Raw genomic sequence first — 72,089 nt, forward strand, 5'->3', positions numbered from 1 at the left:
AGTTTCGCTTTTAGCAAAAGAAGGTACGCTTTTACGGAACTATGGCACATCCATTATGCGAAAAGACTATTCAAACAGCATTATTACACGGGACATTATCAAAATATCCGACATCATTATTCCACGAAAAACACTTAATGCGTATACCTGAGCGATAACGTGTCGATCATACACCGAATTACAATGAGTCAGCCGAATTAACCCCGCGCGATGAAGCTGACGCAGGAGGCGCGGACGAGGCTCGCCAAGAAGAAAGATCACGCGGAAAGGGGGAATCAGGGGGACCAGGAGGCCAGGGGGGAGAAATACGGGGAAGGAGGGATACGGAGGGGTGTTCACGGAGAAAGGAGTAACCAGCCTGCTCGCTGGCGGGGAAAGGAAGTCGGGGGAGCGACTCAAATTAAATGCCGCTGAAACAAAAAATGATCGGGTAATGACAGCGCCGGGGCTCACCGGACAGTGGCTGCTGGTATCTCTGGGTACGTGGACGGTAGGGGGACCGAGAGAGGAACCGTGTGATTACCCATCGACCAATAGCCGTGCTCAGAGCGGCCATCATGGTCCAGTGGAGACGTGCAATCACGCGGTTCTTCAGGATCTCCGCCAAGAGGAGACGCTATGGTTTCGTCCTCCCCTTGCATGGCCACATAGTTACAGCCGACGGAGAGTTTCGCGCTTGTAGAAATCGATCCACGGCGAACGGGATCAATGTAGGAATTGGATTGCCCCCACGGAGCGATTAACGAAACGGCATCGATCGCAAATGATTCTGCAGTAGGAGTAATATTCCGTTGCGCGAATGCGCTAACATGCATTGCGTGGCGCGATGCGTGAATAATTGGAGCGATAGTTGCGTTTTATTAGATAAAATTTAAGCGTGTTTAAAACAAGCGGAAAATCAATAAAAATAGAAAAGACTTTAATATTCAAACAATCGAAGTCTCGTGATCAAAACAAACTCAGATCACGTAACTAATTAATTGTCGAGATCGAAACGCGACGAGAAACGTTGACCATGCTAATTACGCATTAGCGTTGATTGAGAGCGATCGATCGCATTCGCGCCGGAAACGTCACGTGGCATGATCCGCCACGCAAGAGATCGGAGGAAGCTCGCAGGAAACGGCGGTATTTTGGCAAGGTATAACGTGGTTGCGCAAAAGTAAAACTAGATAATGGCCGCTTTCACGTGCTGTAGCCTCGCATAGTGGCGTGCCGAACGTACGTAATGTAACAAGTCCGCCTTATCTGAGAGTCATCGCCGGTAAGCAGCGAGCTTCATAACGCTAATTACCAGCTTCGGGGTTCTCAACCTCGGAACAACGTTGATTGAGCGTTTCCAGGCGGTTAAGAGGTTTCTAGCCTCGCTAGAAAGATCACACGTGTGATGTATGCGTTACAAAACTACATCATCAGCGTCTTTGTAATTACACAGAGAAACACACTACGAGGAATGCACGATTGTATTAAATGTAATTGCGCAAATCCGATAAATTTAGATTCTTAGAAGAAAAACATATTTCATGCGAAGAAGCAGTTACAATTGTGTACATTTTCAGAACTTCATTCTTTTATGCTTTTTTAAATAAAAATATTGTGCAAAATATTATGTTTTTTTTTCTATTTTAGTTTTTATAGTGGAAGAAATTTAATAAATTATAATTCAAAATCAAAATGCCCTAAAAATCTCATTTTTCCCTTAATTATATCGTTTTTTGTAGTTTACATAAAACAAATTCTGCTATTAAATTTATAAAGAAAAATATCGGCGTCGCAACATAATCATTTGAATATCAGTCCTTCTGTCAAAAAAATATCGAAAATAAAAATTATTTGAAGAAATTTTATAAAAATTTAGCTAAAAGCATTCAGAATATCTTGATAGCGTATAACGTTTTATAACAATTTTGTGACAGGAGTTCTTTAATTACGTGGTCGATCGGATCAGTGCGCGTGCACAGTGATCTAATTTAAAAAGTAAAATGTCTTGCGGGGCGAGCTGACAATGAGAGCCGCGTCTTATGAGAGGTGCATTTTTACTCTAACGATAACACTTAAGACTCTGTGTAATTACATCCTGTCTTTAAGGCCCGTCCACACGTAGTCGCTCGCGCCTCAGGGGATCTCACGCACTCTTGCGCGCTACCTGACGCACCATTAAACGCATTACGCGCGACTTACGTAGAAACGGATAACGACCTTCTGGGTCCGAAGCCAATGATATTTTTTTGATATTAGCAACGCAAACATAATTAAGCAAAAAAAAACTTAAAGACTCAAGTTTCTTTCTATATATCACACGCAAATATAAAATTGTTAATAATTTTAGTTTACGGACAACATTTAAAACAATTTCAAAACGTCGGCAAATATTACTCGAAAATTTGTATCGGTTTCGCTCGATAATCGATCAAAATTTTAAAACTTAAAATTTTTGTACGATTAACGCGAGCCCGCACCTGCATTTATGGCACCTCACGACGTGCGTGTGCGTTACGTTGAACATACGTGTATGCGTATATACGTGCCCTCCTATCTTCGGCTCATCGCTGCAGATTTCACTCGGCGCTCGTGTGAAACGTAGATAATGACGAGTACCGTCGACGGTAGGATAGCCGGCGCTTAATAACTCGTTAATTATCGTTTTAGGAAATCCGCGCACACATAGTGGAGGCGTCCAATTACTTTACGTAACTCCCGCGCGTTCATTTCTCCGGCGGTCGCGGTAATTGGTTTAATTGCGTTTCGCAAAGGAGGAAGGACTTGTGACGGAAAGGTGACGAATCTCCTGACGAGAGCGACAGGAGAAAGATCTTTCTTCAGTGTTTGTGTCATAGAGCACCGTAGTATCACTAAAGAGAGAGAGAGGGGGGGGATTACAGAATATTATTGTTTATAATCTTACTTAATTATATTGCACAAGATGTCCTGACTATTTAATAATAAAAAATTTAATGATAAACAATTCAATATTTAATTCAATAAAATTGAATAATAAAAAATTTAATCAAATCAAATTTTGAAGAAAAAACGTCTTCGTAAACGCGTATTAAAAATACTTTTAAAATGCTTTTAAAAATTAAATATCCAATGTGCGTTTCAGAATTATTTTCCTCTACATACATTTTAATTAATTTTCTACTTTCTACAATCTACAGTATACGTATGCGCTTACAACTACGCAAAACAAAATCCGGAATCTACTGTTTTACTGTTTTATTGTTACGTAATTTTATTAATTGTAGGAGTTTACAATACTTTAATATTGCGTTTCCACAAATCACAATATATTTATTCTAAATGATTCGGATTCGCGTGTGATAATCACTTTACCGGGAAATACCCCTATTTTTTTATGGAAACTCCGCACAGATTGTTGATTAGCGCGATTAAACGAGTCGCGCACGTATATGAGGACACAGAAAATTCCTCCCGACCAAGGACTCCCCTAATGATAACTCACCGCGATACTATCTCACAGGAAGTCGTGAGTGTGTTTCGCCGTCGACCGAAAGTAATAAAAAATAAGGTATACGCAACAAAGTATCGCGTGATACGAAAAGAGGAAAGAGGTCGACGAATCGTGATTAAAAAGACGGTCTTAATTACTTTACAAGGCTCCTTAATTCCTCGCTTGATATTTTGTCCTGAAAACTGAAGAGAGTCTCCGAGAATCCGCTTTCTTTTTTTTCTCCGTTTTCCCCTTAATTATTTTAAGCCTCTGGAATCTCTTCTCTAATCTAGCTTTGTTAATTCCGTTATATTCTTATCCATTTTCGAGATATTTCCATATTTTTCGCGAATATTTTTGCATGTGTTACTTTATTTTATATTACATTACATATTGTAATATCGCTTTCATATATCTTCAACGATATGTCACATTTGAAATTTTAATTTTTTATTATTAACTCCCTGTAATTAAGCGTGCCCAAATTAATCAAGTTATTGAAATTAGATCGGTACGTTTCGGAATATAGTTAGCGTGAAAAAAAAATAAAGAGCGGTTTGTATTGAATTCAGCTGTAATTATTTGCGGTACGATGTAAGTAACGCGAATTGCGCAGCGTGGATTTAAGAAAAACTGCGATCTACGATAAAATCGTTGGAACTGATACAGTGTAAATATCGCGTGAAAAGATAACAAAGAACACGCGAGATGCGCTCCCGGTCTTTTTGTCGGCGTGTAGAGAATTTAATTCGCTCATCTTTTATTCTGCGCTTCCGTTCATCTGGCATTATCCTGAATCGCGCCACAACGGGAGCGCGAAATCCTAACAATCGCGCGATCGTCCGATTTCGGGTATTTATGCGCTGCCGTTATGTCGGCGATGCGATTTATACAGGCGCACGGGACTTTTGACAACACATATCTCGTGCGACCTAGTTGCGCATGAAAACTCGCCAAGACGTAGTATATAACGAGCGTACACGGTATTAACATTATTTATCATAATACTTCCGTAATCTGCATTAATGCAGGTTGCGAGAAAATATGTACGATGCTGCGCACCAGAAACAATAACAATGACGACTGGCGTCAAAATTAACGCGCATATTCCGTTATTATCAATGATAATTACTCGCAAAACGTTCTATAATATGAGAAAATATTCCATAACAATACTGGCAATAAAATTTACAATCGTAAAAATAACTGCACGCTTCCTGTTTACGATTCATCGTTTCGCTCAGTTCAGTGTTATAATATATATGCCGATGCAAAAATTCAGATAGCAATCGAAAAGTTAAAATAGAAATAAGTACATAACTGTATTCGACGAGAGCATTATGCTAATCATACAAGCTTAAACAATTGAAACTTGCAATAATAACGTTAAATAACTGAATTTATATTTTTATCTAATGATTATTTTATATTAATCGAAGACTTCGTAAGAAGAAATGTGTTCTGCATGCTTGATTCACTTAAAGCGCAGACGGCGTATAAAAGCACGGGAGAACGTATCTTATGACGTCTAGAGTACTCATATATCTTGAAATCACGATTACAAAAATTGTCCATGCCGTGCTGCAATTTATTCGGTCGATCGTCCTCATTGCGAGCCCCCGACCTTCGGGGTCGAATAAAACGTTTCTCGCGCGTCGCCCATCGAAATTTCGAGCTTCCACGGTACCGCGTCGTCGATTAACGCCACCCGGCGATAAATCACGGGCCGCGCGGCTCGGGCCTTTTTCTTGCCTTCCGATATTTTCGGCACACCCACCGTGCGCCGGCGACGTCGGCATTATATCGGTTTTAACGGCGTATAACGCTCTTAACAAGAAGATCGCGTGTTACGCTCGTGTCCCAGGGTCGCCGGCGATCAAGGCGACCAACGTGCGGTGTGCGTGAGTATACAGGGTGTCCCGGAGACGGGAGGCAACACGCGAATATACTTTGCCAGTTTCTAGATTCTGGAGTTGATTTTGTGTGAACAGTGTCGTATCGACGTAGATCTGATTCTCGATCGTTATCTAGATGTGAGCGCGTCATAATTTGCACAGGTCCCATTTACATATATTACAATCTACGAAGGCGAAATAATTCTTACGTAATTTTTGCGTCTTTAGTTCACTAAGTCAATTTAGTTCATCAAGATCAGTGAGTATGCTATATGTTTCGTACATTTAAATATCAGATTATCATATTTCTTGATTACATTTTTTTTTTTAATTAAGAAAGATAACATTCCTACTTTTTATTTAAAAGTATGGCTTTCTTACTAAATCAATCACATAATTTTTTTAGCAAAGTGTGCATTTGTGTCTCTTTTTAAAACATCTTACATTGCTTATAACAAGTATATATTGTGTTTAACGCTTATTTAAAAAATCTCTGCACGTTACTGTTTTGTTTGCACCATAACGAGCAAAGATATACGGCATGTGCATGCGATTGAACTTTATGCGAAGGAATCATTAGCACACGACGAAAAGACAGAAAAATCGTTTCCGAATGACTACGTTCTGAACAGTTTAGAACAATCAGCGGTTGGGATAACTGCCATTAGTGGTCGAAAGACCGATTTCGAGCTTATTAGTGTTTTTATTGGTTTCATTTTGACCGCCGTGACGAGCGACATTATTTCAACTTTATAATCATTAGATCATTAAATCGAAAAAGGTTGCGCTTTAAACCAACGTATTTTAAAAACTAAAAAAAATATATTACTAATGCTCCGAGTGGTAAAGAATCAAAAAGGAAACATAATTGTCTTCATTTATTGGATAAGCTCGAGAATAAGATTGATTAAAGAATCGCATTGACATCGATACTATTGATGCAATCAAGCGCGATTTAACGATCATTCTAATTTATTCTTCCCGGGAGAAGAAGGGTGACCGAAGAGGAGCGGCGCGCCGGAAACACGATGACGTTTCGCTCCTCGGCGGACAATGGCGCGTCGGAGGAAGTAATTCGCCGGAGGACTTAGTCCGCGGTGCTGTTTAGACTTGGGGTGTTTGCCAGCGTAGTAGGAGCATTGTCTTGACAACTTAGCGGTTATTTTACACGCTGTTAGGTCGGTAAGCTAGCCGCGAGTTTACCGCTGTTTCTATGCTAATGAGGCCCGAGGCCAGCCAGCGACGCAAAGACGGAGCCCAGAAGACGAGAGGACGAGAGGCTCTACTCGGGGTAGGAGTCTTCCTACGGAGCCTCAAACAGCTCGACTGTAATAGCTGAAACTTGGTCCTGTTTACGACGAGAGCAACTCCCGGCAAAACGGGCTCTTGGCAAGTGTATGCGTCTCGTACGTTTGGCATTTGCAAAGGAACTTCTCAGGTACACTTAGCACCTCGTCGCCTCGCCCTTCTGCTTCCTCTTTTGGATAAAGCCGCTGAGACTTGTCTTTGGACTTTGCCTTTTACGGTAACGAGCACCTTGATGAGTTAATCCACAGGCGAAGTCGCGACAGATTGGAATTTACATACGTTAAAAAAAACACTAGATGGTATCTAGTAAGCACAATTCGCCGTTTTATCTATGTACAGTATAATAGCCAAGAATTGTATTATAGTACCTATAATAGTTTATTTACAGTTCTTTATGTATAATTCCTTCTCTGCGTGGAATTAATTAATATCGTTTAATTATTATCGATCAAAAAACTTAGGTATATATTCCTATCTTCGATTATATGTATTCAAAATTATACTTGTTCATTCTTGGCACTGTTAGAAGTTATATTGGATGATAAGAGAGAGAACTTGACTCGACAGCGTCTTTACTCTATGTATTCCACCGAGGATTAACGCATATATATATATATATTTGTTGGTACGACGCAGAGAACGACGCAGGCAATTTCGGATGACTAAAACTAATACAGAGACGCGCACAGTGACTGCTTACCCGTTGTAACTAGTAGCAAAACGAGCGCTTGGGAAATGCGCGCACGTAACTGGTTTACACGTATCTAGCTCACTGCTCGTGCATACCGATATATGTGCCGCATAGGTGCGTGCAGTGATACGCCTATAAAGTAATCTAATACCTACGAGAGCGAGACGGGTAACGTCGGGTAACTAAAGCCAACGCGCCGAGACTCCGGCGGCTGCTGCTTACGTGAGGTAACTCCTAGTAAGACAAGCCCTTGGGAAATACTCACTCAGGTACGGTGCGTAACGCCAAAACTCACACTTTGTCCCGGGATACGTGTAGGATTGAGAGAGCTGTCGCGCCTCGCGGTGATCCGTCGGGCGTGTGCAATCGCGTGCACGGGAGGATAATGACTTGTGCGCTGGTATTTTCAGCGGAACCTCGCTGTTCGCTTTTCCCTTCGGATATGAGTACACCTCTTGAGACGTAAACAAAATGGACACACCGGCGTGAACGACCGCTTAAGCAACGTCGCTAAATTACTCATCTGATATATCACTCGATATCTTTTCGCCGAATAGGAGAGTTATTTTCGTCACACACTGACGCATCGTTATTATCGTAGGAATTTTAAATGCTTCGGTGATATAAAATAACTCCGGAGTACACGGTACCGGTTCCTGTCTTTTATCTGCATCATTCTCGTCTCTCGGACCGTTCTCGATATACCAGTTCTCGTTTTTATCAAACTTAAACGCGGCACGATCGACCTCCGTTTTGTACATTCTAATTCCAGAACGGAATCAGACTTTACGATCGATCCCGGCCATGCCGATTCCTCGGATGCAGATTGGTACGCCGATTTCTTGGCATTGACTCGCACGACCTCGAGCATTACAGTAATGGCCGTAACTGCCTTAAAAAGCGGTCTCGGGCGCCATCGGATGGTATAACATGCAAATTGTCGGTTGTTCGATCCAGGAGGGAAACCCGGGATTCCTCGATTGGCTATTCGAGCACACCGCGCCGTTCCGTATATTTTGCCCGGGCGAAGAACGGCGGGGTTAGGGGCGGAAGGAGTTACTCGGGCGATCCGTGAAACCACAGGAAATTGTACACGATCGTGCACCGGGAAATGATCGTCGAATTCAGGGAATCTACCCGCGCGTTCGGACAGATCAAGGTATTCGGATGTATAACATCGTGCTCGCTTCGCCGGTTATCGCCACGTCTAGAAGTTACAACGTACCTTTCTATTTTCGTTTCTTCCAGTTGAACCGAGCTATTAAAGGTCAGCGGCGAATTATCGCGTAAGTGCGCAGAATGCTCGCTTGGAATTTCAAAGGTTGCGGAAGCCTCAGGAAAACTTTCAGAGTATTTATTCATTATTAGAAATAATATTACCGTTTAAGGATATTAATATAATATCATCAAATGGTATATACATATTAAGATTTACATATTGACTATATAAATGAAATAAATATAATAAAAGGGATAAATCGATAAGAGATTTGTTAAGTATCTAACTTCATCTTTTAATTATAATTATTTGATTTATTGAAGAATATTTAAATATATTATATAAAATATCATTAAAAAGTTTGATTATAATTTTTGCGCGAACGAGATAGGATAAAAAGCTTCCACGCGGTGGGGCTTCGAGTAGTGATATGTAAAGTCGCTATATGCTGACAAAAGTACGCTTGCAAATGCGACGTACTTGTCGACGAGTTCGGCACCGGTATCAGCCGGATGTGCGTGTTCCACGTCCCGCAGGATCAATGGATTTGCGGGCGAAGAACAAAGGGCCGCGAATGAGACAGAGCGGAGCGGAGGCGGACGCTAGACGGAGGGAAAGAGAGCGAAAAACGGGAGTAGATCCGCCATGGTGATAACCGAACTGCGGCCTGTGGTCGGGGACCCATGAAAAATAACGAAAATTTAGCCGGGGGCTGGGCGCAAAGCGATTAAGTCCATTATACAGTTTTATCAGTATGAGAAAGATCTAATAGCGGCACCTTCATCCCTACCATCGCCCACTTCCCTCGCTCGGCCTTTCGCCGGACTAATTCTCACCCCTCGTGGAGTCCACCCTCCCTCGTACACGTACATGCATAGGAACCCCCTCGATGTGTCATACGTGCCGCTTGTACTCGCATGTCTCTCTATGTCGAACGTTTCGTAATGCACGACGAAAAAGAAAGAGGAGGGCAGAGCATGTGGATGTGTGAACAAAACGCATTGGCGTATGATCTCGAAATTTCAAATAAATCTAATAATCTGCTTTTAAACTTTTTAAGCATACAAAATTTTTTTTAACTTCTATTGGCGTTATATTATTGTGCCTAAAATATCGTAATAGATGTTTTAAAAATTATTATTTATACTTGCATATAAAATGTTATTTATAAGATTAAAAATATAAAAATTATTATAAAAATGTAATTTATTAGTAGATGTAACTAAATTTTTATGATTACTAATATTTAATAACGTTTTAAGAATAAAATTAATAATATTAAAAATTTATATATACTTTTTTTATGTAATATATAATTTCCATGAATTAATTTTTTCAGTCCCGACTTAAGTTACTTAAATGATATTTTAAAATTCGTAGATTTATAAAGATCGAAGAACGCTCATTTGATCTACGCTTATGTAAGGCTTAACAATCAACACGAGAGAACGCTGGTGTATGTAACGGACGGGACACACGCTATATCTAACGAGGCCTGCAACCCTCAGCGATCGAAACACCTGCAGGAAATCACAACCCTCGAATGCAAATATTATCTTAATTGCTATAGAAAACTGCCGCCATTACGTGGAAACGCTTTTTTCTACCACCTAATACACGCCACGTACGTTCTAATGAGTACAACGGCGCGCGGGTGTGATTGAAGCGGAGACGAGGGAAATCGCCACCCTCGAGAAAGACCGTTCGATGATCAACTTTGGCACACAGAACCAACATGTGAATTAATCAATAATAAATTCTGTGGAAGAGTTTAATTACGCGAATGGCAACGCTTGACTTAATAAACTCATTTCTTAAACTTTACTCTATATACAATTTAATGATCTAAAATATATCTAAAATTAATAATCTATTTTTATTTTTTTTATATATTATTTTTATTCATGTAATTGTCATATTCTTTCTCTATCGTGTTAATGTGATAATGTAATACATTAATTTTGATAGAGCGAGTAGTTAATTCATAATTATCTATTTCGTTAAATTATTACTTTAAGTATAGTATTTTATGCTGTAGTAGAATTGTAATGTACCAACTTTTATCTCCATATTTTTGTTTCCACTTTTACTCGTATATTAGAATTCTTTGAAAGTAGTAAAGTTCCTGACTGCGAAACTGAAAACTATTGTCGCAAAGTGGCCTTTAGCTGGGTTTCAAGGCACTTGCTCGCTATCAATGCAAATTGCCCGTAATGGAGGCTTTTAGACGAAATCCGATCTCTTCGGCAATGGATAATTCGCAAGTGTCACCCCACGGTAACTGTTGCAAATCGCGCCGCGACAACTCGAGAAAGATACTTATAATCATTGGACACTGGTGGATTGAAACTACATACTGTATTAAAAATAAGCAAACATTTGAATAGAGTGCTTCGATATTTTTAATTAGTAGAAAGAATTTTTAATCAGTTTAATTTCGTTAATTACAAAATGTCAACAAGTTTCCTACAGAAAGAATTTATTCCACGCGTATTATACTAATTTTGGACTTCTTCTATTTGCATTTTTGCAAACTGTTCTAAATATAAAATATCATAAATTTATACTTTTATTAAAATCATCAGTATTAATTATTATATTAGTATCTAATAATTACTATTATAATAGTATAAAATATAATATTATTGTAATAAAAAATCTAATATTTTAATTTCGCATTTATTATTTTATTAATAGCTGATTTTTTTTACGTGACACGCTAATGCTGTATTTCATAACTTCTTTGTATATATTTGAATTCAGATAGAACGTTAACAAATCCATTTCGTCAACCACGACGGCAAATTGTCGATTTAGAAATGCACTTTGAGCAACGTCCGCTTTGGAAGTTCTTCCTACCATCCATCCTTTTTATACCAGGACTTAATTAATTTCTCATGCACGCCGCTTCATAGAAACTCGAATGTCTTGCGCGATCCCGTGCATAATGAGTTGATGCAAAAGATATTAACAAATCGACCAGCTATGCACTCCTTAATTGGTCGTTGACTTTCCATCCGTTAACTCGTTACTTACGGAATTGGTATAATTACAAGATCTTACGTAATAACAAAGTTATGAAGTGGCACTTCAATCATCTATCTATGACTTGGACTTATTTACATTAATTTGCATCACAAATATGCAATATTCAGAGAAAAAAGACAATTACTATTTTTAGTGACTGCATGTCTTTTTTCCGTTATACCTATCTATCATTAGTTACTTATTTTCTGATTTATCATGGTTTATTTATTCTCTGATTATATTTCTCTTGTCACGGTTAGTTATCATTATTATTTATTTATTTATTTATGCTTTTAACTTATTTATGCTTATTATTAATAACCATTAATAGTTTAGCTATTAATAACAACAACTCTTGCAATTCTACTTAATTTCATTCATTTTGTAAAAAGATTTTTTTATTTACATATATCCTACACATTAAAAATGTCATGTTTTTTTAAATTAGAAGACAAATATAAATTATTTATATTTAATTACGCACTTTAATTATAAAATAAGCCGCGCGCGTATCAATTAAACAAAGCATTTAAATCGGCATCCGAAGAGATTTTCTATTTTTCAAATTCTCTTGTTCCCAATGGACGCCGCTAAGACTTCTCGATTAACCTTCGACCGGAACGTTACGGTTCCTTCCTCATGCGCCAAATTTCCGCCGTCCTGTTCGTGAGAACGCATTACGATCTTAATGAGCACTTAGCATAACAAACGCAAGATCGGATCGGGTTGCTAAGCGGAGCCGCGCACGCACCGACGATGAGCAAGAATGCGCGCGAGCGCATCGGGCGGCTTTGCCGTGAGGGAAACTAGGCGATCGCCCCAAGCCTCGTAAACTCAACGGTCCCACATGTGCAGCGATCTCACGTGTATATGTAAGCCTCTTACGTGCGCCATAGCTGGTGCACAAAGATTTCCCGCGTGTAAGTACGCGAAGCTCTCGCCACGTCTAAGTTTAGGGGTGTTGGGTGTACACGTGTACGAATACAGGCCTCATAAGTATAAGGATCTTGAGAGTGCAAGGCTTTCTGTACGTGGAAAATGATAAGACTCGCACCATCGAGGATCATGAAGAATTCATTGTTACTTCTTATACCGCAATTATTAAAGATTAAAGCAAATGTACATATAATCATGTTTAATTATATAAAATGCAGATCTTGAATGATCATTGAGATATCTGCAACAATGTAAGATATTTTTTATTTTTAACACATGAATATACTTTCGAGTAGCTTTAACTAGAGCTAGCATTTTTCGGTTGCACGAAAGGCGAATATTTGGATCTATATATGTATATATCCAAACGCATTCTTTTTTGGTTTTCCCCGATGAAGAATAAAATATATCTTCGACATGTCACAGAGGATCGCGTATGTCTTTATCGCTGAGAAAATAGTCGACAGGAGGATGACGCGACGAAGAAAAACGAGAAGCAATCGCGTTCGCGGAGAAAGACGACTCGGGCTTTCGCGACGCGACGCGCATGCGAGCGGCTCCCGACTTATGGAAGTTTAGCCGTTAACTTAACCGGCGTTTACCTTAATCTAAGATCAGCCACGGCCCCCGAGCCGTGCACCGCGCGGTATAATGTATGGCCGTATGAATATGCATTGGACACGGTATGAGGTCTACCGCGTGCGTGTGCCAGGCGCGTACGCGCGCGAGCGCGCCCCGTTGACGTGTTTGCCCACGCTCACTTTGCCGGTACACACGACCGCCGACAATACGCTCTCTCGTATAGTAAGTATTCGTTGTGTGCACGCGCGATTCAATGGTGTTGCCGGCGCGCCGTTACGCGCGTAAGAAGCTCGATTGTACGTCACATTTATTCACTTTAAATTCGGTCTCTGAGATATAATATAATTCCAGAATTCTTACAGAGTGCATACTAACGACAGGGTTGTATAGATCTTGTAAGAAAAGATGATAGCTGATAGCATACGAAACTCATTAATTGTTTAACTCTTGTTTATTTGAATAAAAACGATTGTTCAACGATTGTTATTCGAGATATCGTTTTCAGACAGTTTACAAATAATATTAAAAAATAGAACTATGCGAGAGATATCGAATCAATATTTATAAAAACAAAAAGTATTTTAGACGCCAAAGATAAAGCTCTTCTATGACTATTGTTGTTCGATATATAGGATTTTATATTTCTTTGTTGCTCATATCTAAAATTTACTTTCATTCTTAGATCTACATAATCTTCATTAATTTAATCGTACCTAACATTCACTCAATAAACGACGAAGATACAATATGAAAAAGAAAAATAACGCGCGTCTTGTTCGCTGATTGATCAACGAAAGTAGGTTGCGTTATTTCGCGGCTGCGTGTGGGAGTAATTTGTGTGTCGCGAGTGTGTGTCGTGCGTAGTGGACGATACGCCGCGACGCGGCGTGGAGATGCCGGAGCAAGTGGAAGGTGGATTCTTATCTGGGTGAATTTTACGAGCGTTTTAAAGGATCGTTAATTTCAGAACCTTTATCGTGCATATTCGCCTCGGGCTTCGATCGCACGAATGTCTGCTTCTATAACGTACGGCAGCTGCTAAAAATGAATTGTAAAGTAAGTTGAGCATCGATGTTGCACTGTCTCGTTGCATTAGCGACTCTAATTCATCGAAGCGAACGTATGAGGACTGGTCGAGTAAAGATAGCCGATAAACAAATTTATTCGCGTTCTCTCTGTCTCCGTTTTATGTAACATCTGTTGGGTCTCCGATTACTTAACTGACATGAAAAATATTTCGCGAACATTTTGTATAATGACGAGATATATGAGTATAACGTGCGTCGTGCTTTTTATATCTTGTATAAAAAATCGACTGTAAACAAATTGTTTGTAATAATTCCTTAATCTCAAATAAAGTTTAATTACATTACTAAAAAAGCTATTTTACTGGTATTTGGAAAACTAGTTATTTAAAAAAAATTATATAAATTTCCATTTTTATAACATGTATAAATAATAAAATAATTGTAGAAGTATTAATTGGTAATATTATTTTTTATTAAAAAAGTATAGTTCCCCTTAAAATTTATAAAGCTTGGACAGGGGAAAGGGAACAGAGAGAGATAAGATGGTGTTCAGATGGCGGAAAATTCTCCCTAAATATGTTGAGCTTAAGTTTATACATTGTTTCAAAGTGACTGAAAAATGTCATTACGGACCAGCCGGAGGGTCTCGGATTTATGAAACTTAATTGGCACGTTGATAGGAGCAGTTTTCACGCTCTTAACTTTTCACTTCGTGTCCCTGACCGAGTCACAAGACTCAAGTCACATCCTCATGTAAATTTAATGACCTACACGTGGATATTACTTGTCCGTATTAGTGCGATATCCATATTATATCCATATTAATGTCTTCAGGCTGCTTTCCGTGTTAAAAAGTGCCAAAGAGCCTCGAGGAAATTTTCCTCGAGATTTCCGACACCTATATACTAAGACCGGAGCACTTTAACGACATTAAATTCTTATTTCCATTAAACGGTACATTATTCCGTGTAAATTATCTTGTCGCATAATTATTGTCCTCTATTTTAGATATTTTATATGGATATCATAATTAAAAACATTTTATCAGTAAATTTCATAATATAAAAAATAAGATACTGGTGACATTAAATAAATAAAAGAGATTATTTATAACAATATTCGGTGAAATGCGTATGCTTCAAGTTGCACTTAATAGTATAAGGAAGATTTTATGCTATATGTCTTTCAAAAGAATAAACATGAACGTAACAAATCTGAATTGCAAGAGATAATGTGTTTCGACATGTACATAATTCAGAATTGCGCGCATCCGACACGCTGCGATATTTACGTTGATTCTTTTAATCAAGATCGTCATAATATTATCATAAATCGACCTTATTTTATGCTACGCGTTCATAAACTCACGTCGAGAATACTTAGACACGTGATAGATATATCAATTTTTAAACATCTTTTTTTCCAGTAAGTATATAGCGTTGAGTTTTTCTAAACACATTCGAGCTGTGCATCCGCGCAGCTTTCCACGGAGATTTCAGTAAGCCAGTTACGGAGCAATAAGTAAGTATGTCCTTTAACGACGTTAACTTTTCATTTCATTGCCCTGCGGGTGCGACACTCGTGGCTAAATTCTCATGTTTAATTAATGAGACGTGTATATGTACGAACGCATCACCTCTCAGACGCAGCCCGTGCAACACGAACACGCTTGTTCGCCGTATATCCGCGAAGGGGGCAACGCGTGTAAAGTTGCGTGTGCCGTGTAAAATAAAAGGTGAAAAAATTAGCCGCGCGCATTTTCTTACGAGTCACCAGCTTTCGTGTCGAGTCACGCTTTGACGATCACATTACAGGCTCCGTTAATTTCTTTCACAGAAATGAGCTGTCCCGCAAACCGATTCTATACGGACTTTTTAATTTACGATGTGAAATTGTTAAGATGAGCATCAATAAACGATAACAAGAACGGAAATACTAATAAATTTAAACTATATAAGTATATATACATATGATTGTGTGTGTATATATGTGTAATAGATATGTGATAAAATTAAAAAGACAAAAGCTTGTTATAAATTTGCATAATTATAAATTCACGAATTTTTGTTATATACATCTTGCATATTATATATATAGCTATGCTATATTACAATCAAATATCATACAAAATATCATACTACTTAATTAATACTATAAAAGAGTGGTTATTTTCTACTAGCATAATTATATGGTGCATCATATGGGACCGTCTATATAGATGCAATTCATATAAGCATAGCTCTCTAATTAAATGATGTAAGATGTTATAAGTACTCTAATTAAATGATGTCACAACCCCTAATTTCTATACTTCTATCATTCCTGTCAACTCCACCGTATCTAATTCCGTTTCGATTCTGCTAATGTCAGAATAATTGTTCCAATATACCACTCATATACCACCACGAATTGCATTTGTGTGCTATTAGGCATTGCTTAGGCATTTACAAACATTTCATATTTTTAGAGAGTATTTCATGAGTTTTTAAATATATTCCAAAAGTAGCTTTTCTTTAATATTTAAACGAATCAGAAATCGTCGTAAAGCAGATGGTTGCTATTTTTAGTTTGTTATATAGTTTTTAATTAGAATACTTGAAAAAGAATGGAAAACAATAATCTTAAACTAGAATAATCATTTATACAAAAATAATGACACTTTACTTTCTTCTACAAATTAATTTTTATTATTCCTTACCGAATAAGACCGCGAACAAAGAGATGGCTCTCTTCCAACAACTGCAGCATATCCGCTTTTAACCTGACATCTCTTTTTTATGGAAAATTTAAAAATCCACTCATCATGCTATTAACTGTGATGAGATGTGTATGAATCATCACTCTTAAAGATTCGCGATATCTCTATTACAGGAACAGTCATCTTACTAGATTATAACTTACTATTTGATTCCCGATTTAGGCATATGTACCAACATCATTATTCTAATTGGCTCTGTTATTGCACAATTTAACGCTCAACATCACTCTGCGACGACATCGGTAATACAGTCCAGGTAGTCCAGGTTAATCAACGTGCTTCTTTGATATGCTTAACGAGCCTTTTCTTGAGCATCGACGACAGGGGAACGCAAAAAAAGTTCACGTAGCAAAAAACGCCGCGCTCGCTCATCCAGACTCCCGAGTTCGCTCGTTCGCTCGTTCGCTCACCCGCTCGTCCTCGTGAATTCGTAAATTCGCGAAGTAAGTTCACGGAACTGGGGACCACCCTTCTCCGTTTCGATGGCACTTCACCCCTTCCAGCCAGGTCTCGCTGGACCCTCTCTTTCTCCCTCTCCCGCCGTTCTCTCGACGATCCGCTTCGCTGTTCCATCTCGAGGAGAGCGAGCTGGAAGTGGGAGGCCTGTATCACCGCCCGCTCCACCCTGCTACGTTCCCACCCCCCCCTTTCCCCGTGCAGTACCCTGCCACTGCTCCCATGCCTCCCACCACCGTCGTCTTCCGCGCGAGGAGCTTGGGCGCCCCCTTCCCCCCGTCCGGACTATAATGAAAGATATTAACTACAATTTTATATCGAATTACCGCTGAAACACATTTCAAATTACTTGGGCGTAGCCGTGGCACATAGCGGAGGCGCCGAGGTTGCTTCGGTCGGGATTGGCGGGATGCTTAACGGCGACGAACGGGATTGGCACGAATGTAACGGTGGTAGGGAGAACAGGAGGCGTGTCAGAATCCCGATATGGCCGCCCAGGAACGAGCAGAGGTGCCTGCCGTCCTCAGTACAGTCAGACCAGTCGTGGCAACTCGATGCACACGCACGTTTCGCGTGCACGACTACGTTCTTAGTTCTGGGCAGGTCGATCGGAGCGATTCTTCGTCCGGCGAGGATAAGGACTCCGCATCAGATCGACTTCTATCCCGGAATCGTACGTTCGCGATCGTCTGATCCGCGAATCGAAAGGCGCTGCCAATCGACGAATTTTCACCGTGACGGATATTCAATCTGCAGACATTTGTCAAAATTTGGTTCGGTCCTGTCAAAGTGATCTTGATGGTATAACAACGCGGCGAAACGTGAACGACGTGTCAGGTGACAGTGCGATCCGAAGAAGAACAGTGTTAATAGACTGTAACGGTATATTACCGATTTCAAGTCGATAATCGTTGACGAAAGTCTTGCCGTGAAAGTGATCAATCCTGGCACGCGTGACAGGCGACCACGATAAGCCGGCTAAACATAGACTTTCGAAACGGACGTGATCGAGATAGGACCAATCGTGTGACGGTTGCTGGACTAATCGGACTTTGATAGAAGTGATCGCTCGTAGTCGTTCATCCGACACAATTGTGATCTGGAAGGCTAGTGTGAAGGGTGTGCTAATATCTTATAGAAATTTGTCTTTAGATATCGCGTCTATTTCACGGTTAAACGATTTGTTGGCGATAGGAGGTCTCGAACTTGTTCCTACCTTCGTACACGCCGACCACGTAATCGCACAAAAGTGAGAGGAGAACGTGCCACGAGAGTCTTATATAAAAATAATTAATAATTGAACGAGCAAGGAAAAGGAGAAAAAGAAAAGCGGAAATGGCCGACGGCTCCGCTCTTATGCGCGGCAATTATGTTAAGTGGCCAATTAGCAATTAACCAGGGAGCCGAGCCGAGCGGCCCCTTAATTGCGCCTGGGAAGAAGGTGGTGGAGCGGAGGTGGAGCGACCGAGTTGAGCGGGAGGAAGTGCAAGGTGCACACGCATCGCGACGCAAATATCTGTCTCACGCGCTATTTACTCCAGATTTTGCTGAAAGATTTTCGCCTCGGTCGATTTTCCAAATCGCTCTCGGGCTTTTGGCGCTTTGAAGATCCCGACGCGATAGCGCGAGGCACAAATCTCTAAATATCTAAGGTCAAGCTTCATCAAAGTATTCATGTTCTCAACTCTAATGTTCGTCGCGAAAGTGATTTCTTGACCCTCTCGTCGGAAAATTCATCCTTCGATCACAGATTTAACATTGAGCGTCAAATGATGCCGGATAACGCGCCAACCGTACGCGCAAGAGGGGAAAAGGAGTGATCCAGAAATTGGGTCTATCGAGGATACAGTGAAGTGTGAAGTTGAAATAAAGTGAGAGGGCACGATCTCTTCCTGGGTTAGGCTACGTCGTCATTGTCGGCAAGATTCTGTCTCCCAGGTACCGGGCGAGTCCTGGGGTGGCGACAGAGGCACCTGCAGGTGCCCGTAGCCCGAAGGAACCACCTGCGTCTACCGTGATGACGGTCCATCATCAACAGAACCACCACGTGGCCGCTCTCAGTGGCGTCGCCGTGGCCAATAACGGTCTGAATCTGAGCAGGATGTCGGGCCTGGAGGCGCATCGGTTGGAGAACATCGTCGATCGGAACGGCGTAGCAGTGGAACGTCTCTCCAACGGACTGGACTCGCGGAACAACAATTTGAACAATAACAACGGCCTGGAAAGAGGCGATGCCTCGACGACGATGCCGCAGAGGTCGAGGTTCATGATCACCGATATCCTGGGCGGTGCGTCCAGCAAGATGCACCAATCCGGGCTGCCTAGCCAGGAGCCACCCGGAAGTCCACCCTCGACGCCGCGAGACCTCAGTGTCAGGCATCAGTTTAGAACGTCCTTGAGCAACAGTAATCTAGACGAGGACAGCGACGCCAGCCACCACGACGGCGCTTCCGTTACGTCCAATGGTAAATGATACTTTATTACACGTTTTCGAAACTGATGTGCTCGTCGCTTGGTGTAACGACGTGATGAAGCCGAGGCGATATCGAGATATATATGACTTTTAGGAATATTTTCAGTCTTTCTAAAGCGAAAGGGAGAGATATGTTCACATGACATAGTCATTGAAATGGGTTAGTTAGATTTTTGAAAGATATACTGTAGAAAAAATAGGATAAAGTTGAATATAGACCGCGGTCATATAGAAATTTATCCATCAATCTCCAAACCTCCATCAATTCAAGCTACAAAATTTGAAATATTTAATACGCCAGTAATTGCTTTAAAATTCTATTAGGCAATAATTATTTAGCTTTATTGCCAAGTTTATCGAGTCTCTTTTGTTTCTCACGAAAACGTGATATCTGATTTCGCTCCATTTTCCTATGTTACATGTCTATAGAAGTATATATAGATAATTTATTTCTGCATAACTAAGTGGTTCTTAAAACATATAATGGAGAGAGAAATAAAGAAATAAAAACATCATGTTTTTTTTCCATTTATCGATAGCCAAAACTTCCACTTGACTGAAAGGTAGTCGGCCGATAGCCCGCAGTTATATACGTTCATTACGAAACGTGCGAGTATTGTGATTTCGTTTATTCACCTGATCGTTTACCGTGGACTTTCACGGAGATGTCAAGGACACTCACGGGACACGGTCCTTCTCGACCGGATGTTCCAATCGGTGAGATCACGTCGGCCGTCGCTGGTTGCGCGCATAGAGAACGCCTCTTTCGAGAATCAGATATATCTCTGCTAAGATAAACGTTTCTCTGTCTCTCTCTGTCTCTCTCTCTGCGGGTTGCTGTACCCATCCGACCGACAACGTTTAGGAATTCTAATGGTTCTAAATTGGAGCTCGGCATATGAAAGCTTTAATTATGTTACCCTCATTTGTTTCATTCATCTTCTCTACCTGTGCCCCACTGTCCTCCGGAGTTCAATCCCTCGGGCTGAACAAGTGCTAAGTTGTCGTAACTTCTTTGATCGGACGACGCCGAATTTCGTAAGAAATTCGAGCCACCAGTATTACGCAAGAGCTCACGTTCGCACACGCACAACGGGGATGCAAGTGGAACGTTAGAGAATCGTTTTTTAATTACAGTGAAACTTTCACGCTAATTATCACAAGACCCGCGGGCTACGCGTGCAAATTATTAACTCTGACGCGCGTAAAGCTGCGAATATAAATGTAAATATAATACTTGTTTGAAAAGTGTTACTCGCTACTCGCTACTCGATTTCTATTCTAATAAACGTGTGTGTGCGTCGCTACGAAACCGCAAGGCGATCGCAAGGCAGAAATCGCGGCGGCATTTTCTCTCGGAACTCGTCGGAGGTGCTATTAAGGTGACCTGTGCCGAGCGTATCGGCACAATTTCCGTTAATTCGCAGCTTCTTCTCCCGACGAATCGTCCTCCTTTTCTCCCCTGAGGCTGCTTGTTTATAAACGCGATGTTCGAACGACGCCGCTCGCTACAACGACTTAAGCCGGCTGTTTGTTCCGTAATCGGCTTATTTCCTCAAAGAAGCGCATTAGCGACAATTACGCGGACGACGGCGATGTGATTAGAAGCGGCGGCGACGGGCAACGGTGGGTAACACTAATACTGCTTCCGCGCGGCACTAAATCCGGCGCTCCTTCCTTGTGAAAACATCAGCGGGCTATTAAGGCGCCAATTTTTCCACGACATTGACTCGCCGCGACGGCTCGCACCTTGCACCGCGTCGCTATTTATAACTCCCCTTAAGTGTTTCACGGACAAGACCAATGACCAGCCCCGGCGCGGCGTTTGGAAATCTCAAGAGTCACGTCATGGTAATCGATAATCGTCGTCCTTGCCTCGCTACGGTGACACGAGGGAATAGGGAAAAGTGCACCCGCGATAAGGGATATAAGTACTGCTAACGGATCGTGCCGGGCTCGAATCGTGCGACATGTACGTGTGATCGTACTGCGCTATTGCTCTTGTGTTTTTATTGTACCTTGGACTGAATATACGATAACTTACCGCGAAGAACGTTAGTTGGAAGAAAACGTCATCCCCCGAGATTATTTAAGTTTATTTTCAAAAGGCAAAACGAAAAGAGTTCGTACAAATTCTATATATAATAGGACTAAAATAGCATTCTCTACGTCAAGCGATAAATAAAATATTTTATAATCGATATTTTGTGACGCGTGTTCATACAATGAAACATGAATATTGTCAAGTGGCAACGGAAGTTTTTGAGTAATTTTCATTACTTATTTCTTTTGCCTACATGCTTTTTGCAATTCTACATTATTGATTTGTATATATATTTAAAATATAATTCTTCAAATAATAATAAAATAGTATTATCTAACTAGCCATTGGCCAGTTATTGATTTACCAGTATATCATTAGCACATTGTATTCAGCTTTAACTAGATTTACAGACATGAAGAACGCGTATCATCGACAAATAATGCTTGCTCTGCAACGAATATCGATGAATGAAAGTCATAATGTATCGTATAAAGCATAATCCATTAGAAAGTAATTTAGTTACGTGGTCAATTTTTACTATGTCTACGCATTACGCAAGTATCAACAAGCCCGCTACATTTATAAATAGATAAACATTTCTGTAAAGCTGTTTGTTGCAGTTATAAGCCATAACTTTTCATAACAAACGAAGCCATAGTCCATCCGAGTCATATCGAGCCGTCACAAAGACCTTGTAAAAAATGTCTGTGCGCGAATAATACGACGTGAAGTATTAGGAGCCGTGTATTAAAACGCGAAGTGCTTTTTTTCTTTTTTGAGCTAATGACGCGCGTTCGTTATTGGCGTTATCAGACGGTGCGGCGCGGCGGTCGATCTCGCGCCGCGACCATAATCGCCAATGCGTAAGTGGTATCCACCTTCCGTGGTACGCCAATGGGCCGCGGTCGCAGAATTATTAATGAAGGACAATTAGGAGGAGTAACGCCGATGTAATTGCCGCGCTACACGCTTTCACGTAGATTGGCCCAGGCGATTTTTTACGGGGCAGCTCTTCCTCCCTCCCGCCCCCTTTCTCTCCACCGTTAAAGCTGCGTCCGTCCAGTCCAATTTCCCGTCACGATTATTACATTCCGCCATCGCGCAACACGGCGGGACCGAGCGACGCCGGGGCTCGTCACGGTACAAATACGATCGATCTTTCACGCGGCGTTGATTAGAAAATTATTAACGTCGGACTAACAGCTAGACGTAATTGCCGGCGGATTTACGCATCGATCATACGTCGCGCCGCTGATCGTTAGCTGTTTACCTCTCGATAGAGAATCGCGAGCCCCTAATTATCGTCCTGGTTATGTCCTTACGCGACAATTGCACGCGTTTCGTGCGTCAAGTTGATGACCGGGGAATTATCAGGGAAGAGCAATTTAAGATACTGTTCTAATCGCGAAACAAAACATATACGAGAAAGTATATGCTAAATTTTATTTGATGATCTGTTTTTATGTCGTTATGTCGCGGAATATCACGGCAAAATTGTCTTTTCGCTATCTTCGGGAGCAATGTTTTGCTGATTGTTCTTTCAATGGTCACGTTCAGCAGCGAACGTTTATTTTGCAACTGTTGAAAGTTTTCTGAGCTCAGATTGGATTATTTCTCTAGATCTAAAAGAATAATCCAATCTGGGCTCAGAAAACTTTCAACAGTTGCAAAATAAACGTTCTGCTGAACGTGGCTATTCATTTGCGATTTATCGCAACACAAAGCGTTTACTTGTGTATACCATTTCGAGGCAAAAAAGGAGTTGACAAAAAAGCTAACAACAATTGTGTACAATAACGTATAATGAACAATTTAAAAAGTATAGAAGATTAGATTATAAGAAAGAGTAGAAATCTGAGAGACGCTGAGAAATTTCGAATTTTTTATAAAACCTATAATTTATGAATATAATAATGATTACGTCACTGTAACGTGCGTCAAATTCACACGAGTATAAACCATGCATGCGTTCGGAGCGTAACAAGTACCTCTCGTTTCTATCTTTTTCTATACATTTCTTTTAATACGGTTTTTGATATCACATCAATGCACTCCATTCTAGCTGGTTGAGAAAGGCGTGAAAAAAACCGATCTTTCTCATCGCGGAATATCATTTCTTGGACGCGTGTGCGCGTCGCTTGTAAGCCGCTTACGAAGCCAACATTCGTCCCCAGGTTCACATTGTTGTCATCTCCGTGTCGGTCCGGAAGGTCCTGCCATAGGGACCAGGCCGTTTCACGCCCTTACGGGGCGAGCTCGCTGACTTTTCGACGTGCGACTAATCCGAGAACCGGAAATGATTGGCAACCGTTTAGAAACTGGCACGGATTAGTTAGCTCTATGCGAGGGACTTTCGCGAGACGAAAGCAATTTCGTATACGAAGGCGCCTTTTTGCGAGCGCCCCGACAAGCCGGCTGTCGGACTTTTGACGACACAATCTACGCGCGGGATTAATCCACGATCTGAATATCGAGCCAAGAAGTGAAGAAGAGATTCAACGGTACGAAGCGGCGCGGCAGTGTCGAGAACTGAAATGCTGGTAGTCGCTACAAATGCCAGGGACAGTGAAGACTTTGAGTGACGCATGAAAACGATTATCTGCATGAGTATCGAATAGAGATGAAGTGATAACGCAAATTAAATAAAAATTAAATAATTAAGAAGCATGTTGAAATAAGTATTTTGTAACATTTTGTAATAATAAAATATTCATGGACGGGAAATCATTAAAGTGCGATTTCGAAAAGTGAGTTAAATGTGTGGTATTATATAAACCACAAAAACTCTAATCATATCATCAGAATATACTGAAGAAAACCAATGTTTTACGTTACGTTTTAGCATATGTTTTGGAAATCGCTACGATTTGGTGTTGCGCAGAATATCATGATGGATCTAATCGTAGCGAGTGATCGCGCAGAGGGAAGGTATTGTGTTTACAAAGTGGGTGATCTTAGATTATGCGTGGGTGATTAATTATTCCGTCGGAGGCAAACGTTTACGTAGGTAACAATGTGCAGAAGCGGATTGTTCGATCGAGAGTTTCACGGTACCTCGAATGAAATTTCTCAAAACGGCTCCGAGAAATCGTTTAGATCTCATAATTCAATCAGACGTTTTAATTAATTACTCTCTATAATTTGACGATTATCCTTTCGAGACGGCGTGGTTGGTATATCGATTTCGAGAAAGCGAGGTCAAGTTTGTCAATGCGGTTGCCGAGCGCTTAAGAGGATTTGAGAATCTTGTTAAGCGAATGCTGTGGAAACCAACCGCGCGAATCCCGACAACGACGGTAAACACCTGTCGGCGGCATACGCGAGGAAGTCTTTAGCGAAGTCCGGCCGTATAATGCGCGCGTAAGCGACTCGAGACGCGCGCTTGCTCAAAATAACGGGGTAATTATTGCTAATGTATACCGCGGTAGTTCAGAAACTTTCGAATTATATTCCTGACGATGTAATTGCGAGCATCCTTCAACTAAAGGATAAAAATGCGATTTTTGGGGTCGACGTAAAAAGTTTTTGAAATTAGAAGCGATATGTGTATGTATAAAGCAGTTTCGTAATATATATATATACATTTGTATACATTTGTACATATTTATAAATTATATAATTTAGAGAACATTCTAATATATATTGTACATAATTATATATACCTCATTTTAAACCTTTTAACCAGAGTAACCGGAAATTAAAAAGATTATTCAAATTTTAAAGATAAACATGAATATTTATAGTATAATTTTAAGCGAGCTGGCGCGAATCAATTTTTACGAAATGGAAAATTTGCCCTCGCATTTTCGCAATTATTCTGCGAACGGTAGGTTGATGCAATCGTCGCATTTCTGTTCACCGCCTACGCGGAATGCGCTTCATGAAATTCGAGAAACACGAGCACCCCGCGGAAACCTTAGGCTTATATAATATGATCTGACAGTAACACTCGATTGCATTTTTCCCTATAATGTTTCCATGCGGCAATAGATCGCCGTGCAAACCGTCACACGACACCTCGCAGTCCTTATTCTGCTATGATATCCTTAAATAAATTATATTATGAAACGATATAGCTATCTAAGAGTTGCTTATGATTGCGCAAACTGCCGCAAATTTTAATGCGATATTAGGAGAATTATTTCATTAATGCATACGATATAACGATACTAATTACGTTTAGTATCGCTGTTATATGCAAATATTATGTAATATTTATTCTTATTTATCGTTAAAAACTTCTCGTTTGCATATTTAGTCTTTCGTGTGCGACTACTTTAGTAATATTTTGCTTGTTTTTTTTTTTAATACATTTATCATTTGTATGTATTTTAAGATTAGAACGTTAAAAGTATAAAAATAAATGGTTTTAAAAGATACTATGAAAAGTCGACGTATGGGATACTAATTTGGTACTCAACCCCGTAGTTTGTTTTTGAAATTCTCGCCGACAGTTTTTGTCCCCCGTGGGATCGCTGCAAATAGAGTGGGCAGGCAATAAAACGTTGCCCCATAACATTATTCCCAGTGTTTTCTCCCCTAAAGGTGGCGACGCGGTAACACAATACAGAAGAGGGGTCAGATTCTGCCCCGTCGAGGGCCACCGCCTTTGTATACGATACGAGGGGTTGTAGGTGGCGACGGTAAGAGAGCACCCCCTACGACACGGGGCCAAACGAAGAGGTGTGACTCGAATTTGTAAGCAAAATTCCACAACAGCTTCCCTAGGTGCTTCCGTGGAAAAAATTACTCTCATAGTTTCTTGTTTTTCGCTTACAAAATTAGTTCTACATTGTTAATTCGTATGTAAAATTAAGATGTATATATTCGACATAGATGCTCGCAATATATCATTTACTGAGATAATGATTTTATGCTATTACAAAATTATTAAAAAATTAGCGCTTTTATTATTAATTAAATGTTACTGTTATTTTAAAATTGATAAAGCGCTTTTTATATATATTCATATAAGCTTACATCTGATTAATTGCTTCGAGATAAAACACACATAAACTATTCCCGTCTATATTTCCTAAATAATAGGAAATATAGACATTCTCTAACTTTAGAGAATGTCTGTAAATATTCGATAAAAAAGCGTCGTTAGCCACTCCTTTCTTGACAAAAAGAAAGTCCGTCGGCCATGTTATTTATTCGTATCCGCAGCATTGATCAGCCACAACTATTATTCCTTTTTTATGGAATGATTATATAAACTGCATATATATTTTTTGTACTTATAAAAGAGTGAACTTTATAAGCAAAAATATAGGTTTGTAACCTTTCTCGGGTCTCCTTGTCTCTCTCTTTCTCTCTCTTTGTCCCTCTTTGTCGCTCTTTTGGATTACTTACGCGATGCACTCAGCGCGAAATAGCAAATAAAAGCAAATAAAATCGCGGGCGCGCAGCACAATGGAAACTCCGGCTTTTCCCTCCTCTCTTTCCCACTCTTCGCCTTAGCAACCCTTCCACCCCACCTTCATCCGCCAAGATCATAAAGTGCGAGGCAACGCTTTGCGAAAGTTTTATTATTCTCATTTTTACGATCCGTCCGGCTGACTCCCTCGGCTACAGCTACTTGCGCTGCACTCTACATCCTGCGCATTCGTCACAGTGTCTGCAAGTTTTCGCATGCAGTCCTTGGCCCAGTAACGATGTCAAAGTGCTCGATTGCTCGGGAAGTTGCTTGTCGCTATATTTAATGGCTATAATATAATTTCTTTATGAAAGAAATCTACATTTTTCTCCCTTTCCTTTTCTTTCTTTATCTTTCTTTCTCTTTTTGTCTTTTTACACTTGTGCAAAATAACCATTATTAACGATTACTCAAAAATTGTCGATACAGTCAGTGGAGTCGGTAGACATAGCTCGTTAAAAATTTCAGCGAAAAATGCACGTTAAGAAAAATAATCATAAAATTTTGTAAAAAGAAAATAAATATAAATGAAATAAATATAAATATACGTACGCATAATGTAAATGTAGAAATATTTGATGGTATATGCTTCATTTTTTTTAATTTCTCAATTTGTGTACATTAAATAAGTATTGAATATTTAAAGATTATTGTATATATATATATATACTTAAAAATATGAGATATAAAACGATGAACAAAATCTACAAACGCAAGAGTTTTTTTCCAATGATTTATATGACGTTTAAGAGTTCCCATTTTGCTTTAATAAATTTGTTAAAACTCGTGCTTTTGAAAATTGCAATCACAATTGGTGCATAAACCATGATGATGGCGACGTGAACGATTTGACCGCGACGACGTGGACGACGACGGCAACATGCTGGCACTAATTGCAGCGGCGCATAATTGCTCGATAAACATCCTGTTAATCTCACTTTTATGCGCCATACATTGTATCGCGGCGATGCTTGTGGCACGCAAGTCCCCCTCGTTTCCTCCATTCTTCCCTGTCCTTCTCCCTTGCTCTTTCTCTTTCACGTAATGCGACTTGAGAACACGTCATGATTTTCACTGGCGCGGCACATCCGTTACGGGCGCCATGTTTGCGAGAACCTCTTTAAAATACATTTCGCCGCTTGACAGTGGAAATGACGCTTACCGTCGTGACTTATGGAACACGAATACCTCGCGAGCGTTAGTGTTAATTAACGCGGAGCTATTGTCGCATGTCACACGTAACGTCGGTAGTAACGCTTTGGGAAAATGCGCGTTTAAAATGTTATTTTCCGCTCGATTCTCGGGGATCGAAATCATTACACCTAATCTCATTGTCAGTAAATTCGCTTTGCGATACTACGGATCTGGAAAAATATACTACTGCATCAGTCATCATGTTTCTATTGTCATAAAAGACTATAAAGATCATCTTTATATATGATTTATACTATTAAAATTTAAATTCTTCAAAATTTTGCCAGTTTTAAAACCTTTTTTAGAAGTTTCTGCTCAAAATTGCGACATCGTTGTGATAAAAAGAATGAATTTTAACAGCAACATTAAATAAAGCTTAAACCTGATCGCTTCGCCTATCCACTTTATCCATATAGCTTTATTCACGATCACGTTACTCGAAAAATCCCTTCGGGAGCCCACTCGTTTGTTTCGTGAACTCAACATACAGAGTAAAAAGTCGCCGTAACACGTTTTATAACCATAGACAAGTCTACATAAAACCCGGTGACTACGTGTCGTGTCGGTAAAAGATGTGGAAAGATAAAGGAAAACTGTCCTAGTCCCCAAAAGGAAAGAAGATGCTCGAGTTACTTTAGCGGCTAGACGAAGTTGCCGGTAACATCTTGAGAGTATTTTGAGAACTTGGCTGAAATATTCTGCACAAGAGAGAGAAAAGTCTACGGAGCGAATTCAGACCACTGCCTTACGCAGAACAGATCCATTTTAAAACGCTAAAGTTTCGTTTGATCGTCACACACGCGCGATTTGGTGCGTATGTTTTGTTTGATGAATGATGCGCCCCGTCACGAGCAACGAGCCGCACTCTGTATTCGCGAAGAAAGTTCATATTGATGAGTTTATTTCGATGTGTAATGTGTCGCCGTATAATTATATTGATGGGACTGGGTAATATTGCAACTATCGAGCAGATAATTGGATGGCTTTATGGTGTAATGAATAATGTGCGGAATTTGTAATGTCACATTATTGTTATAACTGAGGGAAAAAATATCGATCATCCCTCACATTGAATCATTAGGTTCAGAAGAGCAACGCTATAAAGAGCGAATAACCTGGAAGAAGTTTTTTTTACGTTTTAACAATTTCCTACTTTTGCTGCCAACGAAAAGCATAATAGCTATTGTGTAATGTTTCGAAGAACATGTATTAATAGCATCACTTATGACACGCGTTATTCGAAGACAATTGAAGTATACGATTTAACTATTATCATCTTCGCTCATCGATTTATTTTGCACCTACGTATTGCGCGTTTTAATTTTATCTCGCAGGAAGCATATATGATCGCGAATCGTGACTTCAATCCGGGGATGGAGACCACTTTGAGTAAAGCCGATCGCAGGCGTCGCCATTTCGCATCAAAGTGAAAACGCTGCATGGGGTAAAGAGTGGCGCATGAACACGCTCGTAAGGACGAGGCGGACACAGATAAGCCCTGAGCCCTGGGCTACGTGCCTCGCAGACGAACGGCGGGCGGACGCCCGCAGCTGGGAAAAAAGAGGGATGGATGTTTCGCGATGGTTCTCGAGTTACTGCGCAAAGGAAGGGCAGGGGGTTTGGGAGTGGGAAAAGTTCCGCCTAACGTCTTGGAAGTGTCTCAAAAGGAGAACTCCGACGTCGGTCGGGACCTGGGCTCTAAGTGTATCACATAGTAAATTTAGTTTTCCAACCTCCGTTTCCACCGTTCCACTCTTATATTTTCCCGTCCCCCCTCCCTCCCACCCTAAGCTCCTTTTCGCGTCCACCCCTTTCCTCCGTTTCGTGGACAAGTCTCGGGAGCTCGAATCGAGCTGTGGTGCTGATGCAGCCAGGACGGAGCTCCTTGTTCCAAGCCTTTTCTGGGGAGGGAATCGGGGGAAGGGGGAGGGTGAGCGCGCGCGTACGCCATGGTAGCCAACATGGCGCGGTAGAGTCTGGACCCGTTCGAGCGAATCTGGCCGATCAAACGGGGGCTAAGAGCCGCGCTTTCGTCCGGGTTAACTCAATCCACGAGCTTTCTATCTTCCCGATCTCCTCCTCCCTTCGCCGTTTCCCTTCCGGAGCTATGTTATTCCTGGCTACATCCCCCATTGGTTCCACCTCCTGCCAGGATGCTTCTCTCCGCGCCATCCACGACCGTTCCAATCGATGAGCTCGCGACAACGGGCCTTTAGATACTTTTAGAAGCCTGTGCGGGCTTTTATTCCCCCAGGAGGTTAAGTCTCGATGGTTTTCTGATCGGGACTTCTCGGGAGGTTGCTCGATTTACTTGTGACAAGACACGTCCCCCCGCTGCGGGGTAATTCGAAGAGGGTTGGATAATTTATCTGACGAGGCGCAAAGAGTTCTTCTATATTTAAAAAAAACTGCTCCAAAAATTTATACAATGTGAAAGTTATTGTGAAAAAACCGATCCTAAACAATATTTGTAGAAACTGCGTCTATTTTCTATCCTTCTTCTCTTTTGAGACAATATAATGAGAAAAGCCGGGTATAATACTTGGTCACTCTCCAAAATTTTTTCAATTTTAATCGAGGCAACAAATATAATATTTATTACTCCTATAATAGTTTGAAAATCTGTGAGAGTGACCAAATTTCTTATCCTGTGTTTTCCATCATATTATTAACATCATTCACTTCTCTCTGATAACTGCTCTCAATTCCCCGTTCTGTTCAAATGGAAAATCACCTGTTTCTCATCGGGCTGTTCTTTTACGACAGAGACAAGAACGATGGCGTAATGAGTTTCGAGAGGGATGAAATAAGCATGGCACGGGCGCGCGACTGTGCGCCGCGTGTGAGTGTGACTCGTATCGGGTGTAATCGGTTTCCTCGGGGAATCCCACCCTCTCTTTTCTCTATCTCTCTCCGGATACGACGACGTATCGGGGGGATAATTTGCGGCGTCTCGACGCGGCTGCGTGGTCCAATCCGCGATATCAGCCAATCGGCTCTCGGCTGCGCGGAGAGTCGAACTGAGAACAAAAGGATCCCATTCTCTTTCTCTCTCTCTCTCTCTCTCTATCTCCCTCTCCCTTTCTGTTTCGCCGATGAGAGAGGCGGCTGCAATCGCCATGCAGGCAACGACAAAAACAACTACCGCGTATAATCCACGCGCGCGGCATTGATTCCACCCTTCGCGAAAACAAAAGCTTGGCACTCCGGCACTTCGCAATTCCTGATAGACCGGCGATTCTTTACGGCGATCTTTTTGGCAAAATAGTTGTATTAGTGATATATACGAATATCGTGAAACTTATAAATAACATTTCAAAAAATATAAATCTTGGAGGGTAAAAATTTAGTTAAAATAAAGTTTGCTCGAAACTAAACGACAAGTGAAATCTCGTTATATATGTAATTCCCAAAAATAATAAATAATTGTAATTAAGTTACACATTGTTATTTATTAAGGTAGGCGTCTCGCTACGTGCTAGTCATGTGACTGTTTTTAGGTTTTCACGTTCAGAAATATATTTTAGGCAATTTTTGCTAAGGGAAAAATAATTTTATGAATTATGGTGTAAAATTTCATACGTGACAAAGTATGTTACTTTTTCCAAATTATGTTATTTTTCTCATTTGACTCCGTTTTGATCAGCTGATCATGCGAGTCGTCGAGAAAGGTTACAAGTGAGGTTACATCTCCTTTTCGATTGAATTTTGACAATTACTCAGAAAGGGTTTCAAAACGCATGACAGGGGTGTCAATCACTATCCAATTCGGCTAAGAAAGACGAGCCCCATAACCTGCAACTACAGTGATTAGCCAGCGGCGTTGCCAAGTCTTCCCAACCTCACCTCGACCAAAAAATGTCTGCTCGATTACCGCATTTTCACTAAAATAAACTAAAAAATTAGCAGCGAAATCTCCGGTAACCTATATATTTTATGGTTGCATTGGATTCTTCGAAATCTAATGTACAAAAAGCAATGTTTTTTTCTCACTTCATCTAATCGACAAATACGAAAATATGTGATTAAAACCGTGATAGAGCCTTCTTTTCTGTATGAAGTAATGCAAAATTTGTGATTTTCGAGATCGATTTTCTAGAGTAAATAGTCGGTAAGGAGCCACAGAAAAAATCGACTGCAAAGCTGATCATATAATTTGATATAAAATCCGAAATCGAAAACTTTATCTAATACATGCCCTGACGAGACGACTACCTTAAACGTTTAAGTAGCTCTTATTAGTGCATACTCAATTCCCAGAATCGTTGCTTTCTCCTCCTTTTTTGGAGATATAACTTTATACTTTATAGCTAAGTCGTACGACGAGACGGAAGGAAAGCAAGGAGACGTTCAATATCAACAGTTTTGCAATTTCAGGTGGCAAAGAGGATGATCCTAAAAGCTCGTCCTCGAGTTCCTTGAGCTCCGCGCAGAGTAAGAAGCAGCGTAAGGCACGCACAGCTTTTACGGATCACCAACTTCAGACTCTGGAGAAGAGCTTCGAACGGCAAAAGTACCTCAGCGTGCAGGACAGGATGGAGCTGGCGGCGAAACTGCAGCTGACAGACACGCAAGTGAAAACGTGGTACCAAAACAGAAGGTAAGCGAAACGAGAGACCCGTTACTAATTTCTAAATGAGACACAACGCGACATATGCGGACGATAATTAATTTTGTGATCGCCCTCAGGCAACAATCGCGACACGGTAGTTTTTTACGTTTAAAAATTTATTCAGGACTGGGCCCCTAAACCGCGAATAAAATGTATTGATAACATTTTAGCATTGTAATATTACATATAATATTACATATAATATCTACTGATGGGAGTAAGTTTTGGAAATTATTATTATTTATTATGTTTAATTATAATTATTTTTTATAAAAAACGACAGCCTCTTTTTCTCTTAAGTAATATCAAAAACTTAAAAATAATTTTCATGAACGTCATATACCGTTTAACTTTTTCGATCGAGTTTTTTATTAAAAGAGATACTGAGAAAATTTTTATTGAAAGATAATTACTAGAAGTATCTGCCTTTCAGCGCGCGATTGACTACATGATGAGGCTGCGCGTAAAAAACCGTCGAATAGCCGTTAAAAGTTGGACTCTAAAGAGACAAAGGTGGAACCATGACGCTCGATCGATCTCTCGATGCTCGCGTTATACATTGTTGAATATCGGATGGAAAGCTCCTCATCACGATCCCCCGTCTCGGAAGTATGGCGGCGCGGTTCTTTGTGCCGGTGCGTGTCGAATCCGTAAATGGAAATCGCGGCGGCCAACAAAGGCGTTGTTTACGTGGTTAAACGCGAGGATCGTTGGTCAAAACCCAAGCAAGTATCTCGAGAGTCATGCGCCTCCGTTACCGGTTTTGCGGTCCATCTTATAAGAATATCGTCCTCGTCGACACTTTAATAAGCTAAAGATAATTTTCGTCGTTACGACACATAGATTTCTTTTTCGAGAATTATTAAAAAAATTGTACAATTAAATCAATATTATAATTTCTGAAGGAACTCTAAAAAAATGTGTATTGAAACAAGCGTGCAACTTATTTGGACTTCGACGCTATCAAAAACGGAAAATATTCTTTCTAAACTTAAAGAAGTATTCTGGTTTGGAAGGTATTTTTCAGGAATTTTTTGTAGGCAAACGAAGAACGAATAATGAACTTTGCATGTTCTTTTAGCCTTATTTTAAGAATATATTTTTATTTTGTAAGTAACAAAAATGCTTTTCTTTTCTATGTTTTACCCTGATCACTGGGAGATGTAAATGATGGACGATGCAAATGATTCTACCTGTTCTAGGTATCTGGAATGCAAAAACCAAAAATTTTCTTATTCAGGAAAAATGTGGCTATCGTCTGAACAAAAACTAAACCAATATTTCTATTCTGGACAAAAGAAGATACCTAGAACTAAAATCATTTACACTGTCCATCATTTACAAACTTATATCTCCTAGTGATCAGGGTATAACATGGAAAACAATAGCATTTTTGTTACTTAAAAAATAAAAATATATTTTTAAAATAAGGCTAAAAGAGAACATGCAAAGTTTACCGTTATTTGACTTTTTCGTTTCTCTACAAAGTTCCTGAAAAATACCTTTTTTTTTACGGCCATTTAAACGAGAATACCCCATTAATACAAGACATTAGCAAATATATCTATACTAAAGAGAAAAGGTCTGTTTTGATAATATTGGGACTGTTGTTTTACATTGATCCGTTATAAAATTAACCTCAGGTCTATCATGTCGGTTCCTTTACGAAAGTAAAATCAGGCAGCTGGAATCGGTTTCAAAATCCTCTGCGGCATCCTTTGTAAATGCGATTTCGCAAAGTCATCCAGTGGCGCCTATAGTTTCGTAGTTTTTCATGGGCCATCTACCTCTTTCCAATCTAATCAGCAGGCTTGTTGGTCGGCTCGCAAACCCCGCGTCAAAAGTTTACCGAACGAAATTAAAATCGCATGCCATGGATGGTCCCGCGGAATCATTTCGACACGCTTCGTCCCGAATAAACGAGTGTAACATCGGCGAGGAAAGTTCTATATCATTCTCCTTTCTTGAAAAACCACAGGCGACAAATAATATCAGAACTATATTTAAATTTTTCATAACGTAGTTGCATAAAATATTTTTCTATTTTATTCGTGATAATAATTTTAAGAATAAAACGACGTAAAAAAATTCTTTTCTATTTTTTTCCACTAGCAAACGTAATGTTTAAAAATAGTTTTTGTTTTTTCCTTATGTTTTTACATTCTTATGGTACGCCTATTCGAAACTAAAATTCTGATAAAATCTCGATTAAAATGTCGATTTTATTCTTACGCCCGATATGCAAAATCTACCACGCCGGCTATATTGATCTCATTACGCTACTTAATTATCACTACTCTCTTGTTCCTCCCGTCGCGCTGAACGTACGGTGATTAGCAGGGAACACCCACAAGTCATGACTTCGCGACTTCTGCCGGCGGCCGTTTAGTTTAGACAAGCGGCCGATCGCGCACAAAGAAGGCGAATCGTTAATGAGGATCCTCGTAGATCGTGATGTACGATGTACGAAAAGGTAAAGGCCGGGCGAGGCGAGCGCCCAGACTCTAGACTGTGTCATTAGACTGTCAATTACCGGTGGAGCGAATGGCGTAATGACAGGCAGCGAGCGCTGCCAAGCGTGGCGCCGCGCCGCTCCGCTCCGCTCCGATCGTGAAAGACTGCCTGCATTTCGGCGGCCGTTCAATTTTTTCGTGCGTAATTGCGTGCCGCCGAGTCCACGATTTTCAAAGACGCTGCTGCTCGTTTCCCATATCACGTCGGCGCGGAGCGGCGCGGCGCTCCACGCGGCACATCGCAATTGTACACGGCGTAATCGTTACGGCTATTTATTTCTACAGTCGGCAGTTTGCTCGCTCATTACGCCGGATCGGCGTAATGGACAACGGTGATTAAGGATCGCTTTTGATACAGAACTTGCGTAGCGCGCGTGAATTACTGTTATATCGCGTTATATCTCGTTTGCGTTTCGCCTGCATGCCGTCATGCCGATTCGAGAAATAAACTCGGCTTTTGTCTGTTAGTTCATGCGTGTCGAATTGAAAACGTGAACGTTTCCGGCACGAGCGAGCTGCTGATGATCGATCGAATTTTGAATACTTGTACAAAATAGTCTGGCAAGATAAACAGAAGCGCTTTTCGCACGATTTTCTTGCTTCAGAATGAATTGTTGCAGCTTGGAAAGAATTTTCACGATAAATTTCCGATCGACGTAGATTTATTGTTGGAAGATACACCCGCGATGTAATAAGTACCCCCGTGTCAACGGAATCAGACCTAGTGTACCCCCTTGGAACCTGTATTAATTGCTACACGTTTCATCAAATATACCGTCAAAGTGCGAAGTCCCGTATATCGCGCGCGGCATAAATTACAGATCAGCATGACGTGCGCTTTAATCTTTGTACATGTCTCGCGCAATACTTGGAGCCGTGAAGAGTTCCTCCCTCTCCCGCTCTCTCCTTTCTCGCCGTTCTTCGACGTAGCCACGGCGTGGCGGCGTACGCTAATTAATTTTCGCCATGTTGACACTCAGCCGCGCTTAATTAATAGGACGAAAATGAGGAAACCGACCGAAGTCGCGCGGGGGGGAGGCACGTGTGCGCGCCGCGGCCGCGGCACGTATCGTCGCGCGAGGGGCCGCGCGCGGAGAAGGTGAAGGCCGCCGCGGCAAAAAGCCGGGAAAATTAGTGACGCTCCTGACTGACGGGCGGCTTCTTAAGTGCCCGCTTAAAGTTTTGTTGCTCGGTGCACGCCCCGATGCGGTGTGACTCGGCGCTTCTTCGCGGAGGCGCCGGCCACACCTCGGGCGCCACAGCGACGCGGACTCTGCTCCCTTTTTCTCCCGTCCCGGGCTAAACGCTCGCCGAAAACCAGAACTTTGCCGCGAAGATTCAACAAAAGCTGCGCGACCACGCTGTAATACCTAAAAACCGCATCTTGAATCAATCCCGCGCGAGAACACGCCGACAGACGCTGCTTTGTGTGTCCAGATCGATGGACCTTAAATGGACCTTCATGTGAACTTGAAAGACTTTGAAGCAAGACTTCATTTATTTACGTGAGAATTTATTTTTGACAAATTTCTATCAATCATGCAAAATGCTACCAAGTTACTGCAACTTCTTGGAGAACGTTTACCTCGTTTTGACACTTTGAATTGACTTTGCACGAATATTTGAGTATTCTGGTTAAATTTTGTGGAAAAATAAATTATGACAGAAGATAAATAAATGCGTTCTATTAACAACGGATAATGCGCAGTCATCATGATTAACAAATTACGGTAATTTCCTCGAAAACACATGGATTTATCTAACAACCGTTCTTCCCCGTGTTTTTTTCCTATTAAATTCCTTATAGACATCTATTTAATCGCCATCAATTGTACGTTAATTACGCTCAACGATGAAATTATCCGAACAACTGCTCGATTCACGCGCGATGTTTTTCTTTTCGTTTTTTCTCATAAATATTAGATAGGTCTTTACGATGCAAGATTTATCAAATCAAGAACCGATCTCCTTGAAGAATTCTTATTCGAGGACTACGCACGGCACGATGAATAATTCGAAAACGTTACGTTACTTCCAGTTCCCTTAACAGACGTCTCATTCATCGAGTGATCAACCAACACGCACGCACGTAAATTACGCTCAACAATGAGTCATCTGAACGATTGCAACGACATACGCGCGCGCGCACACATACACATTACGTACATACATACATGTAATGGCAGTCACGATCGACCGCAATGCCTTTCCGCACGAAACTTTCCGTGAAATCGACGCTGAGAAACTAAACGACGCGGAGATTGCGGTCCGCCAGTAAAGCGCTTTTCCAGAGCGATAAGCGATACGCTCCTCGCTTTTCCGCGGCACGCTGCGTACGGCGCGCCGCGCATACACCGAACCCGCTCGGTCATTTAGTTGTTTAGAAGTCATTAGGACTCGTTACGTTACTCGCGGCAAATCGTCTCTACTTATCGACTAATTACGTGCCCGGCCATAAGCGAGCCACGCAAGTAGCGTGCAGTACGTATGTGTTAACGTTGACGAAGCGTGCGCCTCTCGATCTTTAATATCAGTGCGCCAAGCTCAGCTCGCAAAGTGCATTTTAATGAAATGTCATGGGACCCGCGCGCGTCTATGCCACTTCGTAATTCACGCCGGAGATTTTATACGTTCGGAGATTGCGTCTTGTGTATCTACGGAAAATTAACGGCGAGTATCACTGTCACCTTGCGTGATTAGCGACTTTAATCCGTTACTTTAATACACGTTGATTTCTTCTGGTCATGTATTATAACTGTGTCTTAATAAATATTTATTATTTGCCGATATGATTAGAGACATATCTAACTGTCGTTGTAGAAAAGCTAACTGTATTTCTTTTGAAAAATTGTAATTTCGCAAATAAAAAAAAACGTAATTTTGTAAATAACAAAACATAATTTCGTAAAAAAAACATGCCAAAAAAGGTGCAATATTTTTTCTGTTTGGCATATTTATTAAAATAAGATATTAAAGTTTAAGATACAATTTCTGAAAGATTTTTGGTGTTGTTTCGAAGATGGAGTATTACAAAGAACTTTAAAGGAAAAGGTGCAATTTTAGTTGGTGGTATTTGCATTATGTCGCCGTCTGCCTTGTTGCACTCACGCATATGCGCTTACGGCCTCCACATATGCTGTTTTATCTTTTGCACGTCCTGCGAGAGAGAGGATCCTGCCCTCAGGACGTGACTCGTAATTCTAAAGTATTATACGGTAGCTCAAATTTTGTTTCTTTTTTTTTATAAAACCACAACCACGCACCTATATGTCGCACGCGTTTTTCGCGCTATCGCGTAACTCAATGTGCGCTCTTACAATTAGCAGATACACATTTCACGCTATGGAAAAAGATATGAAGCACAGAAAGAATTATACAGAAGAAAAAAAAAGAACGTAGAATAATTTAACGAAAGTTTGCATTTAATACGTTTATATGTAGAACGTGGCATTGCTTTCGAGTAATGAGATATTCGTCGCTCGATATTTTTTTACGGTATAATAAGCAAACGTGACTCCATTAAAGCCAAACAGAGTGGCTCGAGAGAGAGAAAACTCATTCGAGCTTAAAATTACGCTCTATCGTGTGCGATGTGACTGCTGTAGCTTAACTGTGATTTATTTGCCGGGCACGAGTTTCGAGCACGAAGCACGAGCGCAACCGCGCTAATGCTCCCCTCGAACGTGTGAAAGAAATTAGGTTGGCGACGTAGCTCTTATCCCGCGGAGAGACTCGCGCGCGTGGTACTGAGAGAATCCTCGGGAGACCAGAGCGCGCAACTTGTATACGCGCGCAAACTACGCGAACCGAAGAAACTGCATCGCGTGGACTTGATCGCGACGGCGAAGGGGGATGCGAAGGCTGAATCCTTCACACGGTTTTGCGCTCGTTATACGTGCCATCAAGTACTACATCGTAAACGCTGCGCGCGCAGCGGTATTTTGCTACGCACTTGACTAGAGAAACGATAATCCATATTTGGGAAAAATGCAAATGCATATATAGAGTCTGTAACGGCGTCGAAATGCGCGCGAAAAGAGGAATGACGAACGATCGTGGGGAATACATTCCCTGCGCGTGATAACATTCCCTGCGAATTAAAACCACTAAAAATAAAGGAGAATTATTTTCGCGTTTTATACCCCGGTGACATTTATGCTAGAGTTTAATACTGATATACGAGCAATAAATCTGACGCGACACAAATAGCATTTCTCTTCGACTCATGCACGAACAATCGAATTAAGCACCGTGTGCTTAATGATCTTGAAGTACCTCGTGTCTCGGATGTGTTTCGAGCTTGATTCTTGACGATTTCTTCGAATATATTTTCTGACATTCTATTGAATGTTATTTGCCTGGAAAATTTTTAGTCTTATTTAGAAGACTTGGATAAAATATTTTAATATTATACTTGGAAGAGAAAAAGAGATAAAAATAATAGCGTTCTTATGTAATATTGTTAAGGTAATAACGTCTTCCTGATGCTCGAAACGCGTCCGAACATGACTTTTCAACGACGATATTTCCCGACGGTGGCATTATGACATTGCGTCGTCACGATGTGACGACATCGCCGGCGCGTTACATACGTCGTGATCGTGAGAATTCGCTTCTCTCGGGGGAGGGGAGGGGGGATCCACCTCTTCTGCCGCGGCGCACCGGAAGAACAACGCGGGCTTCCCACGCCTCCGGTAAACCGCTTCATAACGGGTCGCCTTGATTTCGCGGGTACTTATGTCAAATGCGCTCGTTTCGATCGCGACTTGCGTCACGGCAGGCTCCGTGATTTCGTGCGCGATTCCGTGCTCCTTTGGGTCGCCGCGGAATTTCACGAAATAGCTAGAAAAACGGGGCTAATCGGATGGCGCGCGATAACAGTCGGGCATACCCGGTAACGACGTATTTGCATGCGCATTTGTCGGCCCTCCTCTTAGCTTGGATATAATCACCTGATTAACTCTTTTTACCCCGCGGGACGCTTAATCGGCGGGTTTAATTAACATCGCCGCGAGTTTTTGTTCAAAATGAGGTCACATGCTTTTTGTAATTCTGCAATGTGGGAAAAGTAATTTGCGATGGTTCCACCGTTCTTATCATACTTATATGCCATAAAATCTATTTACTTAAAATTTGATATAAAGAAGGAAAAAAGTGCGAATTTGGGCAATAACTGATAAATCTCTAAATTTGAATATTGAATTTAAGATTTATCGAGATTCTTAATCTTTAAAAAAAAATTAATTTTATTTGTGAAGATTATAATTAAACTATTTAAGAGGAGGTTTCTAATTTTGATACACACCAGTAGAAACAAATTTTATATTTAAGTATGAATTTTTTAGATGGCCTAATTTTTATAATTTATATTTTATAAGATGCATGACAGCATATACTTTTTCAAATGTATTGTAAACAACAATAAAAAGATTAATGTTTATAATAAAATTTAAACTTTAAACTATAAATTTAAACTATAAATTTTTAATTTAAAATTTACAATAGATATAATAGATGCCAGAATTAAAAGAGTGAAATTCTAAACGTAATTAAGTTTCATTAGTTTTATTTTAATTTAACACGAAACGTTAAACATGAAAGAATTTATTATACATATACATATCTTAAAATTTATTAGTAAAAAGCGTTACAGAAAACCGCATTAGTAACTGTGTTGTAATCGTACCATGTGTCAATAATAATCGTTCTATCTTTCTCTGAATATCAATGCAATTTCGGACAAGCTATACGTTGTGAAACATGTGTCTCGTAATCATTGAGGCGAATAATAATTTGAAAATATGTTACCCTTTCTCTCTCCACCATCTCTCTCCCTCTCTTTCTTTTTCTCGGTCTCGCTGTCACCATTATTACAACAAAGCGCCCTAGCGGCTTCAGGACATTAGTGTCGCACGGGCATGTAACCGCAAAAGTAGCGAACAGACCCAGCTACCATTATAAATGCATTAACTCTCCCCTTAGTTTTCGCCCTGTTCTTCTTACCGACGTGCCATTTTTTCGCCTCTGGCTGTTACAGCTGGACGTTCTTGATATTCGTCTTCGGCGAGTCGCGTTTATCGCTTTTCGACTCGCTAATCGTCGAACTTACCTCGTTGCGTGCTTGAAAAATGTCAGTAAATAATTAAATTTCGGATTTATAATTCCTAAAACGTTCGCCACTGAAGACAAAGTTGAAGAACAAAAATGATATTATTAATATTACAGTTACGATTTTTGTCATCATTAAATAGTAAATATTAAAATACGATTGAATAAAAAAAAGAGAAGGATAATAATTTCTCAAGCACTGCGACAGTAATTTTCGAGTCGATTGACGCTCGTAACTCGGACGCATTGAACGTTTCCGGTCGCACGAGGGATGTCGTATAAGTCACCCTAAGATTTCTAAGCAACGCGTTACTTTGACACCCAACAATGACGACGAGGAAGGCGTCAATCGGAGCGATGCGATCGATTTTCAGGAGTTTGTCGTCGTAAGAAAGGACGAGAACTTTTTCCAACGTAGCCACGATCTGAGGAACTGCACGATCATTAGGCTGGAAGCGTGATGGAAGCGATCGTTACACTTTCTTCGCCAATCCAACCCTTTTCTCATCCTCTTTTCTCGTTTCAGTCGAGCGAGATCAAGCAGCCCCTCAAGCACCTCAGAAGCGATAAATCAATGACTCTTCTCCTTCTTTCTTCCCATCTCTCCCCCTTCGAGTCCCCCGGTTACTTCCGGCCCCCTAGCTCCTAGCGGACGACTATAAAAAGCCAACGGGCAATTAAGGGTGTTTTAGAGTGGCTGCACTCGAAAATCGCTGGCCAACCCCAGCCGAAAGTGGGGGAATTAAAAAACATTACTCATCATATAATCGCACGAGCGGTTCTCGGCGCTGTTTGTCACCGTCACTCTTTCTCCCTTTCTCTCTCTCTCTCTTTCTCTCTTTCTCTCTGATTCTCGCGTTCGGACACGCTCGTCCTTCTTGCGCCTCCGACGTGCCGGCAGAAAAATGAGAAATGATCGTGGCTCGATTCAGAGGTGCCTGTTTAAAATTCATGAACGATTTTACTGCAACCTCCCCTATCGCAACCCGTCACAAAAGGGCGAGCAGAGCCATATCGAGAGAGGAGAGGGGGAAGGGAGAGAGAGAAAGAGAGAGATAGCGAGATTGTGGCCCACATTCGCGACTATACATCAGCACAGAATCGCGAGAGAACAAGAGAGGGAGAAAGGGGAGGGTTCGCACCCCACGAAATATATTAATTGTCGAATTTTCCGTGCGAGCTGCATATCCGTTAAAGCCGCTTTGTCCCTTGCCAGGCGCGGATCTCTTGATTATTAATTACTCCGACCACCAAGTGCACCCCACTCCACCCTCCTCTCCTCGCGGCTATTACCCTGTAACATTCGCAGTTTCAAAGGTACGATCTTTTTTTTATTGCGGCCGCAATTTTAACTAAAAAAAGAACTTTAACAAATGTACGCGTCGGTGGTGCTCGTTAATTATCACCTGAATTTCGTGCGAATCGTCGAATTTTTATCGAGACAAAGTTGGTCTGATTTATTATCATGAATAAAAACAACCCCCAGAAATCTCGAGGGTGCAATGTAGCTCGTCGACGAAATTTTCGACATTTGACTAGATAGTGAGGCCAATAAAACTACGGATAATTACCGATAACTTCTAAAATTGTTAATTATTTTAATCAAATTTTCCGCGAAATTGTGCATTTTGTCTCTCCAACTATTTGTGATGGAAATTAAGTTTATATCGACGGCTTTCCATTCCGATTCAAATTGAAGTATTTAGATAATCATGCAGCGGATACCATTCACTAATATTCGAAGAATCTTGCATTGATTAACAGTCTCGCAATAACATACTTGTATATCATAATTATAGTTGAATTAGTTACAAGAGAGAGCCATGGAGTACGACAAGGGCAGCATGTACATATACATATATAGGTATATTTTTTTTCGAAGGGCGACGGTAGCGGGGGTGGCAAAAACTACTTGCATTTATCGAGCAAGAATGTCGGATGTAATTCACGCCTCGCTGCCACGGAAGGGTTGTAATTTTCTTGATATTATTCATGAACGTTATGGCAGGTTGGTTCATGTAATATAATAGCCCTTCACAGTTGTTTTCTCTTTACGTACATTTTTCTCTGTCTTATCCGCCTCATTTCATATTAAGCCGCTCGACGCGGCACTTTAATATATTTCTCTTATGAAGGGCGAGTTCCCCTAATCGCGTGAGCACGTGTTCTCATATCGTGTTTATCAAACGAAAAAAAGTTCATAACGTTTTCGATTATTATACGAAGGTTACAAGTTCGATGAAATGTTGATATCTCCCAGATCTCACATTTTCCTTCTTCACTTTCGTCTTATTCATAAATCTTAAGCGTCAACAAAAATTGACGCTTGTATATTCTCAGAAGTTGACTTTATAAATTAACGAAATATTCCTTATCAGTAACTTCGTAATTGCTCGAATAATTAAACATTTCTCTTTCTATATGTTTACACGATGACACCATGTATCATTTTCTTTCTATCCCGTTTTCTGACATACATATTACACTCCTTTTTTATTATCCAAACCGCAACTGTACGCGTTCCATGCACGCTATTCGAAGATGCCGTTGGGCGTAATCTTTTTCACTGTACAACCGATCGCGCGAATGTAATTCGCGTCTTGATTCTGTGGAAAGTATCGTCATTTTCGCAGTATGATTTGCAGTGTTACCGAGCAATAATGTTCGGTTAATACGGCCTTGGGCAGGGAATTTTGCCTCGTGTCTCCCTTCGTGTTTCATAGCGTTCATTTCGTTCCCGTTACACGGTATCAACCTCCCCCCCAAGACCACGGCCTGTTGATATATCTCTGTCTCGCGCGCGTCTAAGGGCGCTTTTACGTTCGCAGGTGCGGCTCAGGTATATGTATCTGTAACGTGTATATATATATGTGTGTACACACGTATTCGTGCGTATATATGTGTGCGTGCCATGATACGCGATGATTAGGCACTGAAACTCCACGGGCTATTTGTTAGTATAATAAGCTCCCGGTAGTGTGGCCAACGTAACCACTTGGCGGCACGCCACCCCGTTTTAGCGTAATTGTCCCAGATCGAGATTTACATACGTGAGGAGGGCGAAGAGGGAGGGCACTGCGAGGGAGGGAAGGGGCCGGTCCCAGGGAGAAATTGCAGAAAGCCCGTGATTGCTTCGGGTGGCGGTGGCCTCGAAAGCCACCAGTCGATCCTTATGCCGGCGAAACTTCGCCGCGCTGCGAACGAAGGAACGAACGAACAGCTGAAATACTTGGAATGGATCTTATCGTTCGCCGTTAGAATCTGGAAAACTACCGTGGAACTACGCTATGCTCGCACGTGTTTCCGGCTATCAAGCTCGTATCGCGATATCGCGGCTCGCGCGGGCCCGTTTGACATTGGCAGGCCGAACTTAGATCCATTTTGCCGATATTACGTTATAAGAATAACGATCGCTCCGATGTAAATATCTTGAATAGTCGAGCCACTTTTTTTTATCGCTGGTCATTACCGACGTATAGCCTTCATCAAAATACTAAACAAGTCAGCGGATTTTATGATACTTTTTTAGTGCCAACGCGCGTCTTACATATACGGGCACATACTTATATACCAGAGTAATTTAAAAAAATATCAATGTTCGTAAATTATTCTAGATATGTATTCATTTATTATCGTATAATTTTCGTATTACATGATTGGTCTATTTTTATAAAATAATATCAATTTTGTCGAATGTGTATTTAACACAGAAATTATGCGTCACATTAATATGCGTTAATGATCCTCTATTTTAAAGAAATCCTTATAATTCGGTTTTGAAATGAAAACTTTGGTGCAAATAAATCGCAAGGACTTCCGCGCGGAATCATTGTTACTCACGTGCTCGCTTTCTTTGTACTTTCAGAACGAAATGGAAGCGACAAACGATCGTGGGTTTCGAGATCATGGCCGAAAACAATTTCGCCGTTGCCGCCTTCCAGCATCTGTACAGCGGCAGCACCGCGACGATCCCCGCGCATCCTGCCGCAGGACGTTACTGGCAGTATCCCAGCGCGCACGCGTTACCCGCGAACGGATTCTTCTATCAGCCATCATCGGCGGCGGCGGCGACTCTACAGAAACCGCTTCCCTATCGCCTGTATCCGCCCATGATCCTGGCGGGGCCGAGCAATCCCCTCGGCTCCTTGACTGCGAGCTCCAGCCTGTCGACCCTCAGCAACTACTATAGGGACAGCCCGGAGATGGCCGACGGTCGGGAGTCCTCGAGGAAAAGGGACAGGAGCAAGAGCCCAGAGTCGAGGGACAGGTCGCCAACCAGAAAACCGGCGAGACTGTATCCGCTGCAGATGATGCAGGCGGGTCCTAGTAATCCTCTCGGCACCTTGACGACCTCCAATCTCTCCAACATGAACAACTACTACAGAGGCAGCCCGGAATTGATGGAGGGAAGGGAGAATATGGAAAGGTCGAGGAAGCAGGAGAGGAGCAGCAAGAGCCCGGACTCCAGGGACAGGTCGCCCCTGAGGAAGGACGTTAGGTCTTATCCCTCGATGATCCAGGCGGGTCCCAGCAACCCTCTCGGACCCCTCGCGACCGGCTCGAACTTACCGAACCTGAACAATTATTACAGAGACAGTCCGGAAATAGTGGACGGACGGGAAAGTATGAATCGAACGCGACAGCGTGACAGAAGTCAGAGCCAGGATAGATCACCCGTGCAGAGGGAGGACAGTCCTCGGAGTGTGAGGGCTGACAGTGACGAAGAGAGCATACATGACATCTAGGACATGGAGATTCCTGGTACCGACGGTGGCACATCGGCAGTTTTGTACGAGAGGGAAGACAAGGGAGTATATTATCCTGCAGGATAATTAGGAAACGAAATGCCATGTGAAATGGAGTGATTTCCTTACGACGATCACTTCGGCATAAATGAATGAACGGCGAACGAAGAATTGACATCAGAAATTAGCGAGACTATCAAAGGGAACGTGATCCTTCTGAAAATGCTCTAGTATGAATCGGGCAGCTAAACGTACGGGCAAGCTTGAAAGTACTGATTGATGCGATAACTCATTACGAGAAGCTGACAGGGATAATTAAAATCGAATTCACTTAGCTAGCATTAATCAGTCAATTCCAAACGAGATAACGAAGTCGCTCAAATTTCAGCAGCTATTGCATTAACAGTTCATAAATAAACAAATCGATTCCCGCATGGAGAATTTGTTGGGAGATCGATCGATAATATTTATATAATCCTGGAAGGAACAAACTATATATATCCTTGAACAACTTACATCGATCCACGCAGCTACCACGAAATACAAACGAAGAAACGAATGCAGCCGGTAACGAGACTGTTTAAAAAGCTATATATCGAGGTATACGTAAGCATCGAGGAGAAACTACATAGAGATTATTTCGCGTTTTCGCAGTCATTTTAAAATCTGCAGAAATCAGAGTGAAGAGATCCGGGATTCGCGAGGTCTAAAGCGAAATCGGCGAAATGAGATGCGAACGAAACGGCACGGCGCGGGCGGCGCGGCAGCGGCCGATTTCGTGAGGTAGAACAGGAAGTGACATAGCACGGGACGTCCGGGATTTTGTAGATAATGAGAGCGAACAGGAAATATCGTGCGGTTAACCGAACTTCGTGATTTGAGCGTTCAGTGAATGGCGGGTTACGGTGAAACAATATATTCAACGTTGATACGATCGGCGAGTAGAGAGCGGACGAAAGTAAAAATCCTATGTGCCTCACCGAAACATTATCCCCCGGACAAATACGGAGGACTCATTATTACTCATTCATTGTCCATTCATTATTTCATTTTCCACTCTTTTCCACTCTTCTTGGATACGTGCGATTGGTCCGTCGTTTGAAAGGTATTTGTGTTTTCCAATATTTTTATAATTTACAAAACAATCATTTACTTTCACGAGTTTTATTTTGATCATAATTATCGGTAATTACGCTGCGATAATTATTTCATTCGGACATATTGATTAATTTTATTGCGAAGTCTCTTTAATATTTACAATTAAATTATATTTTCACCGCGATATAACTACGTGCACGTTTTTTAAACATCGATCGATGGTTTCCTTGTAAAATATAACGTAAGAGGCGAATATTATCACGCCATCAATAAATAACTATTTCGCTGTGTGCCAAAAATTTCTATTCAATTCTTTTAATCTTACAATTTTAAATAAAATTCTATAAATTTTCGCCTCTGACGCCGAGACTGAAAGGACTCATTCATCTGCAAAGAAACCAATCAATATTCATAACCACAGTAAAATTTGACTTCTAAAATTTATTACATGCATTCATGTCATCACAGTACAGACCAACGCGACCCGTTCATAGCAACGATACAAAAAACCATACCGATTAGAGAACCCGGCTCGATTGGACGGTTTCGTGCGTCGAGAACGGTTACAAGTTACAATCGCGCCAGGAAATGGGCCAATCGCGGACGAACGCGAATGTACAATTAATATGACATTAGAGGGAACTTGGCCGCGGGGGAAGAAATCTAAAATGACACGAAATTACACGCGGTCGCCACGAAACGACAAAAAAGGACCGTGCAGGAGGGGGCGCGGCATCGAACGCGAAGAAAAGGGGGTCTCAACTATTCAAATAACTGGTGTTGTCGTGTCTGCGAAGCGAAACCGGCATTTTGCCCACCGCTATTCCTCGGATAGAACGAATTGGTCAGCTTAATTAATATCGACGAGATCTAAGAGACGGTGACGGTCCCGAAAATTGCACCGACACCGGCGACCGGTAATTTGTGAACGACAACGGGGGCGGACATATTTTCTTCTTTCCCAGGAAAAAAATCGACAATTTGAGCGCTAATTGTAACGAGAATTGGTCGTTGTAAGTTAAACTTAATATAAAATTTTCACATTTGGACTTTGCGTCGCAATATCTCCACTCGTAGGGCACGTAGCGGAAAATATTATAAGAGATACCCCCCCCCCTCCAAGTCGACCCCAAGCTATCGATCAAGCCTACTTAGAACTTGATCCGTTCACTCGTTATCGAGATCTCAACATCTCGAGTACTCGCAAATCGTCGCGTCGCGTAAAAGAGTAAAAGAGTCACGGTCGGTCTCGCCCCGCGTGTACTTGGCGCGAGACACTACCGTGTCTCTTGATACGAATTACGTGTGGTAGAAATCCTCGTCATGCCATTGGTATAAGTCCTTGTTGTCGTTAAACGACACGGTGATACGCGATTCACACGATAAACGACGATGACGATGCAATGTTTGCGTCAAATGATTACACGTTACTTCGCGAAACAATTGCGCGAAACGTTTCCATTCTCCTTAGGCCGGAATTATACCGAATCTTACGCTGAAAATTGCTGGAGTTACGATGAGACTGGACACGAACGGATTACACATTAACAAATGGAAAACTCGGTATATCTGAGAAGTAAACTACCTAATTAGATGACAATTCTCACGTCGCGTCGGTACGATCGAGAGATTAAATCGGCTGGTGTTTCTAAGAGATCAAAATGGAAACGCCAAGTATTCCTTACGGGAAACTTTTAGTTTTATACCGATCGAACGTTTTTTTTTTTCTACGAGATTCTCGCAGCAGCGAGTCGGTTCGTTCGACACGAGCGACTTTTCAACTTCATGTAAAGATGAGCTGCGCCATGTAAATATAAAATACCGGATGTACCATCCGCGCGTAGATGAAGTTACGAAAGCATGTAAATATGTGAAGAGATGGGGCGATCGGACACGGGCTGTTACGGAGTGAAAATACGCGAGGACCGACGGAGTCCATAGGACTTAAGCCAAGATACGAGATACGAGATATTTCAAAGTATTTTTCAGATTTCAGTATACGTAGCGGAACGCGAGGCGCATTCTCGAGAGATCGAGCGTCGTGCGATTTTTCTCTTTCGCCGGCGAGAGCGCGACGTGTTTCGATATTTCGACGACACGACACGCGGCGCGTTCGATAAGGACATACCAGTATTATGAATGTATAAAATTAGGCTGTACAACGTGCGAGAGGGTCTCCCGTGCGGAAACGCAGTTGATGAGTCGCCGGGAATACTCCGGCGGACGTCGACCGGCACGGCGCGTTTAGTAGTTAAGTAACGCAGCAAGAAGTACTTAGAATATATGAAAACCATGCTTTGTAAAATAATGTCTGTATAGCGAGAATTATTATATTATATGGAAAATATATTATACTGAATTTAACGTGTTTTGCGTTTTTCTTTCAGAGCCGTCGCGCCGAATCGCGTTCCCTCGCGCCGTGATTTCAAATCGAGTGACTGTAAACAAATTCTATATTTTTTTGTATTTATTTTTGTCAATGTTAACAATGTTTTGGGCAGATCAGTTAGGAGTTTTATATTTTTTGGAAATTCCACATCGCGTCTCAAAATTTCTTTCCTTTAATATCAAATTTTTATTTTCTCTAATTAAATTATAATTATATGATAGCGTATATACAAAGCGTTTATCGCGTGATTGGAGTGTTTATGAAAAAATAATAAAAGGCAATTGGATTGGTTCACGCGAGAAGAAATATATGGTGTTTCGTTCCGACGTTCCGACGAAGGGATGTTCCGAGCCGAGATTGCTGTCACGAAAGCGCCGAGCCTTTTCGTTTAACGTTCGATTTGCAACTTCGTCCATAATGTAAGTCGACTAGATTGGCGTTTAGACAAACGACCCACGGTTCTCGAGACATTTTCACGCGATGATGCATATTGTAACGTTCGCGATTAAGTGAATGCGCACTCATTTTGCGACTGTTAGAGTAAAATTGCGTCAAATTATTTTGCGCAACTCGCATTTTATTCGAGAAGCTTAGATTCGAACAAGTGAAAGTTACAAATTCTTGAAAACCGAGCTGAACGCATAATCGTCGTTCCAGAATAATTTCAATCTGCTCTTGAGCGGTAAGTAATTTTGGTAATCTATATATCTCTTTCTTCTGGACTCCTCCAAGCATGATAATTAAATAATTTCAAGTCGTTTGTTTGAATAAAACATCAAACACTATTATCCTATTGCAAAGTTTATCTTTTGCATTCTTTCACATCTGGACTCATCAATTAACATGATTAATTAGTTCGCAATCAGTAACTTTTCACACACTTTTTCCGATCTTTTGAGTGATAATGGAACTCAAAACAGTCATTACTCGAAATATTTCTTAATAACGGCTAATTTTATTAATGACATGATGATGATTTTGCGCTACGAAGTAGAAACTTTGAAGCAATTAAAGCTTTACTTTCTACGGCATTACGTATAGCTCTGCTAGGCCTCGATGAGTTTCGTGTATCGTTTTGCTACATCGTTATCCTCGCTTTACAATTTCCGCTGAACATAAATATACGGCAAAGTTTATAATCAGAAAGGATAAACGAAATTCAGGATGTATACGCACTTAACTTCTAAATTTAATTATCAAGCTATTGTGAGTGCAATATTAAAGTTAATTGCCCAGAGTAATGTGAGATGTATAAACAATGGATCTCTCTCTCTCTCTCTCTCTCTTTAGATATTTACTACAACATCGATAATATACATCCGAGCTTATGTAAGAACATATTGTTGAAAGTATTTTATCACGAATTATTCTTGAGTTACACGCAAATCTCGGAATATCTACGCAATTTTCGAATCTAAAATATTAATATCAAAAATATCGTGATTCTGCACGAAATATCAATTTCCAATTGCAAAAGAAAAAGAGATACATTATAATATATGAATATTGGCGTATTCATTTCCGGAATTACATTCCGAAGATAAATTTCATGGAAGAACGAGAACTCAACGTACGCGCGGCGTCATTACGATGACGTACGCGACGTTACGGCCCTCCTCTCCGCGCGTGTCCCATTAAGTCGAAATTTCGGCGCGGTTCAGCGACGTGTAATTTGGCGAAACCCTTATAACGTCGTCGTCGAAGGCGAAGCCTGGCGAGCGTGACAGTATGCACGGGGCTTAATCGCGTTTGCTTATTTCCGCCGTTGGCCGGTGCAATTATGTTGTGGAGAACGTGCGCGCGCGCACGCTCTCGCACTCTCTCGCCTCCCTGCATAAGGGCTTATTTTATTCCTATTAGGGTAAAACGGGTAGCCGGGACGGACGGGACGCACACTACCGTGTACCCACAATTACGTGAAATTAATTTGGGCCCCATTAGCGGTCGGCCGCGCCGCTGCCGGGGCACTAACGATTTTCCCCAGTGGCGGACACGGTCGAACGAGACGGTGCCTGTCGTGCACCGCAAATACTATTGTATACATATATTCGAGCACGTATACGTTCCATATATGTCGCATTCTTTTACGCCATGACAGTGTTTCTCCTTTCTTCCCGCGAGACGTGAGACCCGCGCTAGAGGGATTTATGGAAATTTTCTTAATCGCGCGTCGGCGTCGTTAAGTTACGATATCCACCGCGATATATACTAATGTTACTGCTACTTATACGTAGCTCGTCGCCGCAATCACGAGTGTGCCGGGGTGTGCAATTATTTTCCTTTAAGAGGCCATAAATTAACCGAGTATAAACTGTACTTGTTGCTTTTTTCATTAATGCAAATTTATACGTGTGCGCCGCAAAAATTATCTTATCCCTCTATACGTATTCTTTTCACTTTGTATTGGGGGCTATGCTATATTGTGAATAGAGTTCGTGATAAATTAAGTCGTAATTAAATCAAAAGCCAATTATAATTTGATAAATGTTCCTCTTTCAGATTTATCACGGAAAGAGTTAAGTGATTAACGTAAAAGTTAAAGGTTACATTATATTGTGGGTATAGTAGACACGCGGTATATCGCTAAAATAAAAAACGAGCGTGGCCTAGTAGACAACGCACTGGTCTATTGAGCCGAAGTCCCGGGTTCGAGCCCCAGTAGAGGGGCTAGAAAAATTATATTCGCTCATTCTCCTCTCGGAAGGCAATAGCAAACCACCGAGAGTGGTTTCTGTAGCTAACCTTCGCCACGCAAGGATCTTTAAACATTTCGATGTAATCGCGATTTTGCGTTGCAGGTTTGCACCGTGTAATAAACTCGTCCAGCGAGAGGATCTTAAATGGCAGAGTCGTCATTTGTCACCGAGCAAAGTGTACGTAATAATGAGAATTATCGTATCATTTTATCTCGAGTCATTTTTTACTCGAACTTGAGACAACCGTATAGGTACTTAGACGGATGACACTAAGTGCAAAATTACAGCAATATTTCCCCGATATATACGTCACGGATGAGGATGACTCTCCTCGAAGCGGCAATCGCACTTTGTATAATTGCAGGTTACAGCGACGAACGGATGCGCTTATTAGCTGAAAGCGGTAGGAAATCGCAGTTTTATTATTCTCCTCTTTTTCGCAAGTGTCCGTTAAAGGTTCCACGCGGCTCGCTTCCCGAAGGTAGCGGCCCTATGGAAACCGAAGAAGAAAGGAAGAAGGGCCCCGGCGCGAGAGGATGTGGTTAACCCCACGGTCAAATCGAGCTTTTGCCGGGTTTCTGCATCCTGAAACGCGGCGACAAAAGAGAATCGCCGGAACAGAAGTACGCGGCGCGACGTCCTGTCCGAGTCAATGTGCCGTTCCTTCTTCAGTTCCTGTATCGCTTTGTGATTTTGTTTTTTCGACCGTTCGATGATGAGTCATTTAAATTGCAAGAGTAAGCAAGAAGAAGAACCGAGCGTTTGGCTGAGAAACTTAACTTTAAGCTTAAAACTTTATTTACAGCGGTTTACAAAAGTAATAAAAAGATTTTATGTATTTGGGAATACAATTTTGCGCGCGAATATATTATTGAAACTATTTGTTGCCTTTTTCAAAAATTAAAATTAATGAGGGAATAAAGAATCGAGAACGAAAGAAAAAGTTTTTCAAAAGAGTGTTGAATAAAATTCCTGATCGTAAGTTTCTATATATAAAAGTGAACAATCGTATATTATTATACATATTTACATATTTTAGGAAACACGTTTCAAACTGTACAGAATCTTATTTTAACGCGAGAGAAAGTTCCGTGAAAATGTCCATCATCGCTTTCATAATGAAGAAATTAACGATGTTAACAGCGTCCATAAACGATTGTATCACATGCCTATAAATTACGCCGGCGGACGAATATTGTAACGCGCTAAATAATTCGTGCATGAATAAATATGATCGATCGGATCGAGTGTTGGCGCGCATCGATCATCGGCACGACCACACGCGATCCCAATTACGCGGACGCCTGCTTAATATTAAAAGCCGGCTGTTCGCTCGAAAAATGGCCGCGGGTCCTCGGCATGATTATCACGCCGTTTGATAAAATGCAAACGAGCTGGGGCGGCGTGCGCGCGCGTTCGCCGGTAAATAAAGTTATTTCGTAGATATGTACGTGGGTCGCGCGCGCAGAAAAGTGGCCGCGCGTAAGGACGCCGCGCGCGAAGCGAAGAGACGACGAGAAGGCAGCGAGGAAGAAAAAGGACGATCAGGATGAGCAAGAACGTATAATGTGTCGAAAAGGCACCTGCCTCTTTCGAGCTTGTTATCTTCCCATCGAGTGGTCGCAAGAAAAGCAGCTAGACTCGAGTTAGCCGATCTTATCTCGCGCCGAGACCAGCGAACCACTTATATCGTTAATTGCTCCCACTTCCGGTCTACCGCGCCTCGCCTCGTCTCGCCTCACCTCCCTTCTCCTCCTCTCGCCGTAACCATCCGGTGAGTAACGTGTGCGTGTAAAGAGCACGCATTACGCTCCGGGGCGACTTTCGCGGGCGCGGTAGTTTTATGCCCTTTTAAGCGATCTCTCGCCTAAGTGGATGCCCAGGAAGAGCAAACATCGTGTTTAAACGGCCGATGTCAGTCATTGTAGGCTTCATTTAGGGGTAAATGTGATGTTTTTAATTTAGCCTGCGCGAAGACGGAAGCGTGAAAATTGCCATCTGACTGACTAATGGTGTCTCGTGGGTGCGAATCCTCGCGGTAATTTCCGCGTTGGAATATCCGCGGCTCGCCACGTTGACGGGAAGAACAAAAATTTAGCTCGGCCTGCTGCATAGATAATCAGGCAGTTCGACAAAACATTATTTACGTTAACAATGTAATCTTGCGGTATTATATTATTAATACCATTATACGCAGCGGATTACACGTAATAACGTAATTATGGCTAATTATGCAATATCGTATCGCTGACATAAATTTTGTAGATGACATGTGACAGAATATAAAATGAATTTTATGAATGACAAGTGGCAATAACATGCATATCATACATCATAATTACACGTATACTCTTTTAAACGTTAAATTATTATTCAGCCAATCAATACGGCATGCGAAATCATAGGATAAAATAATAGCGCGTTACGTTGCGCGATAAGGAAGTCGCTAATTTTACCGAGGCAGCCTAAGGCATCGAAACAAGAAATGATATCCAATCCAATTATCAATCGTCCAGTCATTCTCTAAATATTTTTTTATTTAAACCTTTTTACGTCAAGTGGTAGAAAATGAAAGAATCCGTTTAAATTATTACATCTTATTAAAAATTATTTGTTACATCAGAAGGTTGATAGTCAGTCAGAAGGCAATTTTCACGCATAAATAATATTCTTATTATACAAACAGAATTAAATTCTGCTTACTTAAATCATGTTTTAAAAATTCATGAGCGCAATATAAAACAGTATTTTTAAAATTCTAATTTAAAGTTTAGAGAGTTTACTCACTAATAGCATTAAACGTAAAAGAATGGAATATTTGGTATGTTTTATCATATTGAAAGCATTACAGTATATTTCATTCCAGTATATTCAGAATATTACAGTAATTGCACGTGTGACGACTGCACGTGTTCCGCTATGCATAAACGCAAGTCGTGCATTAAAATTGCATGGTAAAGGCATTCCTCGCGGTACCGAGGAGGTATTACGTTCCTTTTTTTATCCGTGGAAAGAAAGAAGGAGAGCGAGAAAGATTTGTCGAAGAAGATTAAGACGAAACCAGTCCGTCGACTCGCGGAGCAGGAAAGTGAACGTGGAAAAGAAGAGAAGGGGAGCGAAGGGTGGCACGAGCATAATCGCGCTCTCGGTGTGAACACGCAAATGCGTGAGCGCATGGTCCTCGATCGAAATTCGCCTGCTGCACGCATTTTCCTCAAGCTGCGGCCACGCGGATTTTTATTTAATAAAGCGATTATATGTATATTACGAACGACAGTCTCTCTCGCGGGAGAAACTAGACTGGATATATAGTGTCGTGAATTGTTTTTATTTTTATTTTTATACATCAAATATTATTTTTCTCTTCTACACGACATCTCTCTGCATCATATCTCTGCACTTATTAACAAGAGAATCTTTGTTGGACATTTTATATAGCGCGTAATCAACGTAATTATTTTTTTTCTTTGCAGTTAATTATTTAAAATTATCGCGACATCTTTCGGAGATCATTTCCCCTATATCGTTTCTCACGCAACGTATATACGTCTCGTTAAAAGTACAGTTGTCGCGTGTGTATATGTACGATGCGACGGGCTGGCTGCCTGGCCGCAGGCAAAAAGAGTTTTGCGGACAAGCATTAAAGTGACATCATCCGCAATTTGTTATTAATCGACCATCTTACCTTGCGCATCAATTACAGAGGGGGGACATTTACGCAGGTGCGTTAACGAGGCCGATATAATCGGCGGTACTCCGTCATTATCGAATATCGCATTATCGATGCTCGTCAATGTGCCACACGAGCGAGATTTGTCGCTCGCATGGTTGCCCCCGCAGCGACAAATCATCATCGACATGACCGGACCGTTTCAATATGACCACGTTAATGGCATCATTTTAATGGGCGCGTTTCTGGCCCGTAAAACTTGCATCGATCAGTCGCTCGATACCTACACGCATCTACGCTCCTCTCCAACGCGGAAGTCTTTAAAAGAATTTATAGGACCCACGTGTAAAGTAAGCACTTTGTAGCTAATAATTTTAATAATCTTTGAATTAATTAACTCGTGATTACCATTGTGGTCCGATCGATTCCGCTCTCTCTCTCTCGACTAATTTATCGCCGCGATTTTCAGAACGACTTGTTCCAATTACGGACTAACAAAGTATTAAATCATTGGAGCGGTACGTTGATTTACAGAATAATTAATAAAAAATAATTAATCTGACTACGAAAGGTACAAAATGTAATGGGAAAGTCCATTCTATTAACACATATTATTTCAAAATTTGAAATTTTGTTTTTTTAGCAATTTTCTTTTATTTCTTGAAAAGTAATAAGATGTCTTATACATGGTTAATTTATCAATCCTAGTAATCATGTTTTTTGCTTTGTAATGTTTGAATATCGAAATAAAGTTAGGGATACGCAAAACATTAAATAATAAGTAATATAGGTGCCATGGTAAGCGATTCGATTAATCATTTAGACTCGTATTATAGTCGTATTTATAGTCATTGTATAAAAAAAGGCGTATCAAATGAGATACGTAGAATAAAGTTTCATATCTCGAGACACCGCTAGATTAATAGTCAGTCAATTAGAAATTAACTGACAGTATATACTTAGCTGATTGTAAGAAGCGAACCGACTACTTTCATGAAACTTAATGTCATTAAAGCATTGTATGACTATATATGGAACACTTTGCAATACTACATACGCGAGAAGATAATTATTAGATCTTACATTAATAACACATCTTTCGTCAACTGATATAAAGTCAAGTTATTAATAAGTAAGAATGGATAGACTATAAAAGATACATCGGAATAAAACTCGCTTATTTATTATAAGAATAAATAAATTAATAATTATTAGCGGTTTTTATTAAATAACTTAATTAAAATATATTATCTAATAATGAAATATTTTAATTGTTTGTAAAATTTATTGAAAAAAATATTGAAATAGTGCCTTCTAGTATCAGCTCATAGTGTGAACGCAAATCTCAAGTTAAAACAAAATATATTTAAGAAAGGAAACGCAAGTAACACAATTAGATTAACAATATTACTATATTCCATAGACAATTTATTTCAATTTTACACAATAATGAGTATTTAAATATCTCTTTTCAATTTTCATTATCCATGAGGTATGAAATTGACCCATAAAGGAATTTTTTTAAAAATAGATATTCTAAAAATATTAGTATTTTATCATTTCACCGTCATTATTTCATTTCACTTCTTTCTCTTTTTATTAATTATCTGAGCAAAGTAAAAAATTGACCCATATAATCTATTTAATTAAAAAATTTATGATAGAAAATTGACCAAATAAAATTATTAATAAGTATATTATATTTTTATATGGCGTTTCCCGAAAATCTGAATTGTGCTTGACACAATTATACGTGTATAAAATGTCTAATAAATTGACGGTTCTATTATAATTCCAAGATTAAATTATTCATACTAATCTGTCCTAGCCCATCCATTCTAAGGTAATAAATCCTTGAAATGTTATAATTATCTGTATTCTCACGCTCTTAATTTGAAATATATATATACACACACATATTGTATATATAAATTAAAATTTATATATATATATATATCCGATAATTTTCATTCAGATTTATTACCTTAATAAAGGAAAAAATAATGTATCACTCACCAATGCGATGCGCAGCAGCGGAGTTGTGACGACGTCGGGAAAGTTGAACTGCAAAACAGAAATATATATAAATTATAGCAAAAAGGCCACAAATAATTAATTTTTAAGTGAAATAATTGTTGCCCGCACATGAAATTAATTTTGCAGGTAGCAATTAAAAATATACAATATTTTAAATCAAATCAAGGAAAACACCGTTAAATTTTTCGCCTTAGCAAATCACGCGCCGTTACTTATACGGACTTAAGAACAGTACTAATTACATAATAATGAAATTGATTATTAAGAATTGTACGTAAAAGTCACTCAAATAATATTATTAGGCAACTAAGATCCAGTCCTGACTGTCTAACATCGTTTTTCTCTCGGTTTTTCTTGATTTCATTGTGTATCATGTCGATCGTATTTCACTTATTTATTGTTTATAAAATATTTTACTCACCTCATGGTTGCTCCGCCGTTGCCCGATGCCTCCCCCAGGCCTCCTCCTCCTCTCAGATTCCTTCGTTGCATTTCACACAGCACAACGTTCTCGAAAACACGTTTCTTATGATCGCGCATATTTATCATTAAAAGAGGATAATCATACGGCACTTTCGACTTTAATCACACACGCGACGCGCACTTTACTATATTGTTGTATGTACATCGCGACGGAAGAATAGCACAAAAAAGATACAAAACTCTATCATTCGCTCGACTATACGGCGAATCTCGCAAATAAGTAAAACGTATGAAAGTTCAACGAAGGTTTTTAAACAACGATCAATCGATAAGTATTAAAATACAGGCTTAATTACGACTTATTTATGACGTACTCATTTAAATGCATCGCTTCGCTCGACTCGGAGTCAACCCGTTTCATACACGCGACATGCCGCTTACAACCGAGAAACTCGAAAATAAAGTTGGCATTCCAATACTATGCGACACACGGTATGATAAGATCGAGTTAATGACTAATTAAGACTAATTAAGAATCCGAAGACATGCAATCGAAATTCAGCATAGAGCGTGTGCGATATATATCACACGAACGTATAAATCCAATGAAATACACGTATTATTAAACGATCGATAGACGATATATCACGGTTCTCTGTTACTGCCTCGTCCGATCCCAGCCGTTCGTCTATTCCGCACTCTCAATCTGAAAGTAACGAGCAAATTATGTTTAACTCGGCAAAAAGATTCAAACCGCGATGCGAGAGATACTTTCGAATCTAAGCGTTGAAAGAATAATTAATTATTGCTCGTATAAATACCGCGATAGTGCAGTAATTTCCATTCGCGATCATTATACGCGAGTGAACAAATCGCGCGAGATACTCGCTTTGATAAACAGTCAATATGGGTAACGGTTGTTAACTGCGGTAGTTAATTAATCGAGGCAAGCTAATCGTAATAATGATAGAGCTTGGATATCTTCTAGTACATGGTCGCCTTTCGATGGATAATACACGGCGACACGCGGAGCGTGCCTCTGCCTCTGCCTACTGCCTCGCCCCTCGCCGCTATGTTGCCGACTCCGAGTCCATCCGAGTCTCGACGCGCGCGCCCGATTGACGATTCGGCGACTCGGCGCGCCCGCTGCCCGCGCCGCCGCGCGCCGCTCGGCCTTGCGTATCAAAACAAACACCAAGGCCAACTAATTTCCGTTACTACGAAATAAATATATGTTGAATATTCTATTTCCTTCAAACCGATTTTAAGTAATAAGTGGGCTGTTACGGAATATTTGACGCTTTATTTTCTAGACTCATCATGCAGCGTCGCCTAATAAGATAACGATTAATTCCGTTTGACTGAAAGAGTGTTTTGGAATTGAAATATTGTTATTTTTCTACGAAATAAATATACATTAAATATTCTGTTTCCTTCAAATTAAATTTCGATAAGCGGGCTGTTACGGCATATTTGACGCTTTATTTTCTAGACTCATCAGCGTCGCCTAAGATAACGATTAATTCCGTTTGACTGAAAGAGTGTTTTGGAATTAAAATATTGTTATTTTTCTACGAAATAAATATACATCGAATATTCTGTTTCCTTAATTCAAATTGATTTCGATAAGTGGGCTGTTAAGGTATATTTGGCGCTTTATTTTGTAGACTCATCGCAGCGTCGCCTGTATAAGATAATGATTATTCCGTTTAATCGAGAGTGTTGGAATAGAAATATTGTTATTACTCTACGAAATAAATATACGTCGAACATTCTGCTTCCTTCAAATTGATTTCGATAAGTGGGCCGTTACGGTATATTCGATGTCTTATTTTTGTAGACTCGTCAGCGTCGGCTAAGATAACGATTATTGCGTTTGATCGAGAGAGCGTTTTGGAATGAAATATTTGTTATTACTCTACGAAATAAATATACGTCGAACATTCCGTTTTCTTCAAATTGATTTCGATAAATGGGTTGTTACGGCATATTTGGTGCTTCATTTCGTAGACTCATCAGCATCGTCTAAGATAACGATATTATTCCGCTTGATCGAGAGAGCGTTTTGGAATGGAAATATGGTTACTTGAATGTTAATTAATGAGAGAATTTGTCTTGAGCCGGGTGACATGTATGTAAATGTGTATTACTAACAGCAAACTTTAACTGTTACATGTGAATTTTTTTCTTTCACCGACAATTTGAATGGCAGATTAATTATTCTATTTAAAAAGAATTATTAAATTTATTATCGAAGAATAAAATTTATCCTCATTTACCTGTTTCGATCGAATAACCATTCATGAAAACGAATTTATTATTACTTTCAAATTTTTTTATCTAGCAATAAAAGAAGACTGAAATCATGTGAGTGATTTCAGTAAATCGAGAATTATTTTATGTTTTTAAATAAATCGAAAAAAGATCAGATTAAAACGTCCTAAAAAATATTTGTCTCAATTCTGTTACAAATATAATTTAACGAAATAATTTGATATAAATACGTAAAGAATAGAACATTCGGGTTTTATTTATTTCGTCGTACATTAAACATTTTATGGCTGGATTAGCTTTTTATACACGGCGTCCCTCGTCCGTTTGTTTGTTTCGAATATAAATAACGTAACGTAAGTAGCGTATACACAAGTATCACCGCGCTATACATTCGCGTTTACTGGTTGTGAGACTCGGAGCCACAACGAGAACTGCATGCTTCTCTCTCGTGTGTCATTATGTTATTATCTCTCAAAACGCGATCACGACAAGTGCCAGGAGAAAACACCGTCATTCTTGACAAGCTCAGTAAGAACTTATCAGTTTGTGATTACTGATTAAGAATTCGTAATGAGAATCGTAATCGTATCAAAGAGATATAGCTCGATCTTTAGATATTTCGCGCAATTTATTCATTTGAAGCATGTATCTAATACTTCGTGATAGAGTATAAATTTTCTTAAACAATAATGCGTTGTGCAATAACCGACATACCTCTTGCTCAATCATTGTTAATTATGTTTCACAAGCTGTATCCCAGATAGCACACAATATTCTATGAATATTCTTACAAAGTGTGAATGTTCTTTAATTTTGGAATATTCGAATAGAATATTATATGAATATACGTAAAATGTTTATACTTTCTCGCGTTTATATATAGTCGAGCAGTCAGTTTTTAAAAGAGTGTCGTCGAAATACATATCGCTTATCTCGAACACACGTGTTCGTCCAAAATAAGTTATTGTCGCCACCAAATGCAAATTCCGTTTGTCCGCCCTTCCTTAATATTCCTGACGTCGCCGAAGTTTCTGATGGTGTTATGCCCGATCTACAATAGCTGTAGTAAGCTGTAGTAAGCCTCAAGCCGTAAGAAATTGACCAATTACAGGCGAATGTGAGGAGAATAATCGACTGTGATTGGTCAGTTTCTTACATCTTGAGGCTTACTACAGCTTACTACAGCTATTGTAGATCGGGCATTATAGATAACCTCTCCGCTTATTTAAACCAACTAGAGGCCTAGATAATCTGATTATCTATAGGCCTCTAAAACCAACGTCTTGTGAAAAGCTTATATTTCTTTTCTTATTCTTATTCTTATGTGCTAAATTCTCTTTGTCGGAAGTCTTTATATTGCAGCGTTAAATAAGGAAGCCTTATTTAATATCTGCATCTGCAGATAATTATATTTTGTGATATTTCCTGCGCAGAGTACACAGAGATTGAGATACGAAGCATATAGATTATATAGAGCAAGTACAAATCAAAAACTTTCTTACTAGTTTCATTTCTTATTTTTTCATTGTTATGTATGTACACATGCAATTGCCAGGGAAAATCCTATAATTATTTTTCTGCAGTTTGAAAAAATCTTTCTCTTTTACTTTAAATTTAACTTACTTGAATTTCTTTTTCGATTTCAAATTATATATGGTACTAGCCTTATATTGCATTATAATAGTATTTTGTATATAAATTATAAATATTATTGTAAATAAGAATGCCTAAATGCAAAAAAATTAAAAAAAAAACTAAATTAATTAAATTTGTGTATTTATTAATTACATATATAAACCAGTTCTTTAATACATATATCTACATATTCCAATAATCACAGTTGTTCTAAAAAACATGGAGTTGTCCATTTTCAAAAACAATTAAGTTCATCTTTTTTTATAAGGAAGACGAAAATTAGATAAAATACAATAGAAATTGATAATGTATAAATGTTAAAATTAAGAAACCGATAATATCAGTTAAGTAATAGATGATATTAACACTCTAACATTCTCATGTTGTATTATTTTCTAATTTTCTGTTTTTCTTGTAAAAAAGGTGAAATTAATTTAGCTGTTTTGGAAAATAAAAACTTATATGGTCATAAAATAGGGGTAAACAATACAGTTGTTGGCCACTCTACAATGATTGGCCATATCTTAAAAAATTAAAGATTATAAAGAAATACTATTAAAATGTTTAAAAGTGTTTTTCTTAAAAGTGTATTAAATATTTTGTATTTATATAATAGAAAACATTTTAATAGTATTTCTTTTATAATCCTTAATTTTTTAAGATGTGGCCAATCATTGTAGAGCGGCCAACAATAACTGTACTGTTTACTCCTATTTATTTTATGTGCTATATGTAAATATATAGAATAATCTATAAAACATTTTGTGAAATGCTTATAGAATATTCTATAAATATGCATACAATATATATTATATAGAATATTCGATAAATTATTCTACTTGTATTAAAAAAACATTTGAAGTGCCATTCGAATATATTATAAAGATACTGTAAATATATAAGATTGACTTATAGAATATTCGAAATATTCTTGAAGATTTTTCATAGAACGTTCATAGAAATGTTTAGTGCTATCTGGGATGTAACTACGTGACCGACTGTTAAAATAGTAATGGAAGCGTCAGCGCCGGCAGCGTCGTCAGCGAATAACACAGTACTGCCAACGTTCCAAAATATGCGTCTGTGTGTGTCGAGCGGGGAATTCAAAAGTTCATATTTGAACAATATCTAGTACATTGGAGAAGATAGAGAGAAAAGAAATTATGAATCGAAGCAATAGATGATTGTAATTATTGTTTCGTAATATTTCTAGGCGGTATAATAACTTTTTTATGACTATAAGATCTGAACGTGTCTCGTTTTCGCATCGCGTCTTGACAGAAACTTATTTGAGCTGTCTGCCGATATCAATGTAATTTAAAAGATAATTGAATTGTATAAATAGCGAATAATTTAAAGTCATGATATATCCATCGTTTATTAATAATTTCCGAGTTCAGAGATTTCTCAGTTTTCGCATGTTTTAAAAAATCTTTTCTTTTGAGTTTCAGGTTTCTTTACATAATCATTCTTTTCTCAAGTTATCTGCGGAAAAAATTTGTTATTTGAAAAGCTAATTACAAATATGATCCTCTCTCAATTGTCGAGAGATGATTGAACCGCGAGAAACAAAATTCAGTCTTAAGACAAACTTTTTAACTTTATTTAACCCTCCGTCTGTATGTTCTTTTTGCCCCCTCGGAGTGCTTACGTGGGTCTGTCACGTTTGACGCTATTTTTCCCTTAAAGTATTTTAAAAAATCTGAAAAAATTCATGAAACATCTGTCCGCATTGTAGTTGATGATTTTATAGTCACTTTCGTAAATATTTATTCAATATTTTCTGGAAGGCTTGCAAGTTTTACGAACAGATATATCATTTTTGGCTCGAACGTCGTAGACCCACGTATACAGACGCAGGGTTAAAACTTGTTCTTTAATTAAATCGTGATTCCTAAATTTAATCGCAATTGCAAATATAATGTAACGGATATCAAATTAAATCGCAAGATATATTTATATCGTATCATATTTCAAGACTGGTTTCAGTTGAGTTCTTCGGCAAAAACACGACCATAAATGCGAAGGACTTCCGTCTATTCGTTTATCGCTTACGTTTTTCTCGATACGCGTTCCTCGCCTATGCCCGTTCTAGACTGGAGGATGAGCCGACTCTCGGCTCATCCGAGTATGGTGTAGACGGGTAAAAATCTATAGTTTATGTATAGTTTATGTCACGTACACTATAGAAGGCGGATGAGCCGAGAGTCGGCTCATCCTCCAGTCTAGAACGGGCACTATAAATCTCAATTTATCGGCGTTAAAAACGGATCATCTCGGTAAGGGCTATCGCGCACAAAATTGCATAAGCTACACAAGCATAGCATAAGACCGGTTGACCAATGAGCATCTTACGTATGTACCTAAATCAACATGGCAACTTTATGCTGGATGCTCATTGGTCCAAACGGTCTTATTCTATGCATATGCAGCTATGTCATTTTGTGTGCGATGGCCTTAAAAATAGATCTTGAACTCACGCTGGCCATGGCGCGATCAGAAATGATCCGAATACCGGCACATTGCAACTCGCGCAACTGACGCGTGTCTGATCGCGCCGATCGCGGTCGAGTAATGAATTATCGGCGCGGTCGATCGCGATAGCCGTCGAATGTTTAGCCAACATCAGTCTCTTCCGCGCGGGGCGCGTCGTAGCTTTCCCTGCGTAGTAAACCACACGTGCGCGCGCGTACGCGCGTTCACGCACACGAGCGCAAGCGAGCGTGTCGACGGAGATAACGCGGCCATTCAGCGTTCGGCCGAATTGGCCGAGCACATGTCGGACGGAATTTAAATATTGTAATTAGAACGAGAGCGCGTAATCGCGGGACGGATCGGGATGAGACGGCCCGAGCCCGAGCCGTCGAGGAGTTTTACCACCGACGTGTTTCGGTGGGCGAGCCCGGGGCCCGGGGCGAGCATATGGTCGCACAATTACCGGCGCGAAACTCCGAAAAACACGGGAGACATGGGCAAGCACGACTCTTATCGGCGCTCACGATCCCGGTCATTTTCGGCCGCGTCCGTTGAAAAAGTCGTCAGGCCGAGGACACCGTGTTCGCCCTTCGTTACGTGTAACGTATCTCCCGGAAACCTAAATCGAGTTCGCGATGTTGCACGGCATTGTGCGCACGCTGTATCTTGTGATCGCAAGTGGACAGAAACATCCTACAAAAACAAAACAAAAAAAAAAGTAAAATCGTGTCGCAAGATGAAGATAAACTGCTTAAGCATCTTCGCGAACTGACAATTTATCAATTGAAGGTCTCGTGATAGCAGGAAATTTTTTAGCAACAAAGTAATCGTATTTATATGTAACATTCTCTTGGAATGTAATTGTATATAATTTGTCGAAAACGCTTTCAGTATAGGGGTGCGTTCGGATTCTTCACCCGAGTGCCAAAAGTCCTACAGTATATATGTTACGTGCACTATAGATTTTCAGCCCCCAGGTGGGGAATCGAAACGCACCCCAGGATAAAACACTGCGCGACGATGAAATAATTCTAGATATAAAATACCTTTATGTTAAAAGCGGAAAATAAAGAGTCGCGTATTCGATCTGACTGAATCGGTATAAAAAAAAAAAGAACAGCTTATTATTTAATTCGATATGCCACGTGGTAGGTATCGCTCGCCGGCACCTACACGTACGTGAAACCGTGATTTCCAGCGGCGGCAAATTGATAAAGTGAGTGACAAGTCGTTAAATCACCTGCGGGAACGGTCATCGAGACGCGCGATTGCATGTGTAGTCGCACTTTCGCGTGTGCGCGACAAGAGCCAACGACTGAAAGCGGGCGAGGGGGAGGAAAAATGGTAAAAGATAAAAACGTCAGATTTCGTCAGCCGTTCAGGAAAAGGTAAGTGCGGAATGAGAGCGGAATTAAAAATATCAGCAATTAACTCTTACTCTGTTGCACGGGGCAGCGATAATTAGCGCTTTACCTGGAAAACTTTTATTCTACGTCGTAATGATTCGCGATTTAGCTGAATGAAATTACGAGGAAGAAACGAACTTGAGGCCCACGCATTGTTCTCTACCGTGCAGAAAAGGGGCGTGGATCGAGCGCGCCATCCACAGGGCGATTAGTTTAATTCTTTAATTTTTGTAAATTGCTTTTTTTCTATATACGGGAATACGATTGCTTTATTTTCGTTGGCACATTTTTTCCGGGCCGTTCTCTCCGATTCCATTCAAGGCGTGGAAAAGGGAAAAGCGCGGAAGAATGAAATTTTACACGTGACAAGAGACTACTCGCGATAACCGCCGCGCGTTTCCCATGAAAACAGAAATTGGGCGTTGCAAGAGAAATTACGGTCGAAATTGGGTGAGAACCACTGGGAACACGCGGGGATTGTTTTACTTGGCGGCCTTCCTGGTGCGGACGTCGCAATTGGCGTGGCGGTCTAAATAGTGTCTACCATATTCCATCCTCCCCGACACTCGACAACTTACGCTAATTCTGACACCAACCGCGCGCGCGCGTACACACTTTCTCTTTCACCATACGGTCGTTCTCAACGAATTCAGATCCCAATCTCGATCGTCAGAACGTAAGCAACGTGCGTAAAAAAAACGGAAGTTCCGGCGAGATCCGAGGAAACGATTGCGCGGATTAGGCGCGTGAATCTCATGACAGTGGCGGGTGTAAAGTGGCCGGGAATTAAGCATTATAAGCATCGGTGTGTGCGTAATTGAAATCATATGATCTTTTCAATTATAAAGAGATTTACCATGTCGTTGTCGGAAGATGCGAAGAAATATATCATAATAACAATTAAATTATGAAAACAATACAGAAAGCAATGCTCTCCTCTTCCTCGTTCGTAAAAAGGGGAGAAATTTTAAAGCTTAGCAGGTGTGTGCGCTTCGTAATCTACTGCGAGAGATCGTGATTCCATTTCCGCACTTTTATAACGCGATCGCGATGGAAAGAAAGGCGCCGCTGCTACCATTCGAATTAACGAACAATTACCGTCACTTCGTGAGATGACTCGCGCGATCCGAGTCCGAGGGCCTCACGGGTGTGTATAATATTATCCGTTGAAACGGCTTTCGAATCGTCAGCGGCGCGATGGTCGGCGGTTTCAAAAGGACGCTCGATGAAAAGCGAGAAGAGATCGGAACGAAAGTGTAGCGCTACAAGGACAATTGAAATTTCGCTCGGACGGAGAATTGACATGGGGAAAATAATTTCTTCCGTCCGGAACAATTGCTACTACTCTCAGGTGGACGATGATGAGCCGGCCGGCGCGGGGCCGAGATCGCAACGACGCGCCGGGCAGTGGGAAGCGGATTCTGGGAAATCGAGCGCCGAAGAGAGAGAGAAGGGGGGGGGCTTCGAAGACTCAGACCCACGATGATGGATGAAGAATCATTTAGGGAAGAAGAGTGGTAAGGACTCTCCGCGCGCGGGAAGGAACTATTAATTATGACAAAAGGGACCGCGGTTCGGCATCGGGCATATAAGCGGCGGGCCCCGAAAAGGAGCAAGCGATTAGTTACTTTAACCAAATTATCTCGCGGACAATGGGCCCAACAGGTGAGAAGTCTTCTTTTGCTTCGTGTTTCTGATTCGGAAGAAGATCGTTGCCCTCGCGACGCGTCACACTAGCGGAAAAAGGATGCAAATCAACCTTAGAATCGAGACCATGCGAATCTTCCGCACTGGAACGACTGATCTTCGCTTCGAGTGATTTGCCAGGTGAGTTTGTTGAATTTCGATATTTATTTTGAAATATGAAAATTTTCTATTGTTGCGTTCATATTTTATGGTATTTAAAAAAAAATAGAAATATAAAATAATTCTCTGTAATAACCGCTTAGAGAGGCCTATATTACTCGCGTGTTTTTTTAAATGTAATTACTCAAGTGGGGTGTATTTTATACTCATACTTTATATCCAGTTTTTGATGATTTTTACAATTAAATAAAGATTGATAAACAATCAATTTTAGAGGGAACGCTAATTCGATCAGAACTGGATTTTGGCCTAATATTATTCGTGTACAAAGATGATATTCTGGTATATCTTTTAGATAAAGATAAGTATGAAAGTTCTTTAATTGTGAGACAATTTGTGCAACATTTTATCGATAAAAAAGTTTTACTCTGTGAATTTAGTAGATTTCTAAGGTTGAGGTGTATTTTACACCTCACACGAGTAACGTAAAGATAATCATGCATGGAAACTATGTGATATCAAATTTTTATCTTTAGTGGCTTATAGTATAATTGTTTTCCCCAAACAGCTCGTATATTTCGTCCCGTTCTGACTATCTGAAAAATTAATTCGTTGACACCTCGTTTCTCTCCTTCACCTCGATATCTTTTAGCTTTTGAAAATCAATTACCGACGCCGTGTTTCTCTCGTCCATCGGCCCGTCCCGCCATTTTCAGGAGGCGCACAATACGCGCCGATGCGCAATTACGTCAATTACACCAAACTCGGTAGCTAAATTGGATGTGCACGCATACAGGCACGGAGTGGAGTAACGGCCAGTTATCCAATATCCAGGACGCCGTGACGGCGACCGCGATGGTTTCAGGTCGTCGTTTCCATTGTGCCCCGAGTGGACAAGATGATCGTCGCTCATTTGTTTCCTGGCGGGGCGCGTCTCGACGCGCGGCAACAACGGCAGCAGCAACAGCAGCAGCAGCAGCAGCAGCAGCAACAACAACGCGACCGACGGACGGACGGGCAGCGTGCACCAGCGGCCGACAAGACTGCCTGTAATTTCGTACGTCAGCGCCGAATATTAATTCGAATTCCTGCCTCGGCCTCCGGTCTGCCGTGACCGGACCAGGTGAGTAGGAGAGACGCAGGAGGCGAAGGCGAGTAGCAGGAGAGAGGGGCAGTTTTTGTCCGGTAAATGAAATATCTTCGGTAGCCGGGCGTCCCGCGGCGATCGAGTTCGCTTCCACCGGCTTTTGTACCGGCGTCGGATTCTTCGGCGACTCCCCGTAGCGGATAAGTGGAATCATTTCAACGATCGTCTACGAAGATCGAGCTGCGCCGGGTCCTGCGGACAGCATCGCTAATACGGCGCTCTTGACTCGCTTCTGAACGCAACGATCGTCGCTTCCTCCCGCGACTCCTCGAAGTGAGTTCCTCTCGATTTTATTTCAAATCTGGAGCAGCATGTAAATTCCTTACGAGCTCATTGGATTCGCGTTTGTCCACGTCGAAAACGCCTCACGAGTCAGTCGTATTGAGGAAACCAAGTACATAATAATGCACTATGAGATATAATTAAGTTGTATACCTACGGAAGAAATTTCGAATAAATTAACCACTGGAGAGAGGGGAATGTTGCGAATGTGGATACTAGAACTAACAAAAATTAGGCATTATTGAATATCGCATTCTTCGTTCGTTCATTCCCATGCAAAATTACTCCCGTCGAAATTGATTCCTTTTTCGTATCGAAAAGTTTAGCGCGGTCGACGATAATCTTAAATTAATTCGAGAATACCAATCAGCCGATACAACACTCGTGGTAATCCGCCGCTAATTGACGGGACCATCTGCATTCTTTACGGGTCCATCGTAATCTCCCCTCGCTGAGAAATCGCGGAACCGTCGAATTCGTCGCGTTTATCGGCTGAAGTGCATTTCCTCGCCGATAAGATGCGCCAGCAGCTGCATCGGTTACATTCAACTCGTAACGTCACTTTGAGAGACCTCAGGATGAACGCCTTAATTTTATACGGCAGTACCGGCTTCTTTTAGGGGTGTTAAAAACGAGCAGTTTCTATCAAGAACTAATTTTTCTCGTTACAAAGACGATATCTTAAATTTAAGATCGGCATGTGCAAATATTTTTCAAGACATTTTTTGAACAGAATCTACATCTTCTAAAAAAGCTAAATTTTTGCATAAGAAGTTATAGATCCCAATTTATTCAATTTTTCACAATAAATATATTTTATCTAAAAAGTTAGAGATGAAAGCTATAATCATAGGTTGCAGGAATATAGTTAAAAAATCTCGCTTAGGGAGTCGATACGCCTAAAGCCGGTGCTGCACGGCAGGTCCATGTCGTTAGAAGGGAACAAGTCGATCGCGGCAGATATCAGAAAAGCACGAGCGAACGACGTCGTGCATCGGAGTGGTCGCGCCAAAAGGGAAGACGGCAGATAATTAAGGCGCTATGTAGTAAACGCTTGGGCATTTGTGTGTACGTGCGTGTATGCGTGGCCGACATGTATTGTGCGTATCGGGTCGAGTACATAACTCCGTGACACATATTGATGATGGTAGCACTGCCATCTTTTAACTGATACCCTCGCCTCTTCGTCTTTGTTTCCTACCGACGCGCACGGTGGCGGATAAGCATTGCCGTGTGCGAAAAACGCGAGATTCGACGATATCGAGATTGATGCCCTCGTAAAAATCAGATTTCGCGAGTACGAAGCGACAAAATCCGATCCTTCAATCGGGTCATTTACGAACATCGCGCAATAAAAAAAAAGTCGCATGATCGATTTAAGTAAAGTTGGGAATTTAACGAGGAATATGAAAAGTATAAATATGAAAATATTAAAATCTTCTAGTTTTACGTAAAGGTATAACATTCAACACACGTATAATATGCGCATGGACAATTAACAGTGTCTAGTAGGAGCACAAATGTAATATTTAGAATTTAACATTTTTATGTGGTCCAATAGTTGTAAATATTACGAACGTTGGAAGAAGATAAATGTTCGCTGCTAAGAACTGCTAAAACGGCGAGAATCATTAAAAGTGGTGTTACAAGGAATTCTCATTAAGGTGATGTTTCGATATAACTATAATATCACGTGTCCGTTACATAATACAGAAATGAAGAGAAAGAAGCTCGTACATAAGTCGGCGACACATATTGATGATGGTAGCACTGCCGTCTTTTAACTACCGCTCGTCTCCTCTCGTTCTTTCTTCCACACGGCGGCGGCTGTGCGCTGCCAAGAGAGATCGGCGAAGACCGGATGACGCGCGGATGAAACGGGAGGTGGGTACATTAGGGGGCTAATTTGGCAGCGTGCCGGTTGTTAATTTTAATTGCAAAAATAATACGGCAAAAAACTTTCGCCGTCCGGACCAACGGGCTCGGGCTGTTACAAACGAGCCTTGGATGGTACGCGGAATCGCGAATTTCTTTTTTGGAGTGGAACACGCGTACGATATCGTACGACGTGAGACGCCAAACATTGGAACTGAAAATATTAAGGCATTATCACGGTCGCGTTAATGCATGCAGCAAAAATGTTGGCAATGCCTCTGACTCGGATGAATATAATGCGTTGACGTTTGTATATACAATTTCTGACCTGACGCTAATTTATCGATTCTTTATTCACAATCAGAAATAATAGAACAGATAATTGTGTTCCCGCAATCCAGAAAGATTAGTTGAAGC

The 72,089-nt window shown here is 40.7% G+C and overlaps 1 protein-coding gene across 1 annotated transcript; it reads left to right on the forward strand.

Moving 5' to 3' along the window:
- Window positions 1-17,864: 17,864 nt before the first annotated feature.
- Window positions 17,865-49,921, forward strand: LOC139809749 (uncharacterized). The gene is made up of 3 exons (XM_071772898.1): window positions 17,865-19,816; window positions 32,859-33,081; window positions 45,580-49,921. The coding sequence occupies exons 1-3, from the start codon at window positions 19,369-19,371 to the stop codon at window positions 46,457-46,459; spliced, it is 1,551 nt and encodes a 516-aa protein (XP_071628999.1). The 5' UTR covers window positions 17,865-19,368; the 3' UTR covers window positions 46,460-49,921.
- The last annotated feature ends 22,168 nt before the right edge of the window (window positions 49,922-72,089 follow it).

Source organism: Temnothorax longispinosus, chromosome 3 (genome assembly GCF_030848805.1).
Source record: "Temnothorax longispinosus isolate EJ_2023e chromosome 3, Tlon_JGU_v1, whole genome shotgun sequence".
NCBI classification, from domain to species: Eukaryota; Metazoa; Arthropoda; class Insecta; order Hymenoptera; family Formicidae; genus Temnothorax; species Temnothorax longispinosus.

Bases quoted from the DNA above. Each gene is read 5' to 3' on its own strand.
- LOC139809749 (XM_071772898.1), top strand. From the start codon at position 19,369: ATGACGGTCCATCATCAACAGAACCACCACGTGGCCGCTCTCAGTGGC. The intron at 19,817-32,858 runs GTAAATGATACT...TTGCAATTTCAG, and splicing joins CGCTTCCGTTACGTCCAATG to GTGGCAAAGAGGATGATCCT. The intron at 33,082-45,579 runs GTAAGCGAAACG...TTGTACTTTCAG, and splicing joins ACGTGGTACCAAAACAGAAG to AACGAAATGGAAGCGACAAA.